Source organism: Globicephala melas, chromosome 4 (genome assembly GCF_963455315.2).
Source record: "Globicephala melas chromosome 4, mGloMel1.2, whole genome shotgun sequence".
Taxonomy (NCBI): Eukaryota; Metazoa; Chordata; class Mammalia; order Artiodactyla; family Delphinidae; genus Globicephala; species Globicephala melas.
Window position 1 is genome coordinate 109524332 of NC_083317.1, and position 72089 is coordinate 109596420.

Below are 72089 nucleotides of genomic sequence, written 5' to 3' on the forward strand. Positions count from 1 at the left end.
CCTAACCCTAAACCTTCCCCGAAGCCTGACCCTCACCCGTCCCCTAATCCTAACCCGTACGCTGACACTAACCCGCGCCCTCACACGTACGCTCCCCCTAAAGCGTTGTCGTACCCTCACCTGGACCCTAAACCGTCCCCGTCCCCGTCCCCTAACCCTAACCCTAGCCCGAACCCTAACCCTAACCCTTCCCCGAAGCCTGACCCTCACCCGTCCCCTAATCCTAACCCGTACGCTGACACTAACCCGCGCCCTCACACGTACGCTCCCCCTAAAGCGTTGTTGTACCCTCACCTGGACCCTAAACCGTCCCCGTCCCCGTCCCCTAACCCTAGCCCGAACCCTAACCCTAACCCTTCCCCGAAGCCTGACCCTCACCCGTCCCCTAATCCTAACCCGTACGCTGACACTAACCCGCGCCCTCACACGTACGCTCCCCCTAAAGCGTTGTCGTACCCTCACCTGGACCCTAAACCGTCCCCGTCCCCTAACCCTAACCCTAGCCCGAACCCTAACCCTAACCCTTCCCCGAAGGCTGACCCTCACCCGTCCCCTAATCCTAACCCGTACGCTGACACTAACCCGCGCCCTCACACGTACGCTCCCCCTAAAGCGTTGTCGTACCCTCACCTGGACCCTAAACCGTCCCCGTCCCCTAACCCTAACCCTAGCCGGAACCCTAAACCTAACCCTTCCCCGAAGCCTGACCCTCACCCGTCCCCTAATCCTAACTCGTACGCTGACACTAACCCGCGCCCTCACACGTACGCTCCCCCTAAAGCGTTGTCGTACCCTCACCTGGACCCTAAACCGTCCCCGTCCCCTAACCCTAACCCTAGCCCGAACCCTAACCCTAACACTTCCCCGAAGCCTGACCCTCACCCGTCCACTAATCCTAACCCGTACGCTGACACTAACCCGCGCCCTCACACGTACGCTCCCCCTAAAGCGTTGTCGTACCCTCACCTGGACCCTAAACCGTCCCCGTCCCCTAACCCTAACCCTAGACCGAACCCTAACCCTAACCCTTCCCCGAAGCCTGACCCTCACCCGTCCCCTAATCCTAACCCGTACGCTGACACTAACCCGCGACCTCACACGTACGCTCCCCCTAAAGCGTTGTCGTACCCTCACCTGGACCCTAAACCGTCCCCGTCCCCGTCCCCTAACCCTAGCCCGAACCCTAACCCTAACCCTTCCCCGAAGCCTGACCCTCACCCGTCCCCTAATCCTAACCCGTACGCTGACACTAACCCGCGCCCTCACACGTACGCTCCCCCTAAAGCGTTGTCGTACCCTCACCTGGACCCTAAACCGTCCCCGTCCCCTAACCCTAACCCTAGCCCGAACCCTAACCCTAACCCTTCCCCGAAGCCTGACCCTCACCCGTCCCCTAATCCTAACCCGTACGCTGACACTAACCCGCGCCCTCACACGTATGCTCCCCCTAAAGCGTTGTCGTACCCTCACCTGGACCCTAAACCGTCCCCGTCCCCTAACCCTAACCCTAGCCCGAACCCTAACCCTAACCCTTCCCCGAAGCCTGACCCTCACCCGTCCCCTAATCCTAACCCGTACGCTGACACTAACCCACGCCCTCACACGTACGCTCCCCCTAAAGCGTTGTCGTACCCTCACCTGGATCCTAAACTGTCCCCGTCCCCTAACCCTAACCCTAGCCCGAACCCTAACCGTAACCCTTCCCCGAAGCCTGACCCTCACCCGTCCCCTAATCCTAACTCGTACGCTGACACTAACCCGCGCCCTCACACGTACGCTCCCCCTAAAGCGTTGTCGTACCCTCACCTGGACCCTAAACCGTCCCCGTCCCCTAACCCTAACCCTAGCCCGAACCCTAACCCTAACACTTCCCCGAAGCCTGACCCTCACCCGTCCCCTAATCCTAACCCGTACGCTGACACTAACCCGCGCCCTCACACGTACGCTCCCCCTAAAGCATTGTCGTACCCTCACCTGGACCCTAAACCGTCCCCGTCCCCGTCCCCTAACCCTAGCCCGAACCCTAACCCTAAACCTCTCCCGAAGCCTGACCATCACCCGTCCCCTAATCCTAACCCGTACGCTGACACTAACCCGCGCCCTCACACGTACGCTCTCCCTAAAGCGTTGTCGTACCCTCACCTGGACCCTAAACCGTCCCCGTCCCCGTCCCCTAACCCTAGCCCGAACCCTAACCCTAACCCTCTCCCGAAGCCTGACCCTCACCCGTCCCCTAATCCTAACCCGTACGCTGACACTAACCCGCGCCCTCACACGTACGCTCTCCCTAAAGCGTTGTCGTACCCTCACCTGGACCCTAAACCGTCCCCGTCCCCTAACCCTAACCCTAGCCCGAACCCTAACCCTAACCCTTCCCCGAAGCCTGACCCTCACCCGTCCCATAATCCTAACCCGTACGCTGACACTAACCCGCGCCCTCACACGTACGCTCCCCCTAAAGCGTTGTCGTACCCTCACCTGGACCCTAAACCGTCCCCATCCCCTAACCCTAACCATAGCCCGAACCCTAAACCTAACCCTTCCCCGAAGCCTGACCCTCACCCGTCCCCTAATCCTAACCCGTACGCTGACACTAACCCGCGCCCTCACACGTACGCTCCCCCTAAAGCGTTGTCGTACCCTCACCTGGACCCTAAACCGTCCCCGTCCCCTAACCCTAACCGTAGCCCCAACCCTAACCCTAACCCTTCCCCGAAGCCTGACCCTCACCCGTCCCCTAATCCTAACCCGTACGCTGACACTAACCCGCGCCCTCACACGTATGCTCCCCCTAAAGCGTTGTCGTACCCTCACCTGGACCCTAAACCGTCCCCGTCCCCTAACCCTAACCCTAGCCCGAACCCTAACCCTAACCCTTCCCCGAAGCCTGACCCTCACCCGTCCCCTAATCCTAACCCGTACGCTGACACTAACCCGCGCCCTCACACGTACGCTCCCCCTAAAGTGTTGTCGTACCCTCACCTGGACCCTAAACCGTCCCCGTCCCCTAACCCTAACCCTAGCCCGAACCCTAACCCTAACCCTTCCCCGAAGCCTGACCCTCACCCGTCCCCTAATCCTAACTCGTACGCTGACACTAACCCGCGCCCTCACACGTACGCTCCCCCTAAAGCGTTGTCGTACCCTCACCTGGACCCTAAACCGTCCCCGTCCCCTAACCCTAACCCTAGCCCGAACCCTAACCCTAAACCTTCCCCGAAGCCTGACCCTCACCCGTCCCCTAATCCTAACCCGTACGCTGACACTAACCCGCGCCCTCACACGTACGCTCCCCCTAAAGCGTTGTCGTACCCTCACCTGGACCCTAAACCGTCCCCGTCCCCGTCCCCTAACCCTAGCCCGAACCCTAACCCTAACGCTTCCCCGAAGCCTGACCCTCACCCGTCCCCTAATCCTAACCCGTACGATGACACTAACCCGCGCCCTCACACGTACGCTCCCCCTAAAGCGTTGTCGTACCCTCACCTGGACCCTAAACCGTCCCCGTCCCCTAACCCTAACCCTAGCCCGAACCCTAACCCTAAAATTCTCCCGAAGCCTGACCCTCACCCGTCCCCTAATCCTAACCCGTACGCTGACACTAACCCGCGCCCTCACACGTACGCTCCCCCTAAAGCGTTGTCGTACCCTCACCTGGACCCTAAACCGTCCCCGTCCCCTAACCCTAACCCTAGCCCGAACCCTAAACCTAACCCTTCCCCGAAGCCTGACCCTCACCAGTCCCCTAATCCTAACCCGTACGCTGACACTAACCCGCGCCCTCACACGTACGCTCCCCCTAAAGCGTTGTCGTACCCTCACCTGGACCCTAAACCGTCCCCGTCCCCGTCCCCTAACCCTAGCCCGAACCCTAACCCTAACACTTCCCCGAAGCCTGACCCTCACCCGTCCCCTAATCCTAACCCGTACGCTGACACTAACCCGCGCCCTCACACGTACGCTCCCCCTAAAGCGTTGTCGTACCCTCACCTGGACCCTAAACCGTCCCCGTCCCCTAACCCTAACCCTAGCCCGAACCCTAACCCTAACCCTTCCCCGAAGCCTGACCCTCACCCGTCCCCTAATCCTAACCCGTACGCTGACACTAACCCGCGCCCTCACATGTACGCTCCCCCTAAAGCGTTGTCGTACCCTCACCTGGACCCTAAACCGTCCCCGTCCCCGTCCCCTAACCCTAGCCCGAACCCTAACCCTAACCCTTCCCCGAAGCCTGACCCTCACCCGTCCCCTAATCCTAACCCGTACGCTGACACTAACCCGCGCCCTCACACGTACGCTCCCCCTAAAGCGTTGTCGTACCCTCACCTGGACCCTAAACCGTCCCCGTCCCCTAACCCTAACCCTAGCCCGAACCCTAACCCTAACCCTTCCCCGAAGCCTGACCCTCACCCGTCCCCTAATCCTAACCCGTACGCTGACACTAACCTGCGCCCTCACACGTACGCTCCCCCTAAAGCGTTGTCGTACCCTCACCTGGACACTAAACCGTCCCCATCCCCTAACCCTAACCCTAGCCCGAACCCTAACCCTAACCCTTCCCCGAAGCCTGACCCTCACCCGTACCATAATCCTAACCCGTACGCTGACACTAACCCGCGCCCTCACACGTACGCTCCCCCTAAAGCGTTGTCGTACCCTCACCTGGACCCTAAACCGTCCCCGTCCCCTAACCCTAACCCTAGCCCGAACCCTAACCCTAACCCTTCCCCGAAGCCTGACCCTCACCCGTCCCCTAATCCTAAATCGTACGCTGACACTAACCCGCGCCCTCACATGTACGCTCCCCCTAAAGCGTTGTCGTACCCTCACCTGGACCCTAAACCGTCCCCGTCCCCTAACCCTAACCCTAGACCGAACCCTAACCCTAACCCTTCCCCGAAGCCTGACCCTCCCCCGTCCCCTAATCCTAACTCGTACGCTGACACTAACCCGCGCCCTCACACGTACGCTCCCCCTAAAGCGTTGTCGTACCCTCACCTGGAACCTAAACCGTCCCCGTCCCCTAACCCTAACCCTAGCCCGAACCCTAACCCTAACACTTCCCCGAAGCCTGACCCTCACCCGTCCCCTAATTCTAACCCGTACGCTGACACTAACCCGCGCCCTCACACGTACGCTCCCCCTAAAGCGTTGTCGTACCCTCACCTGGACCCTAAACCGTCCCCGTCCCCGTCCCCTAACCCTAGCCCGAACGCTAACCCTAACCCTTCCCCGAAGCCTGACCCTCACCCGTCCCCTAATCCTAACCCGTACGCTGACACTAACCCGCGCCCTCACACGTACGCTCCCCCTAAAGCGTTGTCGTACCCTCACCTGGACCCTAAACCGTCCCCGTCCCCTAACCCTAACCCTAGCCCGAACCCTAAACCTAACCCTTCCCCGAAGCCTGACCCTCACCCGTCCCCAAATCTTAACCCGTACGCTGACACTAACCCGCGCCCTCACACGTACGCTCCCCCTAAAGCGTTGTCGTACCCTCACCTGGACCCTAAACCGTCCCCGTCCCCGTCCCTTAACCCTAGCCCGAACCCTAACCCTAACCCTCTCCCGAAGCCTGACCCTCACCCGTCCCCTAATCCTAACCCGTACGCTGACACTAACCCGCGCCCTCACACGTACGCTCTCCCTAAAGCGTTGTCGTACCCTCACCTGGACCCTAAACCGTCCCCGTCCCCGTCCCCTAACCCTAGCCCGAACCCTAACCCTAACCCTTCCCCGAAGCCTGACCCTCACCCGTCCCCTAATCCTAACCCGTACGCTGACACTAACCCGCGCCCTCACACGTACGCTCCCCCTAAAGCGTTGTCGTACCCTCACCTGGACCCTAAACCGTCCCCGTCCCCTAACCCTAACCCTAGCCCGAACCCTAACCCTAACCCTTCCCCGAAGCCTGACCCTCACCCGTCCCCTAATCCTAACCCGTACGCTGACACTAACCCGCGCCCTCACATGTACGCTCCCCCTAAAGCGTTGTCGTACCCTCACCTGGACCCTAAACCGTCCCCGTCCCCGTCCCCTAACCCTAGCCCGAACCCTAACCCTAACCCTTCCCCGAAGCCTGACCCTCACCCGTCCCCTAATCCTAACCCGTACGCTGACACTAACCCGCGCCCTCACACGTACGCTCCCCCTAAAGCGTTGTCGTACCCTCACCTGGACCCTAAACCGTCCCCGTCCCCTAACCCTAACCCTAGCCCGAACCCTAACCCTAACCCTTCCCCGAAGCCTGACCCTCACCCGTCCCCTAATCCTAACCCGTACGCTGACACTAACCCGCGCCCTCACACGTACGCTCCCCCTAAAGCGTTGTCGTACCCTCACCTGGACCCTGAACCGTCCCCATCCCCTAACCCTAACCCTAGCCCGAACCCTAACCCTAACCCTTCCCCGAAGCCTGACCCTCACCCGTCCCCTAATCCTAAATCGTACGCTGACACTAACCCGCGCCCTCACACGTACGCTCCCCCTAAAGCGTTGTCGTACCCTCACCTGGACCCTAAACCGTCCCCGTCCCCGTCCCCTAACCCTAGCCCGAACGCTAACCCTAACCCTTCCCCGAAGCCTGACCCTCACCCGTCCCCTAATCCTAACCCGTACGCTGACACTAACCCGCGCCCTCACACGTACGCTCCCCCTAAAGCGTTGTCGTACCCTCACCTGGACCCTAAACCGTCCCCATCCCCTAACCCTAACCCTAGCCCGAACCCTAACCCTAACCCTTCCCCGAAGCCTGGCCCTCACCCGTCCCCTAATCCTAACCCGTACGCTGACACTAACCCGCGCCCTCACACGTACGCTCCCCCTAAAGCGTTGTCGTACACTCACCTGGACCCTAAACCGTCCCCGTCCCCGTCCCCTAACCCTAGACCGAACCCTAACCCTAACCCTTCCCCGAAGCCTGACCCTCACCCGTCCCCTAATCCTAACCCGTACGCTGACACTAACCCGCGCCCTCACACGTACGCTCCCCCTAAAGCGTTGTCGTACCCTCACCTGGACCCTAAACCGTCCCCATCCCCTAACCCTAACCCTAGCCCGAACCCTAACCCTAACCCTTCCCCGAAGCCTGACCCTCACCCGTACCATAATCCTAACCCGTACGCTGACACTAACCCGCGCCCTCACACGTACGCTCCCCCTAAAGCGTTGTCGTACCCTCACCTGGACGCTAAACCGTCCCCGTCCCCTAACCCTAACCCTAGCCCGAACCCTAACCCTAACCCTTCCCCGAAGCCTGACCCTCACCCGTCCCATAATCCTAAATCGTACGCTGACACTAACCCGCGCCCTCACACGTACGCTCCCCCTAAAGCGTTGTCGTACCCTCACCTGGACCCTAAACCGTCCCCGTCCCCTAACCCTAACCCTAGACCGAACCCTAACCCTAACACTTCCCCGAAGCCTGACCCTCCCCCGTCCCCTAATCCTAACTCGTACGCTGACACTAACCCGCGCCCTCACACGTACGCTCCCCCTAAAGCGTTGTCGTACCCTCACCTGGACTCTAAACCGTCCCCGTCCCCTAACCCTAACCCTAGCCCGAACCCTAACCCTAACACTTCCCCGAAGCCTGACCCTCACCCGTCCCCTAATTCTAACCCGTACGCTGACACTAACCCGCGCCCTCACACGTACGCTCCCCCTAAAGCGTTGTTGTACCCTCACCTGGACCCTAAACCGTCCCCGTCCCCGTCCCCTAACCCTAGCCCGAACCCTAACCCTAACCCTTCCCCGAAGCCTGACTCTCACCCGTCCCCTAATCCTAACCCGTACGCTGACACTAACCCGCGCCCTCACACGTACGCTCCCCCTAAAGCGTTGTCGTACCCTCACCTGGACCCTAAACCGTCCCCGTCCCCTAACCCTAACCCTAGCCCGAACCCTAACCCTAACCCTTCCCCGAAGCCTGACCCTCACCCGTCCCCTAATCCTAACCCGTACGCTGACACTAACCCGCGCCCTCACACGTACGCTCCCCCTAAAGCGTTGTCGTACCCTCACCTGGACCCTAAACCGTCCCCGTCCCCGTCCCCTAACCCTAGACCGAACCCTAACCCTAACCCTTCCCCGAAGCCTGACCCTCACCCGTCCCCTTATCCTAACCCGTACGCTGACACTAACCCGCGCCCTCACACGTACGCTCCCCCTAAAGCGTTGTCGTACCCTCACCTGGACCCTAAACCGTCCCCGTCCCCTAACCCTAACCCTAGCCCGAACCCTAACCCTAACCCTTCCCCGAAGCCTGACCCTCACCCGTCCCCTAATTCTAACCCGTACGCTGACACTAACCCGCGCCCTCACACGTACGCTCCCCCTAAAGCGTTGTCGTACCCTCACCTGGACCCTAAACCGTCCCCGTCCCCGTCCCCTAACCCTAGCCCGAACGCTAACCCTAACCCTTCCCCGAAGCCTGACCCTCACCCGTCCCCTAATCCTAACCCGTACGCTGACACTAACCCGCGCCCTCACACGTACGCTCCCCCTAAAGCGTTGTCGTACCCTCACCTGGACCCTAAACCGTCCCCGTCCCCTAACCCTAACCCTAGCCCGAACCCTAAACCTAACCCTTCCCCGAAGCCTGACCCTCACCCGTCCCCAAATCTTAACCCGTACGCTGACACTAACCCGCGCCCTCACACGTACGCTCCCCCTAAAGCGTTGTCGTACCCTCACCTGGACCCTAAACCGTCCCCGTCCCCGTCCCCTAACCCTAGCCCGAACCCTAACCCTAACCCTCTCCCGAAGCCTGACCCTCACCCGTCCCCTAATCCTAACCCGTACGCTGACACTAACCCGCGCCCTCACACGTACGCTCTCCCTAAAGCGTTGTCGTACCCTCACCTGGACCCTAAACCGTCCCCGTCCCCGTCCCCTAACCCTAGCCCGAACCCTAACCCTAACCCTTCCCCGAAGCCTGACCCTCACCCGTCCCCTAATCCTAACCCGTACGCTGACACTAACCCGCGCCCTCACACGTACGCTCCCCCTAAAGCGTTGTCGTACCCTCACCTGGACCCTAAACCGTCCCCGTCCCCTAACCCTAACCCTAGCCCGAACCCTAACCCTAACCCTTCCCCGAAGCCTGACCCTCACCCGTCCCCTAATCCTAACCCGTACGCTGACACTAACCCGCGCCCTCACATGTACGCTCCCCCTAAAGCGTTGTCGTACCCTCACCTGGACCCTAAACCGTCCCCGTCCCGGTCCCCTAACCCTAGCCCGAACCCTAACCCTAACCCTTCCCCGAAGCCTGACCCTCACCCGTCCCCTAATCCTAACCCGTACGCTGACACTAACCCGCGCCCTCACACGTACGCTCCCCCTAAAGCGTTGTCGTACCCTCACCTGGACCCTAAACCGTCCCCGTCCCCTAACCCTAACCCTAGCCCGAACCCTAACCCTAACCCTTCCCCGAAGCCTGACCCTCACCCGTCCCCTAATCCTAACCCGTACGCTGACACTAACCCGCGCCCTCACACGTACGCTCCCCCTAAAGCGTTGTCGTACCCTCACCTGGACCCTGAACCGTCCCCATCCCCTAACCCTAACCCTAGCCCGAACCCTAACCCTAACCCTTCCCCGAAGCCTGACCCTCACCCGTCCCCTAATCCTAAATCGTACGCTGACACTAACCCGCGCCCTCACACGTACGCTCCCCCTAAAGCGTTGTCGTACCCTCACCTGGACCCTAAACCGTCCCCGTCCCCGTCCCCTAACCCTAGCCCGAACGCTAACCCTAACCCTTCCCCGAAGCCTGACCCTCACCCGTCCCCTAATCCTAACCCGTACGCTGACACTAACCCGCGCCCTCACACGTACGCTCCCCCTAAAGCGTTGTCGTACCCTCACCTGGACCCTAAACCGTCCCCATCCCCTAACCCTAACCCTAGCCCGAACCCTAACCCTAACCCTTCCCCGAAGCCTGGCCCTCACCCGTCCCCTAATCCTAACCCGTACGCTGACACTAACCCGCGCCCTCACACGTACGCTCCCCCTAAAGCGTTGTCGTACCCTCACCTGGACCCTAAACCGTCCCCGTCCCCGTCCCCTAACCCTAGACCGAACCCTAACCCTAACCCTTCCCCGAAGCCTGACCCTCACCCGTCCCCTAATCCTAACCCGTACGCTGACACTAACCCGCGCCCTCACACGTACGCTCCCCCTAAAGCGTTGTCGTACCCTCACCTGGACCCTAAACCGTCCCCATCCCCTAACCCTAACCCTAGCCCGAACCCTAACCCTAACCCTTCCCCGAAGCCTGACCCTCACCCGTACCATAATCCTAACCCGTACGCTGACACTAACCCACGCCCTCACACGTACGCTCCCCCTAAAGCGTTGTCGTACCCTCACCTGGACGCTAAACCGTCCCCGTCCCCTAACCCTAACCCTAGCCCGAACGCTAACCCTAACCCTTCCCCGAAGCCTGACCCTCACCCGTCCCCTAATCCTAACCCGTACGCTGACACTAACCCGCGCCCTCACACGTACGCTCCCCCTAAAGCGTTGTCGTACCCTCACCTGGACCCTAAACCGTCCCCGTCCCCTAACCCTAACCCTAGCCCGAACCCTAAACCTAACCCTTCCCCGAAGCCTGACCCTCACCCGTCCCCAAATCTTAACCCGTACGCTGACACTAACCCGCGCCCTCACACGTACGCTCCCCCTAAAGCGTTGTCGTACCCTCACCTGGACCCTAAACCGTCCCCGTCCCCGTCCCCTAACCCTAGCCCGAACCCTAACCCTAACCCTCTCCCGAAGCCTGACCCTCACCCGTCCCCTAATCCTAACCCGTACGCTGACACTAACCCGCGCCCTCACACGTACGCTCTCCCTAAAGCGTTGTCGTACCCTCACCTGGACCCTAAACCGTCCCCGTCCCCGTCCCCTAACCCTAGCCCGAACCCTAACCCTAACCCTTCCCCGAAGCCTGACCCTCACCCGTCCCCTAATCCTAACCCGTACGCTGACACTAACCCGCGCCCTCACACGTACGCTCCCCCTAAAGCGTTGTCGTACCCTCACCTGGACCCTAAACCGTCCCCGTCCCCTAACCCTAACCCTAGCCCGAACCCTAACCCTAACCCTTCCCCGAAGCCTGACCCTCACCCGTCCCCTAATCCTAACCCGTACGCTGACACTAACCCGCGCCCTCACATGTACGCTCCCCCTAAAGCGTTGTCGTACCCTCACCTGGACCCTAAACCGTCCCCGTCCCCGTCCCCTAACCCTAGCCCGAACCCTAACCCTAACCCTTCCCCGAAGCCTGACCCTCACCCGTCCCCTAATCCTAACCCGTACGCTGACACTAACCCGCGCCCTCACACGTACGCTCCCCCTAAAGCGTTGTCGTACCCTCACCTGGACCCTAAACCGTCCCCGTCCCCTAACCCTAACCCTAGCCCGAACCCTAACCCTAACCCTTCCCCGAAGCCTGACCCTCACCCGTCCCCTAATCCTAACCCGTACGCTGACACTAACCCGCGCCCTCACACGTACGCTCCCCCTAAAGCGTTGTCGTACCCTCACCTGGACCCTGAACCGTCCCCATCCCCTAACCCTAACCCTAGCCCGAACCCTAACCCTAACCCTTCCCCGAAGCCTGACCCTCACCCGTCCCCTAATCCTAAATCGTACGCTGACACTAACCCGCGCCCTCACACGTACGCTCCCCCTAAAGCGTTGTCGTACCCTCACCTGGACCCTAAACCGTCCCCGTCCCCGTCCCCTAACCCTAGCCCGAACGCTAACCCTAACCCTTCCCCGAAGCCTGACCCTCACCCGTCCCCTAATCCTAACCCGTACGCTGACACTAACCCGCGCCCTCACACGTACGCTCCCCCTAAAGCGTTGTCGTACCCTCACCTGGACCCTAAACCGTCCCCATCCCCTAACCCTAACCCTAGCCCGAACCCTAACCCTAACCCTTCCCCGAAGCCTGGCCCTCACCCGTCCCCTAATCCTAACCCGTACGCTGACACTAACCCGCGCCCTCACACGTACGCTCCCCCTAAAGCGTTGTCGTACACTCACCTGGACCCTAAACCGTCCCCGTCCCCGTCCCCTAACCCTAGACCGAACCCTAACCCTAACCCTTCCCCGAAGCCTGACCCTCACCCGTCCCCTAATCCTAACCCGTACGCTGACACTAACCCGCGCCCTCACACGTACGCTCCCCCTAAAGCGTTGTCGTACCCTCACCTGGACCCTAAACCGTCCCCATCCCCTAACCCTAACCCTAGCCCGAACCCTAACCCTAACCCTTCCCCGAAGCCTGACCCTCACCCGTACCATAATCCTAACCCGTACGCTGACACTAACCCGCGCCCTCACACGTACGCTCCCCCTAAAGCGTTGTCGTACCCTCACCTGGACGCTAAACCGTCCCCGTCCCCTAACCCTAACCCTAGCCCGAACCCTAACCCTAACCCTTCCCTGAAGCCTGACCCTCACCCGTCCCATAATCCTAAATCGTACGCTGACACTAACCCGCGCCCTCACACGTACGCTCCCCCTAAAGCGTTGTCGTACCCTCACCTGGACCCTAAACCGTCCCCGTCCCCTAACCCTAACCCTAGACCGAACCCTAACCCTAACACTTCCCCGAAGCCTGACCCTCCCCCGTCCCCTAATCCTAACTCGTACGCTGACACTAACCCGCGCCCTCACACGTACGCTCCCCCTAAAGCGTTGTCGTACCCTCACCTGGACTCTAAACCGTCCCCGTCCCCTAACCCTAACCCTAGCCCGAACCCTAACCCTAACACTTCCCCGAAGCCTGACCCTCACCCGTCCCCTAATTCTAACCCGTACGCTGACACTAACCCGCGCCCTCACACGTACGCTCCCCCTAAAGCGTTGTTGTACCCTCACCTGGACCCTAAACCGTCCCCGTCCCCGTCCCCTAACCCTAGCCCGAACCCTAACCCTAACCCTTCCCCGAAGCCTGACTCTCACCCGTCCCCTAATCCTAACCCGTACGCTGACACTAACCCGCGCCCTCACACGTACGCTCCCCCTAAAGCGTTGTCGTACCCTCACCTGGACCCTAAACCGTCCCCGTCCCCTAACCCTAACCCTAGCCCGAACCCTAACCCTAACCCTTCCCCGAAGCCTGACCCTCACCCGTCCCCTAATCCTAACCCGTACGCTGACACTAACCCGCGCCCTCACACGTACGCTCCCCCTAAAGCGTTGTCGTACCCTCACCTGGACCCTAAACCGTCCCCGTCCCCGTCCCCTAACCCTAGACCGAACCCTAACCCTAACCCTTCCCCGAAGCCTGACCCTCACCCGTCCCCTTATCCTAACCCGTACGCTGACACTAACCCGCGCCCTCACACGTACGCTCCCCCTAAAGCGTTGTCGTACCCTCACCTGGACCCTAAACCGTCCCCGTCCCCTAACCCTAACCCTAGCCCGAACCCTAACCCTAACCCTTCCCCGAAGCCTGACCCTCACCCGTCCCCTAATTCTAACCCGTACGCTGACACTAACCCGCGCCCTCACACGTACGCTCCCCCTAAAGCGTTGTCGTACCCTCACCTGGACCCTAAACCGTCCCCGTCCCCGTCCCCTAACCCTAGCCCGAACGCTAACCCTAACCCTTCCCCGAAGCCTGACCCTCACCCGTCCCCTAATCCTAACCCGTACGCTGACACTAACCCGCGCCCTCACACGTACGCTCCCCCTAAAGCGTTGTCGTACCCTCACCTGGACCCTAAACCGTCCCCGTCCCCTAACCCTAACCCTAGCCCGAACCCTAAACCTAACCCTTCCCCGAAGCCTGACCCTCACCCGTCCCCAAATCTTAACCCGTACGCTGACACTAACCCGCGCCCTCACACGTACGCTCCCCCTAAAGCGTTGTCGTACCCTCACCTGGACCCTAAACCGTCCCCGTCCCCGTCCCCTAACCCTAGCCCGAACCCTAACCCTAACCCTCTCCCGAAGCCTGACCCTCACCCGTCCCCTAATCCTAACCCGTACGCTGACACTAACCCGCGCCCTCACACGTACGCTCTCCCTAAAGCGTTGTCGTACCCTCACCTGGACCCTAAACCGTCCCCGTCCCCGTCCCCTAACCCTAGCCCGAACCCTAACCCTAACCCTTCCCCGAAGCCTGACCCTCACCCGTCCCCTAATCCTAACCCGTACGCTGACACTAACCCGCGCCCTCACACGTACGCTCCCCCTAAAGCGTTGTCGTACCCTCACCTGGACCCTAAACCGTCCCCGTCCCCTAACCCTAACCCTAGCCCGAACCCTAACCCTAACCCTTCCCCGAAGCCTGACCCTCACCCGTCCCCTAATCCTAACCCGTACGCTGACACTAACCCGCGCCCTCACATGTACGCTCCCCCTAAAGCGTTGTCGTACCCTCACCTGGACCCTAAACCGTCCCCGTCCCGGTCCCCTAACCCTAGCCCGAACCCTAACCCTAACCCTTCCCCGAAGCCTGACCCTCACCCGTCCCCTAATCCTAACCCGTACGCTGACACTAACCCGCGCCCTCACACGTACGCTCCCCCTAAAGCGTTGTCGTACCCTCACCTGGACCCTAAACCGTCCCCGTCCCCTAACCCTAACCCTAGCCCGAACCCTAACCCTAACCCTTCCCCGAAGCCTGACCCTCACCCGTCCCCTAATCCTAACCCGTACGCTGACACTAACCCGCGCCCTCACACGTACGCTCCCCCTAAAGCGTTGTCGTACCCTCACCTGGACCCTGAACCGTCCCCATCCCCTAACCCTAACCCTAGCCCGAACCCTAACCCTAACCCTTCCCCGAAGCCTGACCCTCACCCGTCCCCTAATCCTAAATCGTACGCTGACACTAACCCGCGCCCTCACACGTACGCTCCCCCTAAAGCGTTGTCGTACCCTCACCTGGACCCTAAACCGTCCCCGTCCCCGTCCCCTAACCCTAGCCCGAACGCTAACCCTAACCCTTCCCCGAAGCCTGACCCTCACCCGTCCCCTAATCCTAACCCGTACGCTGACACTAACCCGCGCCCTCACACGTACGCTCCCCCTAAAGCGTTGTCGTACCCTCACCTGGACCCTAAACCGTCCCCATCCCCTAACCCTAACCCTAGCCCGAACCCTAACCCTAACCCTTCCCCGAAGCCTGGCCCTCACCCGTCCCCTAATCCTAACCCGTACGCTGACACTAACCCGCGCCCTCACACGTACGCTCCCCCTAAAGCGTTGTCGTACCCTCACCTGGACCCTAAACCGTCCCCGTCCCCGTCCCCTAACCCTAGACCGAACCCTAACCCTAACCCTTCCCCGAAGCCTGACCCTCACCCGTCCCCTAATCCTAACCCGTACGCTGACACTAACCCGCGCCCTCACACGTACGCTCCCCCTAAAGCGTTGTCGTACCCTCACCTGGACCCTAAACCGTCCCCATCCCCTAACCCTAACCCTAGCCCGAACCCTAACCCTAACCCTTCCCCGAAGCCTGACCCTCACCCGTACCATAATCCTAACCCGTACGCTGACACTAACCCACGCCCTCACACGTACGCTCCCCCTAAAGCGTTGTCGTACCCTCACCTGGACGCTAAACCGTCCCCGTCCCCTAACCCTAACCCTAGCCCGAACCCTAACCCTAACCCTTCCCCGAAGCCTGACCCTCACCCGTCCCATAATCCTAAATCGTACGCTGACACTAACCCGCGCCCTCACACGTACGCTCCCCCTAAAGCGTTGTCGTACCCTCACCTGGACCCTAAACCGTCCCCGTCCCCTAACCCTAACCCTAGACCGAACCCTAACCCTAACACTTCCCCGAAGCCTGACCCTCCCCCGTCCCCTAATCCTAACTCGTACGCTGACACTAACCCGCGCCCTCACACGTACGCTCCCCCTAAAGCGTTGTCGTACCCTCACCTGGACTCTAAACCGTCCCCGTCCCCTAACCCTAACCCTAGCCCGAACCCTAACCCTAACACTTCCCCGAAGCCTGACCCTCACCCGTCCCCTAATTCTAACCCGTACGCTGACACTAACCCGCGCCCTCACACGTACGCTCCCCCTAAAGCGTTGTCGTACCCTCACCTGGACCCTAAACCGTCCCCGTCCCCGTCCCCTAACCCTAGCCCGAACCCTAACCCTAACCCTTCCCCGAAGCCTGACTCTCACCCGTCCCCTAATCCTAACCCGTACGCTGACACTAACCCGCGCCCTCACACGTACGCTCCCCCTAAAGCGTTGTCGTACCCTCACCTGGACCCTAAACCGTCCCCGTCCCCTAACCCTAACCCTAGCCCAAACCCTAACCCTAACCCTTCCCCGAAGCCTGACCCTCACCCGTCCCCTAATCCTAACCCGTACGCTGACACTAACCCGCGCCCTCACACGTACGCTCCCCCTAAAGCGTTGTCGTACCCTCACCTGGACCCTAAACCGTCCCCGTCCCCGTCCCCTAACCCTAGACCGAACCCTAACCCTAACCCTTCCCCGAAGCCTGACCCTCACCCGTCCCCTTATCCTAACCCGTACGCTGACACTAACCCGCGCCCTCACACGTACGCTCCCCCTAAAGCGTTGTCGTACCCTCACCTGGACCCTAAACCGTCCCCGTCCCCTAACCCTAACCCTAGCCCGAACCCTAACCCTAACCCTTCCCCGAAGCCTGACCCTCACCCGTCCCCTAATCCTAACCCGTACGCTGACACTAACCCGCGCCCTCACACGTACGCTCCCCCTAAAGCGTTGTCGTACCCTCACCTGGACCCTAAACTGTCCCCATCCCCTAACCCTAACCCTAGCCCGAACCCTAACCCTAACCCTTCCCCGAAGCCTGATCCTCACCCGTACCCTAATCCTAACCCGTACGCTGACACTAACCCGCGCCCTCACACGTACGCTCCCCCTAAAGCGTTGTCGTACCCTCACCTGGACGCTAAACCGTCCCCGTCACCTAACCCTAACCCTAGCCCGAACCCTAACCCTAACCCTTCCCCGAAGCCTGACCCTCACCCGTCCCCTAATCCTAACCCGTACGCTGACACTAACCCGCGCCCTCACACGTACGCTCCCCCTAAAGCGTTGTCGTACCCTCACCTGGACCCTAAACCTTCCCCGTCCCCTAACCCTAACCCTAGCCCGAACCCTAACCCTAACCCTTCCCCGAAGCCTGACCCTCACCCGTCCCCTAATCCTAACCCGTACGCTGACACTAACCCGCGCCCTCACACGTACGCTCCCCCTAAAGCGTTGTCGTACCCTCACCTGGACCCTAAACCGTCCCCGTCCCCGTCCCCTAACCCTAGCCCGAACGCTAACCCTAACCCTTCCCCGAAGCCTGACCCTCACCCGTCCCCTAATCCTAACCCGTACGCTGACACTAACCCGCGCCCTCACACGTACGCTCCCCCTAAAGCGTTGTCGTACCCTCACCTGGACCCTAAACCGTCCCCATCCCCTAACCCTAACCCTAGCCCGAACCCTAACCCTAACCCTTCCCCGAAGCCTGGCCCTCACCCGTCCCCTAATCCTAACCCGTACGCTGACACTAACCCGCGCCCTCACACGTACGCTCCCCCTAAAGCGTTGTCGTACCCTCACCTGGACCCTAAACCGTCCCCGTCCCCGTCCCCTAACCCTAGACCGAACCCTAACCCTAACCCTTCCCCGAAGCCTGACCCTCACCCGTCCCCTAATCCTAACCCGTACGCTGACACTAACCCGCGCCCTCACACGTACGCTCCCCCTAAAGCGTTGTCGTACCCTCACCTGGACCCTAAACCGTCCCCATCCCCTAACCCTAACCCTAGCCCGAACCCTAACCCTAACCCTTCCCCGAAGCCTGACCCTCACCCGTACCATAATCCTAACCCGTACGCTGACACTAACCCACGCCCTCACACGTACGCTCCCCCTAAAGCGTTGTCGTACCCTCACCTGGACGCTAAACCGTCCCCGTCCCCTAACCCTAACCCTAGCCCGAACCCTAACCCTAACCCTTCCCCGAAGCCTGACCCTCACCCGTCCCATAATCCTAAATCGTACGCTGACACTAACCCGCGCCCTCACACGTACGCTCCCCCTAAAGCGTTGTCGTACCCTCACCTGGACCCTAAACCGTCCCCGTCCCCTAACCCTAACCCTAGACCGAACCCTAACCCTAACACTTCCCCGAAGCCTGACCCTCCCCCGTCCCCTAATCCTAACTCGTACGCTGACACTAACCCGCGCCCTCACACGTACGCTCCCCCTAAAGCGTTGTCGTACCCTCACCTGGACTCTAAACCGTCCCCGTCCCCTAACCCTAACCCTAGCCCGAACCCTAACCCTAACACTTCCCCGAAGCCTGACCCTCACCCGTCCCCTAATTCTAACCCGTACGCTGACACTAACCCGCGCCCTCACACGTACGCTCCCCCTAAAGCGTTGTCGTACCCTCACCTGGACCCTAAACCGTCCCCGTCCCCGTCCCCTAACCCTAGCCCGAACCCTAACCCTAACCCTTCCCCGAAGCCTGACTCTCACCCGTCCCCTAATCCTAACCCGTACGCTGACACTAACCCGCGCCCTCACACGTACGCTCCCCCTAAAGCGTTGTCGTACCCTCACCTGGACCCTAAACCGTCCCCGTCCCCTAACCCTAACCCTAGCCCAAACCCTAACCCTAACCCTTCCCCGAAGCCTGACCCTCACCCGTCCCCTAATCCTAACCCGTACGCTGACACTAACCCGCGCCCTCACACGTACGCTCCCCCTAAAGCGTTGTCGTACCCTCACCTGGACCCTAAACCGTCCCCGTCCCCGTCCCCTAACCCTAGACCGAACCCTAACCCTAACCCTTCCCCGAAGCCTGACCCTCACCCGTCCCCTTATCCTAACCCGTACGCTGACACTAACCCGCGCCCTCACACGTACGCTCCCCCTAAAGCGTTGTCGTACCCTCACCTGGACCCTAAACCGTCCCCGTCCCCTAACCCTAACCCTAGCCCGAACCCTAACCCTAACCCTTCCCCGAAGCCTGACCCTCACCCGTCCCCTAATCCTAACCCGTACGCTGACACTAACCCGCGCCCTCACACGTACGCTCCCCCTAAAGCGTTGTCGTACCCTCACCTGGACCCTAAACTGTCCCCATCCCCTAACCCTAACCCTAGCCCGAACCCTAACCCTAACCCTTCCCCGAAGCCTGATCCTCACCCGTACCCTAATCCTAACCCGTACGCTGACACTAACCCGCGCCCTCACACGTACGCTCCCCCTAAAGCGTTGTCGTACCCTCACCTGGACGCTAAACCGTCCCCGTCACCTAACCCTAACCCTAGCCCGAACCCTAACCCTAACCCTTCCCCGAAGCCTGACCCTCACCCGTCCCCTAATCCTAACCCGTACGCTGACACTAACCCGCGCCCTCACACGTACGCTCCCCCTAAAGCGTTGTCGTACCCTCACCTGGACCCTAAACCTTCCCCGTCCCCTAACCCTAACCCTAGCCCGAACCCTAACCCTAACCCTTCCCCGAAGCCTGACCCTCACCCGTCCCCTAATCCTAACCCGTACGCTGACACTAACCCGCGCCCTCACACGTACGCTCCCCCTAAAGCGTTGTCGTACCCTCACCTGGACCCTAAACCGTCCCCGTCCCCTAACCCTAACCCTAGCCCGAACCCTAACCCTAACCCTTCCCCGAAGCCTGACCCTCACCCGTCCCCTAATCCTAACTCGTACGCTGACACTAACCCGCGCCCTCACACGTACGCTCCCCCTAAAGCGTTGTCGTACCCTCACCTGGACCCTAAACCGTCCCCGTCCCCTAACCCTAACCCTAGCCCGAACCCTAACCCTAACCCTTCCCCGAAGCCTGACCCTCACCCGTCCCCTAATCCTAACCCGTACGCTGACACTAACCCGCGCCCTCACACGTACGCTCCCCCTAAAGCGTTGTCGTACCCTCACCTGGACCCTAAACCGTCCCCGTCCCCTAACCCTAACCCTAGCCCGAACCCTAACCCTAACCCTTCCCCGAAGCCTGACCCTCACCCGTCCCCTAATCCTAACCCGTACGCTGACACTAACCCGCGCCCTCACACGTACGCTCCCCCTAAAGCGTTGTCGTACCCTCACCTGGACCCTGAACCGTCCCCATCCCCTAACCCTAACCCTAGCCCGAACCCTAACCCTAACCCTTCCCCGAAGCCTGACCCTCACCCGTCCCCTAATCCTAAATCGTACGCTGACACTAACCCGCGCCCTCACACGTACGCTCCCCCTAAAGCGTTGTCGTACCCTCACCTGGACCCTAAACCGTCCCCGTCCCCGTCCCCTAACCCTAGCCCGAACTCTAACCCTAACCCTTCCCCGAAGCCTGACCCTCACCCGTCCCCTAATCCTAACCCGTACGCTGACACTAACCCGCGCCCTCACACGTACGCTCCCCCTAAAGCGTTGTCGTACCCTCACCTGGACCCTAAACCGTCCCCATCCCCTAACCCTAACCCTAGCCCGAACCCTAACCCTAACCCTTCCCCGAAGCCTGGCCCTCACCCGTCCCCTAATCCTAACCCGTACGCTGACACTAACCCGCGCCCTCACACGTACGCTCCCCCTAAAGCGTTGTCGTACACTCACCTGGACCCTAAACCGTCCCCGTCCCCGTCCCCTAACCCTAGACCGAACCCTAACCCTAACCCTTCCCCGAAGCCTGACCCTCACCCGTCCCCTAATCCTAACCCGTACGCTGACACTAACCCGCGCCCTCACACGTACGCTCCCCCTAAAGCGTTGTCGTACCCTCACCTGGACCCTAAACCGTCCCCATCCCCTAACCCTAACCCTAGCCCGAACCCTAACCCTAACCCTTCCCCGAAGCCTGACCCTCACCCGTACCATAATCCTAACCCGTACGCTGACACTAACCCGCGCCCTCACACGTACGCTCCCCCTAAAGCGTTGTCGTACCCTCACCTGGACGCTAAACCGTCCCCGTCCCCTAACCCTAACCCTAGCCCGAACCCTAACCCTAACCCTTCCCCGAAGCCTGACCCTCACCCGTCCCATAATCCTAAATCGTACGCTGACACTAACCCGCGCCCTCACACGTACGCTCCCCCTAAAGCGTTGTCGTACCCTCACCTGGACCCTAAACCGTCCCCGTCCCCTAACCCTAACCCTAGACCGAACCCTAACCCTAACACTTCCCCGAAGCCTGACCCTCCCCCGTCCCCTAATCCTAACTCGTACGCTGACACTAACCCGCGCCCTCACACGTACGCTCCCCCTAAAGCGTTGTCGTACCCTCACCTGGACTCTAAACCGTCCCCGTCCCCTAACCCTAACCCTAGCCCGAACCCTAACCCTAACACTTCCCCGAAGCCTGACCCTCACCCGTCCCCTAATTCTAACCCGTACGCTGACACTAACCCGCGCCCTCACACGTACGCTCCCCCTAAAGCGTTGTCGTACCCTCACCTGGACCCTAAACCGTCCCCGTCCCCGTCCCCTAACCCTAGCCCGAACCCTAACCCTAACCCTTCCCCGAAGCCTGACTCTCACCCGTCCCCTAATCCTAACCCGTACGCTGACACTAACCCGCGCCCTCACACGTACGCTCCCCCTAAAGCGTTGTCGTACCCTCACCTGCACCCTAAACCGTCCCCGTCCCCTAACCCTAAACCTAGCCCGAACCCTAACCCTAACCCTTCCCCGAAGCCTGACCCTCACCCGTCCCCTAATCCTAACCCGTACGCTGACACTAACCCGCGCCCTCACACGTACGCTCCCCCTAAAGCGTTGTCGTACCCTCACCTGGACCCTAAACCGTCCCCGTCCCCGTCCCCTAACCCTAGACCGAACCCTAACCCTAACCCTTCCCCGAAGCCTGACCCTCACCCGTCCCCTTATCCTAACCCGTACGCTGACACTAACCCGCGCCCTCACACGTACGCTCCCCCTAAAGCGTTGTCGTACCCTCACCTGGACCCTAAACCGTCCCCGTCCCCTAACCCTAACCCTAGCCCGAACCCTAACCCTAACCCTTCCCCGAAGCCTGACCCTCACCCGTCCCCTAATTCTAACCCGTACGCTGACACTAACCCGCGCCCTCACACGTACGCTCCCCCTAAAGCGTTGTCGTACCCTCACCTGGACCCTAAACCGTCCCCGTCCCCGTCCCCTAACCCTAGCCCGAACGCTAACCCTAACCCTTCCCCGAAGCCTGACCCTCACCCGTCCCCTAATCCTAACCCGTACGCTGACACTAACCCGCGCCCTCACACGTACGCTCCCCCTAAAGCGTTGTCGTACCCTCACCTGGACCCTAAACCGTCCCCGTCCCCTAACCCTAACCCTAGCCCGAACCCTAAACCTAACCCTTCCCCGAAGCCTGACCCTCACCCGTCCCCAAATCTTAACCCGTACGCTGACACTAACCCGCGCCCTCACACGTACGCTCCCCCTAAAGCGTTGTCGTACCCTCACCTGGACCCTAAACCGTCCCCGTCCCCGTCCCCTAACCCTAGCCCGAACCCTAACCCTAACCCTCTCCCGAAGCCTGACCCTCACCCGTCCCCTAATCCTAACCCGTACGCTGACACTAACCCGCGCCCTCACACGTACGCTCTCCCTAAAGCGTTGTCGTACCCTCACCTGGACCCTAAACCGTCCCCGTCCCCGTCCCCTAACCCTAGCCCGAACCCTAACCCTAACCCTTCCCCGAAGCCTGACCCTCACCCGTCCCCTAATCCTAACCCGTACGCTGACACTAACCCGCGCCCTCACACGTACGCTCCCCCTAAAGCGTTGTCGTACCCTCACCTGGACCCTAAACCGTCCCCGTCCCCTAACCCTAACCCTAGCCCGAACCCTAACCCTAACCCTTCCCCGAAGCCTGACCCTCACCCGTCCCCTAATCCTAACCCGTACGCTGACACTAACCCGCGCCCTCACATGTACGCTCCCCCTAAAGCGTTGTCGTACCCTCACCTGGACCCTAAACCGTCCCCGTCCCGGTCCCCTAACCCTAGCCCGAACCCTAACCCTAACCCTTCCCCGAAGCCTGACCCTCACCCGTCCCCTAATCCTAACCCGTACGCTGACACTAACCCGCGCCCTCACACGTACGCTCCCCCTAAAGCGTTGTCGTACCCTCACCTGGACCCTAAACCGTCCCCGTCCCCTAACCCTAACCCTAGCCCGAACCCTAACCCTAACCCTTCCCCGAAGCCTGACCCTCACCCGTCCCCTAATCCTAAACCGTACGCTGACACTAACCCGCGCCCTCACACGTACGCTCCCCCTAAAGCGTTGTCGTACCCTCACCTGGACCCTGAACCGTCCCCATCCCCTAACCCTAACCCTAGCCCGAACCCTAACCCTAACCCTTCCCCGAAGCCTGACCCTCACCCGTCCCCTAATCCTAAATCGTACGCTGACACTAACCCGCGCCCTCACACGTACGCTCCCCCTAAAGCGTTGTCGTACCCTCACCTGGACCCTAAACCGTCCCCGTCCCCGTCCCCTAACCCTAGCCCGAACGCTAACCCTAACCCTTCCCCGAAGCCTGACCCTCACCCGTCCCCTAATCCTAACCCGTACGCTGACACTAACCCGCGCCCTCACACGTACGCTCCCCCTAAAGCGTTGTCGTACCCTCACCTGGACCCTAAACCGTCCCCATCCCCTAACCCTAACCCTAGCCCGAACCCTAACCCTAACCCTTCCCCGAAGCCTGGCCCTCACCCGTCCCCTAATCCTAACCCGTACGCTGACACTAACCCGCGCCCTCACACGTACGCTCCCCCTAAAGCGTTGTCGTACCCTCACCTGGACCCTAAACCGTCCCCGTCCCCGTCCCCTAACCCTAGACCGAACCCTAACCCTAACCCTTCCCCGAAGCCTGACCCTCACCCGTCCCCTAATCCTAACCCGTACGCTGACACTAACCCGCGCCCTCACACGTACGCTCCCCCTAAAGCGTTGTCGTACCCTCACCTGGACCCTAAACCGTCCCCATCCCCTAACCCTAACCCTAGCCCGAACCCTAACCCTAACCCTTCCCCGAAGCCTGACCCTCACCCGTACCATAATCCTAACCCGTACGCTGACACTAACCCACGCCCTCACACGTACGCTCCCCCTAAAGCGTTGTCGTACCCTCACCTGGACGCTAAACCGTCCCCGTCCCCTAACCCTAACCCTAGCCCGAACCCTAACCCTAACCCTTCCCCGAAGCCTGACCCTCACCCGTCCCATAATCCTAAATCGTACGCTGACACTAACCCGCGCCCTCACACGTACGCTCCCCCTAAAGCGTTGTCGTACCCTCACCTGGACCCTAAACCGTCCCCGTCCCCTAACCCTAACCCTAGACCGAACCCTAACCCTAACACTTCCCCGAAGCCTGACCCTCCCCCGTCCCCTAATCCTAACTCGTACGCTGACACTAACCCGCGCCCTCACACGTACGCTCCCCCTAAAGCGTTGTCGTACCCTCACCTGGACTCTAAACCGTCCCCGTCCCCTAACCCTAACCCTAGCCCGAACCCTAACCCTAACACTTCCCCGAAGCCTGACCCTCACCCGTCCCCTAATTCTAACCCGTACGCTGACACTAACCCGCGCCCTCACACGTACGCTCCCCCTAAAGCGTTGTCGTACCCTCACCTGGACCCTAAACCGTCCCCGTCCCCGTCCCCTAACCCTAGCCCGAACCCTAACCCTAACCCTTCCCCGAAGCCTGACTCTCACCCGTCCCCTAATCCTAACCCGTACGCTGACACTAACCCGCGCCCTCACACGTACGCTCCCCCTAAAGCGTTGTCGTACCCTCACCTGGACCCTAAACCGTCCCCGTCCCCTAACCCTAACCCTAGCCCAAACCCTAACCCTAACCCTTCCCCGAAGCCTGACCCTCACCCGTCCCCTAATCCTAACCCGTACGCTGACACTAACCCGCGCCCTCACACGTACGCTCCCCCTAAAGCGTTGTCGTACCCTCACCTGGACCCTAAACCGTCCCCGTCCCCGTCCCCTAACCCTAGACCGAACCCTAACCCTAACCCTTCCCCGAAGCCTGACCCTCACCCGTCCCCTTATCCTAACCCGTACGCTGACACTAACCCGCGCCCTCACACGTACGCTCCCCCTAAAGCGTTGTCGTACCCTCACCTGGACCCTAAACCGTCCCCGTCCCCTAACCCTAACCCTAGCCCGAACCCTAACCCTAACCCTTCCCCGAAGCCTGACCCTCACCCGTCCCCTAATCCTAACCCGTACGCTGACACTAACCCGCGCCCTCACACGTACGCTCCCCCTAAAGCGTTGTCGTACCCTCACCTGGACCCTAAACTGTCCCCATCCCCTAACCCTAACCCTAGCCCGAACCCTAACCCTAACCCTTCCCCGAAGCCTGATCCTCACCCGTACCCTAATCCTAACCCGTACGCTGACACTAACCCGCGCCCTCACACGTACGCTCCCCCTAAAGCGTTGTCGTACCCTCACCTGGACGCTAAACCGTCCCCGTCACCTAACCCTAACCCTAGCCCGAACCCTAACCCTAACCCTTCCCCGAAGCCTGACCCTCACCCGTCCCCTAATCCTAACCCGTACGCTGACACTAACCCGCGCCCTCACACGTACGCTCCCCCTAAAGCGTTGTCGTACCCTCACCTGGACCCTAAACCTTCCCCGTCCCCTAACCCTAACCCTAGCCCGAACCCTAACCCTAACCCTTCCCCGAAGCCTGACCCTCACCCGTCCCCTAATCCTAACCCGTACGCTGACACTAACCCGCGCCCTCACACGTACGCTCCCCCTAAAGCGTTGTCGTACCCTCACCTGGACCCTAAACCGTCCCCGTCCCCTAACCCTAACCCTAGCCCGAACCCTAACCCTAACCCTTCCCCGAAGCCTGACCCTCACCCGTCCCCTAATCCTAACTCGTACGCTGACACTAACCCGCGCCCTCACACGTACGCTCCCCCTAAAGCGTTGTCGTACCCTCACCTGGACCCTAAACCGTCCCCGTCCCCTAACCCTAACCCTAGCCCGAACCCTAACCCTAACCCTTCCCCGAAGCCTGACCCTCACCCGTCCCCTAATCCTAACCCGTACGCTGACACTAACCCGCGCCCTCACACGTACGCTCCCCCTAAAGCGTTGTCGTACCCTCACCTGGACCCTAAACCGTCCCCGTCCCCGTCCCCTAACCCTAGCCCCAACCCTAACCCTAACCCTTCCCCGAAGCCTGACCCTCACCCGTCCCCTAATCCTAACCCGTACGCTGACACTAACCCGCGCCCTCACACGTACGCTCCCCCTAAAGCGTTGTCGTACCCTCACCTGGACCCTAAACCGTCCCCGTCCCCTAACCCTAACCCTAGCCCGAACCCTAACCCTAAAACTCTCCCGAAGCCTGACCCTCACCCGTCCCCTAATCCTAACCCGTACGCTGACACTAACCCGCGCCCTCACACGTACGCTCCCCCTAAAGCGTTGTTGTACCCTCACCTGGACCCTAAACCGTCCCCGTCCCTTAACCCTAACCCTAGCCCGAACCCTAAACCTAACCCTTCCCCGAAGCCTGACCCTCACCCGTCCCCTAATCCTAACACGTACGCTGACACTAACCCGCGCCCTCACACGTACGCTCCCCCTAAAGCGTTGTCGTACCCTCACCTGGACCCTAAACCGTCCCCGTCCCCGTCCCCTAACCCTAGCCCGAACCCTAACCCTAACCCTCTCCCGAAGCCTGACCCTCACCCGTCCCCTAATCCTAACCCGTACGCTGACACTAACCCGCGCCCTCACACGTACGCTCTCCCTAAAGCGTTGTCGTACCCTCACCTGGACCCTAAACCGTCCCCGTCCCCGTCCCCTAACCCTAGCCCGAACCCTAACCCTAACCCTTCCCCGAAGCCTGACCCTCACCCGTCCCCTAATCCTAACCCGTACGCTGACACTAACCCGCGCCCTCACACGTACGCTCCCCCTAAAGCGTTGTCGTACCCTCACCTGGACCCTAAACCGTCCCCGTCCCCTAACCCTAACCCTAGCCCGAACCCTAACCCTAACACTTCCCCGAAGCCTGACCCTCACCCGTCCCCTAATCCTAACCCGTACGCTGACACTAACCCGCGCCCTCACACGTACGCTCCCCCTAAAGCGTTGTCGTACCCTCACCTGGACCCTAAACCGTCCCCGTCCCCTAACCCTAACCCTAGCCCGAACCCTAACCCTAACCCTTCCCCGAAGCCTGACCCTCACCCGTCCCCTAATCCTAACCCGTACGCTGACACTAACCCGCGCCCTCACACGTACACTCCCCCTAAAGCGTTGTCGTACCCTCACCTGGACCCTAAACCGTCCCCGTCCCCTAACCCTAACCCTAGCCCGAACCCTAACCCTAACCCTTCCCCGAAGCCTGACCCTCCCCCGTCCCCTAATCCTAACTCGTACGCTGACACTAACCCGCGCCCTCACACGTACGCTCCCCCTAAAGCGTTGTCGTACCCTCACCTGGACCCTAAACCGTCCCCGTCCCCTAACCCTAACCCTAGCCCGAACCCTAACCCTAACACTTCCCCGAAGCCTGACCCTCACCCGTCCCCTAATTCTAACCCGTACGCTGACACTAACCCGCGCCCTCACACGTACGCTCCCCCTAAAGCGTTGTCGTACCCTCACCTGGACCCTAAACCGTCCCCGTCCCCGTCCCCTAACCCTAGCCCGAACCCTAACCCTAACCCTTCCCCGAAGCCTGACCCTCACCCGTCCCCTAATCCTAACCCGTACGCTGACACTAACCCGCGCCCTCACACGTACGCTCCCCCTAAAGCGTTGTCGTACCCTCACCTGGACCCTAAACCGTCCCCGTCCCCTAACCCTAACCCTAGCCCGAACCCTAACCCTAACCCTTCCCCGAAGCCTGACCCTCACCCGTCCCCTAATCCTAACCCGTACGCTGACACTAACCCGCGCCCTCACACGTACGCTCCCCCTAAAGCGTTGTCGTACCCTCACCTGGACCCTAAACCGTCCCCGTCCCCGTCCCCTAACCCTAGCCCGAACCCTAACCCTAACCCTTCCCCGAAGCCTGACCCTCACCCGTCCCCTAATCCTAACCCGTACGCTGACACTAACCCGCGCCCTCACACGTACGCTCCCCCTAAAGCGTTGTCGTACCCTCACCTGGACCCTAAACCGTCCCCGTCCCCTAACCCTAACCCTAGCCCGAACCCTAACCCTAACCCTTCCCCGAAGCCTGACCCTCACCCGTCCCCTAATCCTAACCCGTACGCTGACACTAACCCGCGCCCTCACATGTACGCTCCCCCTAAAGCGTTGTCGTACCCTCACCTGGACCCTAAACCGTCCCCGTCCCCGTCCCCTAACCCTAGCCCGAACCCTAACCCTAACCCTTCCCCGAAGCCTGACCCTCACCCGTCCCGTAATCCTAACCCGTACGCTGACACTAACCCGCGCCCTCACACGTACGCTCCCCCTAAAGCGTTGTCGTACCCTCACCTGGACCCTAAACCGTCCCCGTCCCCTAACCCTAACCCTAGCCCGAACCCTAACCCTAACCCTTCCCCGAAGCCTGACCCTCACCCGTCCCCTAATCCTAACCCGTACGCTGACACTAACCCGCGCCCTCACACGTACGCTCCCCCTAAAGCGTTGTCGTACCCTCACCTGGACCCTGAACCGTCCCCATCCCCTAACCCTAACCCTAGCCCGAACCCTAACCCTAACCCTTCCCCGAAGCCTGACTCTCACCCGTACCATAATCCTAACCCGTACGCTGACACTAACCCGCGCCCTCACACGTACGCTCCCCCTAAAGCGTTGTCGTACCCTCACCTGGACCCTAAACCGTCCCCGTCCCCGTCCCCTAACCCTAGCCCGAACCCTAACCCTAACCCTTCCCCGAAGCCTGACCCTCACCCGTCCCCTAATCCTAACCCGTACGCTGACACTAACCCGCGCCCTCACCCGTACGCTCCCCCTAAAGCGTTGTCGTACCCTCACCTGGACCCTAAACCGTCCCCGTCCCCTAACCCTAACCCTAGCCCGAACCCTAACCCTAACCCTTCCCCGAAGCCTGACCCTCACCCGTCCCCTAATCCTAACCCGTACGCTGACACTAACCCGCGCCCTCACACGTACGCTCCCCCTAAAGCGTTGTCGTACCCTCACCTGGACCCTGAACCGTCCCCATCCCCTAACCCTAACCCTAGCCCGAACCCTAACCCTAACCCTTCCCCGAAGCCTGACCCTCACCCGTACCATAATCCTAACCCGTACGCTGACACTAACCCGCGCCCTCACACGTACGCTCCCCCTAAAGCGTTGTCGTACCCTCACCTGGACCCTAAACCGTCCCCGTCCCCTAACCCTAACCCTAGCCCGAACCCTAACCCTAACCCTTCCCCGAAGCCTGACCCTCACCCGTCCCCTAATCCTAAATCGTACGCTGACACTAACCCACGCCCTCACACGTACGCTCCCCCTAAAGCGTTGTCGTACCCTCACCTGGACCCTAAACCGTCCCCGTCCCCGTCCCCTAACCCTAGCCCGAACGCTAACCCTAACCCTTCCCCGAAGCCTGACCCTCACCCGTCCCCTAATCCTAACCCGTACGCTGACACTAACCCGCGCCCTCACACGTACGCTCCCCCTAAAGCGTTGTCGTACCCTCACCTGGACCCTAAACCGTCCCCGTCCCCGTCCCCTAACCCTAGCCCGAACCCTAACCCTAACCCTTCCCCGAAGCCTGGCCCTCACCCGTCCCCTAATCCTAACCCGTACGCTGACACTAACCCGCGCCCTCACACGTACGCTCCCCCTAAAGCGTTGTCGTACCCTCACCTGGACCCTAAACCGTCCCCGTCCCCTAACCCTAACCCTAGACCGAACCCTAACCCTAACCCTTCCCCGAAGCCTGACCCTCACCCGTCCCCTAATCCTAACCCGTACGCTGACACTAACCCGCGCCCTCACACGTACGCTCCCCCTAAAGCGTTGTCGTACCCTCACCTGGACCCTAAACCGTCCCCATCCCCTAACCCTAACCCTAGCCCGAACCCTAACCCTAACCCTTCCCCGAAGCCTGACCCTCACCCGTACCATAATCCTAACCCGTACGCTGACACTAACCCGCGCCCTCACACGTACGCTCCCCCTAAAGCGTTGTCGTACCCTCACCTGGACGCTAAACCGTCCCCGTCCCCTAACCCTAACCCTAGCCCGAACCCTAACCCTAACCCTTCCCCGAAGCCTGACCCTCCCCCGTCCCCTAATCCTAACTCGTACGCTGACACTAACCCGCGCCCTCACACGTACGCTCCCCCTAAAGCGTTGTCGTACCCTCACCTGGACTCTAAACCGTCCCCGTCCCCTAACCCTAACCCTAGCCCGAACCCTAACCCTAACACTTCCCCGAAGCCTGACCCTCACCCGTCCCCTAATCCTAACCCGTACGCTGACACTAACCCGCGCCCTCACACGTACGCTCCCCCTAAAGCGTTGTCGTACCCTCACCTGGACCCTAAACCGTCCCCGTCCCCGTCCCCTAACCCTAGCCCGAACCCTAACCCTAACCCTTCCCCGAAGCCTGACCCTCACCCGTCCCCTAATCCTAACCCGTACGCTGACACTAACCCGCGCCCTCACACGTACGCTCCCCCTAAAGCGTTGTCGTACCCTCACCTGGACCCTAAACCGTCCCCGTCCCCTAACCCTAACCCTAGCCCGAACCCTAACCCTAACCCTTCCCCGAAGCCTGACCCTCACCCGTCCCCTAATCCTAACCCGTACGCTGACACTAACCCGCGCCCTCACACGTACGCTCCCCCTAAAGCGTTGTCGTACCCTCACCTGGACCCTAAACCGTCCCCGTCCCCTAACCCTAACCCTAGCCCGAACCCTAACCCTAACCCTTCCCCGAAGCCTGACCCTCACCCGTCCCCTAATCCTAACCCGTACGCTGACACTAACCCGCGCCCTCACACGTACGCTCCCCCTAAAGCGTTGTCGTACCCTCACCTGGACCCTGAACCGTCCCCATCCCCTAACCCTAACCCTAGCCCGAACCCTAACCCTAACCCTTCCCCGATTCCTGACCCTCACCCGTACCATAATCCTAACCCGTACGCTGACACTAACCCGCGCCCTCACACGTACGCTCCCCCTAAAGCGTTGTCGTACCCTCACCTGGACCCTAAACCGTCCCCGTCCCCTAACCCTAACCCTAGCCCGAACCCTAACCCTAACCCTTCCCCGAAGCCTGACCCTCACCCGTCCCCTAATCCTAAATCGTACGCTGACACTAACCCGCGCCCTCACACGTACGCTCCCCCTAAAGCGTTGTCGTACCCTCACCTGGACCCTAAACCGTCCCCGTCCCCGTCCCCTAACCCTAGCCCGAACGCTAACCCTAACCCTTCCCCGAAGCCTGACCCTCACCCGTCCCCTAATCCTAACCCGTACGCTGACACTAACCCGCGCCCTCACACGTACGCTCCCCCTAAAGCGTTGTCGTACCCTCACCTGGACCCTAAACCGTCCCCGTCCCCGTCCCCTAACCCTAGCCCGAACCCTAACCCTAACCCTTCCCCGAAGCCTGGCCCTCACCCGTCCCCTAATCCTAACCCGTACGCTGACACTAACCCGCGCCCTCACACGTACGCTCCCCCTAAAGCGTTGTCGTACCCTCACCTGGACCCTAAACCGTCCCCGTCCCCGTCCCCTAACCCTAGACCGAACCCTAACCCTAACCCTTCCCCGAAGCCTGACCCTCACCCGTCCCCTAATCCTAACCCGTACGCTGACACTAACCCGCGCCCTCACACGTACGCTCCCCCTAAAGCGTTGTCGTACCCTCACCTGGACCCTAAACCGTCCCCATCCTCTAACCCTAACCCTAGCCCGAACCCTAACCCTAACCCTTCCCCGAAGCCTGACCCTCACCCGTACCATAATCCTAACCCGTACGCTGACACTAACCCGCGCCCTCACACGTACGCTCCCCCTAAAGCGTTGTCGTACCCTCACCTGGACGCTAAACCGTCCCCGTCCCCTAACCCTAACCCTAGCCCGAACCCTAACCCTAACCCTTCCCCGAAGCCTGACCCTCACCCGTCCCATAATCCTAAATCGTACGCTGACACTAACCCGCGCCCTCACACGTACGCTCCCCCTAAAGCGTTGTCGTACCCTCACCTGGACCCTAAACCGTCCCCGTCCCCTAACCCTAACCCTAGACCGAACCCTAACCCTAACACTTCCCCGAAGCCTGACCCTCCCCCGTCCCCTAATCCTAACTCGTACGCTGACACTAACCCGCGCCCTCACACGTACGCTCCCCCTAAAGCGTTGTCGTACCCTCACCTGGACTCTAAACCGTCCCCGTCCCCTAACCCTAACCCTAGCCCGAACCCTAACCCTAATACTTCCCCGAAGCCTGACCCTCACCCGTCCCCTAATCCTAACCCGTACGCTGACACTAACCCGCGCCCTCACACGTACGCTCCCCCTAAAGCGTTGTCGTACCCTCACCTGGACCCTAAACCGTCCCCGTCCCCGTCCCCTAACCCTAGCCCGAACCCTAACCCTAACCCTTCCCCGAAGCCTGACCCTCACCCGTCCCCTAATCCTAACCCGTACGCTGACACTAACCCGCGCCCTCACACGTACGCTCCCCCTAAAGCGTTGTCGTACCCTCACCTGGACCCTAAACCGTCCCCGTCCCCTAACCCTAACCCTAGCCCGAACCCTAACCCTAACCCTTCCCCGAAGCCTGACCCTCACCCGTCCCCTAATCCTAACCCGTACGCTGACACTAACCCGCGCCCTCACACGTACGCTCCCCCTAAAGCGTTGTCGTACCCTCACCTGGACCCTAAACCGTCCCCGTCCCCTAACCCTAACCCTAGCCCGAACCCTAACCCTAACCCTTCCCCGAAGCCTGACCCTCACCCGTCCCCTAATCCTAACCCGTACGCTGACACTAACCCGCGCCCTCACACGTACGCTCCCCCTAAAGCGTTGTCGTACCCTCACCTGGACCCTAAACCGTCCCCGTCCCCTAACCCTAACCCTAGCCCGAACCCTAACCCTAACCCTTCCCCGAAGCCTGACCCTCACCCGTCCCCTAATCCTAACCCGTACGCTGACACTAACCCGCGCCCTCACACGTACGCTCCCCCTAAAGCGTTGTCGTACCCTCACCTGGACCCTAAACCGTCCCCGTCCCCTAACCCTAACCCTAGCCCGAACCCTAACCCTAACCCTTCCCCGAAGCCTGACCCTCACCCGTCCCCTAATCCTAACTCGTACGCTGAAACTAATCCGCGCCCTCACACGTACGCTCCCCCTAAAGCGTTGTCGTACCCTCACCTGGACCCTAAACCGTCCCCGTCCCCTAACCCTAACCCTAGCCCGAACCCTAACCCTAACCCTTCCCCGAAGCCTGACCCTCACCCGTCCCCTAATCCTAACCCGTACGCTGACACTAACCCGCGCCCTCACACGTACGCTCCCCCTAAAGCGTTGTCGTACCCTCACCTGGACCCTAAACCGTCCCCGTCCCCGTCCCCTAACCCTAGCCCCAACCCTAACCCTAACCCTTCCCCGAAGCCTGACCCTCACCCGTCCCCTAATCCTAACCCGTACGCTGACACTAACCCGCGCCCTCACACGTACGCTCCCCCTAAAGCGTTGTCGTACCCTCACCTGGACCCTAAACCGTCCCCGTCCCCTAACCCTAACCCTAGCCCGAACCCTAACCCTAAAACTCTCCCGAAGCCTGACCCTCACCCGTCCCCTAATCCTAACCCGTACGCTGACACTAACCCGCGCCCTCACACGTACGCTCCCCCTAAAGCGTTGTTGTACCCTCACCTGGACCCTAAACCGTCCCCGTCCCCTAACCCTAACCCTAGCCCGAACCCTAAACCTAACCCTTCCCCGAAGCCTGACCCTCACCCGTCCCCTAATCCTAACACGTACGCTGACACTAACCCGCGCCCTCACACGTACGCTCCCCCTAAAGCGTTGTCGTACCCTCACCTGGACCCTAAACCGTCCCCGTCCCCGTCCCCTAACCCTAGCCCGAACCCTAACCCTAACCCTCTCCCGAAGCCTGACCCTCACCCGTCCCCTAATCCTAACCCGTACGCTGACACTAACCCGCGCCCTCACACGTACGCTCTCCCTAAAGCGTTGTCGTACCCTCACCTGGACCCTAAACCGTCCCCGTCCCCGTCCCCTAACCCTAGCCCGAACCCTAACCCTAACCCTTCCCCGAAGCCTGACCCTCACCCGTCCCCTAATCCTAACCCGTACGCTGACACTAACCCGCGCCCTCTCACGTACGCTCCCCCTAAAGCGTTGTCGTACCCTCACCTGGACCCTAAACCGTCCCCGTCCCCTAACCCTAACCCTAGCCCGAACCCTAACCCTAACACTTCCCCGAAGCCTGACCCTCACCCGTCCCCTAATCCTAACCCGTACGCTGACACTAACCCGCGCCCTCACACGTACGCTCCCCCTAAAGCGTTGTCGTACCCTCACCTGGACCCTAAACCGTCCCCGTCCCCTAACCCTAACCCTAGCCCGAACCCTAACCCTAACCCTTCCCCGAAGCCTGACCCTCACCCGTCCCCTAATCCTAACCCGTACGCTGACACTAACCCGCGCCCTCACACGTACACTCCCCCTAAAGCGTTGTCGTACCCTCACCTGGACCCTAAACCGTCCCCGTCCCCTAACCCTAACCCTAGCCCGAACCCTAACCCTAACCCTTCCCCGAAGCCTGACCCTCCCCCGTCCCCTAATCCTAACTCGTACGCTGACACTAACCCGCGCCCTCACACGTACGCTCCCCCTAAAGCGTTGTCGTACCCTCACCTGGACCCTAAACCGTCCCCGTCCCCTAACCCTAACCCTAGCCCGAACCCTAACCCTAACACTTCCCCGAAGCCTGACCCTCACCCGTCCCCTAATTCTAACCCGTACGCTGACACTAACCCGCGCCCTCACACGTACGCTCCCCCTAAAGCGTTGTCGTACCCTCACCTGGACCCTAAACCGTCCCCGTCCCCGTCCCCTAACCCTAGCCCGAACCCTAACCCTAACCCTTCCCCGAAGCCTGACCCTCACCCGTCCCCTAATCCTAACCCGTACGCTGACACTAACCCGCGCCCTCACACGTACGCTCCCCCTAAAGCGTTGTCGTACCCTCACCTGGACCCTAAACCGTCCCCGTCCCCTAACCCTAACCCTAGCCCGAACCCTAACCCTAACCCTTCCCCGAAGCCTGACCCTCACCCGTCCCCTAATCCTAACCCGTACGCTGACACTAACCCGCGCCCTCACACGTACGCTCCCCCTAAAGCGTTGTCGTACCCTCACCTGGACCCTAAACCGTCCCCGTCCCCGTCCCCTAACCCTAGCCCGAACCCTAACCCTAACCCTTCCCCGAAGCCTGACCCTCACCCGTCCCCTAATCCTAACCCGTACGCTGACACTAACCCGCGCCCTCACACGTACGCTCCCCCTAAAGCGTTGTCGTACCCTCACCTGGACCCTAAACCGTCCCCGTCCCCTAACCCTAACCCTAGCTCGAACCCTAACCCTAACCCTTCCCCGAAGCCTGACCCTCACCCGTCCCCTAATCCTAACCCGTACGCTGACACTAACCCGTGCCCTCACACGTACGCTCCCCCTAAAGCGTTGTCGTACCCTCACCTGGACCCTAAACCGTCCCCGTCCCCTAACCCTAACCCTAGCCCGAACCCTAACCCTAACCCTTCCCCGAAGCCTGACCCTCACCCGTCCCCTAATCCTAACCCGTACGCTGACACTAACCCGCGCCCTCACACGTACGCTCCCCCTAAAGCGTTGTCGTACCCTCACCTGGACCCTAAACCGTCCCCGTCCCCTAACCCGAACCCTAGCCCGAACCCTAACCCTAACCCTTCCCCGAAGCCTGACCCTCACCCGTCCCCTAATCCTAACCCGTACGCTGACACTAACCCGCGCCCTCACACGTACGCTCCCCCTAAAGCGTTGTCGTACCCTCACCTGGACCCTAAACCGTCCCCGTCCCCGTTCCCTAACCCTAGCCCGAACCCTAACCCTAACCCTTCCCCGAAGCCTGACCCTCACCCGTCCCCTAATCCTAACCAGTACGCTGAAACTAACCCGCGCCCTCACACGTACGCTCCCCCAAAAGCGTTGTCGTACCCTCACCTGGACCCTAAACCGTCCCCGTCCCCTAACCCTAACCCTAGCCCGAACCCTAACCCTAAAACTCTCCCGAAGCCTGACCCTCACCCATCCCCTAATCCTAACCCGTACGCTGACACTAACCCGCGACCTCACACGTACGCTCCCCCTAAAGCGTTGTCGTACCCTCACCTGGACCCTAAACCGTCCCCGTCCCCGTCCCCTAACCCTAGCCCGAACCCTAACCCTAACCCTTCCCCGAAGCCTGACCCTCACCCGTCCCCTAATCCTAACCCGTACGCTGACACTAACCCGCACCCTCACACGTACGCTCCCCCTAAAGCGTTGTCGTACCCTCACCTGGACCCTAAACCGTCCCCGTCCCCTAACCCTAACCCTAGCCCGAACCCTAACCCTAACCCTTCCCCGAAGCCTGACCCTCACCCGTCCCCTAATCCTAACCCGTACGCTGACACTAACCCGCGCCCTCACACGTACGCTCCCCCTAAAGCGTTGTCGTACCCTCACCTGGACCCTAAACCGTCCCCGTCCCCTAACCCTAACCCTAGCCCGAACCCTAACCCTAACCCTTCCCCGAAGCCTGACCCTCACCCGTCCCCTTATCCTAACCCGTACGCTGACACTAACCCGCGCCCTCACACGTACGCTCCCCCTAAAGCGTTGTCGTACCCTCACCTGGACCCTAAACCGTCCCCGTCCCCTAACCCTAACCCTAGCCCGAACCCTAACCCTAACCCTTCCCCGAAGCCTGACCCTCACCCGTCCCCTAATCCTAAACCGTACGCTGACACTAACCCGCGCCCTCACACGTACGCTCCCCCTAAAGCGTTGTCGTACCCTCACCTGGACCCTAAACCGTCCCCATCCCCTAACCCTAACCCTAGCCCGAACCCTAACCCTAACCCTTCCCCGAAGCCTGACCCTCACCCGTCCCCTAATCCTAAACCGTACGCTGACACTAACCCGCGCCCTCACACGTACGCTCCCCCTAAAGCGTTGTCGTACCCTCACCTGGACCCTAAACCGTCCCCGTCCCCGTCACCTAACCCTAGCCCGAACCCTAACCCTAACCCTTCCCCGAAGCCTGACCCTCACCCGTCCCCTAATCCTAACCCGTACGCTGACACTAACCCGCGCCCTCACACGTACGCTCCCCCTAAAGCGTTGTCGTACCCTCACCTGGACCCTAAACGGTCCCCGTCCCCTAACCCTAGCCCGAACCCTAACACGAACCCTTCCCCGAAGCCTGACCCTCACCCGTCCCCTAATCCTAACCCGTACGCTGACACTAACCCGCGCCCTCACACGTACGCTCCCCCTAAAGCGTTGTCGTACCCTCACCTGGACCCTAAACCGTCCCCGTCCCCGTCCCCTAACCCTAGCCCGAACCCTAACCCTAAACCTCTCCCGAAGCCTGACCCTCACCCGTCCCCTAATCCTAACCCGTACGCTGACACTAACCCGCGCCCTCACACGTACGCTCCCCCTAAAGCGTTGTCGTACCCTCACCTGGACCCTAAACCGTCCCCGTCCCCGTCCCCTAACCCTAGCCCGAACCCTAACCCTAACCCTCTCCCGAAGCCTGACCCTCACCCATCCCCGAATCCTAACCCGTACGCTGACACTAACCCGCGCCCTCACACGTACGCTCCCCCTAAAGCGTTGTCGTACCCTCACCTGGACCCTAAACCTTCCCCGTCCCCTAACCCTAACCCTAGCCCGAACCCTAACCCTAACCCTTCCCCGAAGCCTGACCCTCACCCGTCCCCTAATCCTAACCCGTACGCTGACACTAACCCGCACCCTCACACGTACGCTCCCCCTAAAGCGTTGTCGTACCCTCACCTGGACCCTAAACCGTCCCTGTCCCCTAACCCTAACCCTAGCCCGAACCCTAACCCTAACCCTTCTCCGAAGCCTGACCCTCACCCGTCCCCTAATCCTAACCCGTACGGTAACACTAACCCGAGCCCTCACACGTACGCTCACCCTAAAAAGTTGTCGTACCCTCACCTGGACACAAAACCGTCCCCGTCCCCTAACCCTAACCCTAGCCCGAACCCTAACCCTAACACTTCCCCGAAGCCTGACCCTCACCCGTCCCCTAATCCTAACCCGTACGCTGACACTAACCCGCGCCCTCACACGTACGCTCCCCCTAAAGCGTTGTCGTACCCTCACCTGGACCCTAAACCGTCCCCGTCCCCTAACCCTAACCCTAGCCCGAACCCTAACCCTAACCCTTCACCGAAGCCTGACCCTCACCCGTCCCCTAATCCTAACCCGTACGCTGACACTAACCCACGCCCTCACACGTACGCACCCCCTAAAGCGTTGTCGTACCCTCACCTGGACCCTAAACCGTCCCCGTCCCCTAACCCTAACCCTAGCCCGAACCCTAATCCTAACGCTTCCCCGAAGCCTGACCCTCACCCGTCCCCTAATCCTAAACCGTACGCTGACACTAACCCGCGCCCTCACACGTACGCTCCCCCTAAAGCGTTGTCGTACCCTCACCTGGACCCTAAACCGTCCCCGTCCCCTAACCCTAACCCCAGCCCGAACCCTAACCCTAACCCTTCCCTGAAGCCTGACCCTCACCCGTCCCCTAATCCTAACCCGTACGCTGACACTAACCCGCGCCCTCACACGTACGCTCCCCCTAAAGCGTTGTCGTACCCTCACCTGGACCCTAAACCGTCCCCGTCCCCTAACCCTAAGCCTAGCCCGAACCCTAACCCTAACACTTCCCCGAAGCCTGACCCTCACCTGTCCCCTAATCCTAACTCGTACGCTGACACTAACCCGCGCCCTCACACGTACGCTCCCTCTAAAGCGTTGTCGTACCCTCACCTGGACCCTAAACCGTCCCCGTCCCCGTCCCCTAACCCTAGCCCGAACCCTAACCCTAACCCTTCCCCGAAGCCTGACCCTCACCCGTCCCCTAATCCTAACCCGTACGCTGACACTAACCCGCGCCCTCACACGTACGCTCCCCCTAAAGCGTTGTCGTACCCTCACCTGGACCCTAAACCGTCCCCGTCCCCGTCCCCTAACCCTAGCCCGAACCCTAACCCTAACCCTTCCCTGAAGCCTGACCCTCACCCGTCCCCTAATCCTAACCCGTACGCTGACACTAACCGGCGCCCTCACACGTACGCTCCCCCTAAAGCGTTGTCGTACCCTCACCTGGACCCTAAACCGTCCCCGTCCCCTAACCCTAACCCTAGCCCGAACCCTAAACCTAAACCTCTCCCGAATCCTGACCCTCACCCGTCCCCTAATCCTAACCCGTACGCTGACACTAACCCACGCCCTCACACGTACGCTCCCCCTAAAGCGTTGTCGTACCCTCACCTGGACCCTAAACCGTCCCCGTCCCCGTCCCCTAACCCTAGCCCGAACCTTAACCCTAACCCTTCCCCGAAGCCTGACCCTCACCCGTCCCCTAATCCTAACCCGTACGCTGACACTAACCCGCGCCCTCACACGTACGCTCCCCCTAAAGCGTTGTCGTACCCTCACCTGGACCCTAAACCGTCCCCGTCCCCTAACCCTAACCCTAGCCCGAACCCTAACCCTAACCCTTCCCCGAAGCCTGACCCTCACCCGTCCCCTAATCCTAACTCGTACGCTGACACTAACCCACGCCCTCACACGTACGCACCCCCTAAAGCGTTGTCGTACCCTCACCTGGACCCTAAACCGTCCCCGTCCCCTAACCCTAACCCTAGCCCGAACCCTAACCCTAAAGCTTCCCCGAAGCCTGACCCTCACCCGTCCCCTAATCCTAAACCGTACGCTGACACTAACCCGCGCCCTCACACGTACGCTCCCCCTAAAGCGTTGTCGTACCCTCACCTGGACCCTAAACCGTCCCCGTCCCCTAACCCTAACCCTAGCCCGAACCCTAACCCTAACCCTTCCCCGAAGCCTGACCCTCACCCGTCCCCTAATCCTAAACCGTACGCTGACACTAACCCGCGCCCTCACACGTACGCTCCCCCTAAAGCATTGTCGTACCCTCACCTGGACCCTAAACCGTCCCCGTCACCGTCCCCTAACCCTAGCCCGAACCCTAAACCTAACCCTTCCCCGAAGCCTGACCCTCACCCGTCCCCTAATCCTAACCCGTACGCTGACACTAACCCGCGCCCTCACACGTACGCTCCCCCTAAAGCATTGTCGTACCCTCACCTGGACCCTAAACCGTCCCCGTCCCCGTCCCCTAACCCTAGCCCGAACCTTAACCCTAACCCTTACCCGAAGCCTGACCCTCACCCGTCCCCTAATCCTAACCCGTACGCTGACACTAACCCGCGCCCTCACACGTACGCTCCCCCTAAAGCGTTGTCGTACCCTCACCTGGACCCTAAACCGTCCCCGTCCCCTAACCCTAACCCTAGCCCGAACCCTAACCCTAACCCTTCACCGAAGCCTGACCCTCACCCGTCCCCTAATCCTAACCCGTACGCTGACACTAACCCACGCCCTCACACGTACGCACCCCCTAAAGCGTTGTCGTACCCTCACCTGGACCCTAAACCGTCCCCGTCCCCTAACCCTAACCCTAGCCCGAACCCTAACCCTAACGCTTCCCCGAAGCCTGACCCTCACCCGTCCCCTAATCCTAAACCGTACGCTGACACTAACCCGCGCCCTCACACGTACGCTCCCCCTAAAGCGTTGTCGTACCCTCACCTGGACCCTAAACCGTCCCCGTCCCCTAACCCTAACCCCAGCCCGAACCCTAACCCTAACCCTTCCCCGAAGCCTGACCCTCACCCGTCCCCTAATCCTAACCCGTACGCTGACACTAACCCGCGCCCTCACACGTACGCTCCCCCTAAAGCGTTGTCGTACCCTCACCTGGACCCTAAACCGTCCCCGTCCCCTAACCCTAACCCTAGCCCGAACCCTAACCCTAACACTTCCCCGAAGCCTGACCCTCACCCGTCCCCTAATCCTAACCCGTACGCTGACACTAACCCGCACCCTCACACGTACGCTCCCCCTAAAGCGTTGTCGTACCCTCACCTAGACCCTAAACCGTCCCCGTCCCCTAACCCTAACCCTAGCCCGAACCCTAACCCTAAAACTCTCCCGAAGCCTGACCCTCACCCGTGCCGTAATCCTAACCCGTACGCTGACACTAACCCGCGCCCTCACATGTACGCTCCCCCTAAAGCGTTGTCGTACCCTCACCTGGACCCTAAACCGTCCCCGTCCCCTAAACCTAACCCTAGCCCGAACCCTAACCCTAACCCTTCCCCGAAGCCTGACCCTCACCCGTCCCCTAATCCTAATCCGTACGCTGACACTAACCCGCACCCTCACACGTACGCTCCCCCTAAAGCGTTGTCGTACCCTCACCTGGACCCTAAACCGTCCCCGTCCCCTAACCCTAACCCTAGCCCGAACCCTAACCCTAACCCTTCCCCGAAGCCTGACCCTCACCCGTCCCCTACTCCTAACCCGTACGCTGACACTAACCCGCGCCCTCACACGTACGCTCCCCCTAAAGCGTTGTCGTACCCTCACCTGGACCCTAAACCGTCCCCGTCCCCTAACCCTAACCCTAGCCCGAACCCTAACCCTAACCCTTCCCCGAAGCCTGACCCTCACCCTTCCCCTAATCCTAACCCGTACGCTGACACTAACCCGCGCCCTCACACGTACGCTCCCCCTAAAGCGTTGTCGTACCCTCACCTGGACCCTAAACCGTCCCCGTCCCCTAACCCTAACCCTAGCTCGAACCCTAACCCTAACCCTTCCCCGAAGCCTGACCCTCACCCGTCCCCTAATCCTAACCCGTACGCTGACACTAACCCGTGCCCTCACACGTACGCTCCCCCTAAAGCGTTGTCGTACCCTCACCTGGACCCTAAACCGTCCCCGTCCCCTAACCCTAACCCTAGCCCGAACCCTAACCCTAACCCTTCCCCGAAGCCTGACCCTCACCCGTCCCCTAATCCTAACCCGTACGCTGACACTAACCCGCGCCCTCACACGTACGCTCCCCCTAAAGCGTTGTCGTACCCTCACCTGGACCCTAAACCGTCCCCGTCCCCTAACCCGAACCCTAGCCCGAACCCTAACCCTAACCCTTCCCCGAAGCCTGACCCTCACCCGTCCCCTAATCCTAACCCGTACGCTGACACTAACCCGCGCCCTCACACGTACGCTCCCCCTAAAGCGTTGTCGTACCCTCACCTGGACCCTAAACCGTCCCCGTCCCCGTTCCCTAACCCTAGCCCGAACCCTAACCCTAACCCTTCCCCGAAGCCTGACCCTCACCCGTCCCCTAATCCTAACCAGTACGCTGAAACTAACCCGCGCCCTCACACGTACGCTCCCCCAAAAGCGTTGTCGTACCCTCACCTGGACCCTAAACCGTCCCCGTCCCCTAACCCTAACCCTAGCCCGAACCCTAACCCTAAAACTCTCCCGAAGCCTGACCCTCACCCATCCCCTAATCCTAACCCGTACGCTGACACTAACCCGCGACCTCACACGTACGCTCCCCCTAAAGCGTTGTCGTACCCTCACCTGGACCCTAAACCGTCCCCGTCCCCGTCCCCTAACCCTAGCCCGAACCCTAACCCTAACCCTTCCCCGAAGCCTGACCCTCACCCGTCCCCTAATCCTAACCCGTACGCTGACACTAACCCGCACCCTCACACGTACGCTCCCCCTAAAGCGTTGTCGTACCCTCACCTGGACCCTAAACCGTCCCCGTCCCCTAACCCTAACCCTAGCCCGAACCCTAACCCTAACCCTTCCCCGAAGCCTGACCCTCACCCGTCCCCTAATCCTAACCCGTACGCTGACACTAACCCGCGCCCTCACACGTACGCTCCCCCTAAAGCGTTGTCGTACCCTCACCTGGACCCTAAACCGTCCCCGTCCCCTAACCCTAACCCTAGCCCGAACCCTAACCCTAACCCTTCCCCGAAGCCTGACCCTCACCCGTCCCCTTATCCTAACCCGTACGCTGACACTAACCCGCGCCCTCACACGTACGCTCCCCCTAAAGCGTTGTCGTACCCTCACCTGGACCCTAAACCGTCCCCGTCCCCTAACCCTAACCCTAGCCCGAACCCTAACCCTAACCCTTCCCCGAAGCCTGACCCTCACCCGTCCCCTAATCCTAAACCGTACGCTGACACTAACCCGCGCCCTCACACGTACGCTCCCCCTAAAGCGTTGTCGTACCCTCACCTGGACCCTAAACCGTCCCCATCCCCTAACCCTAACCCTAGCCCGAACCCTAACCCTAACCCTTCCCCGAAGCCTGACCCTCACCCGTCCCCTAATCCTAAACCGTACGCTGACACTAACCCGCGCCCTCACACGTACGCTCCCCCTAAAGCGTTGTCGTACCCTCACCTGGACCCTAAACCGTCCCCGTCCCCGTCACCTAACCCTAGCCCGAACCCTAACCCTAACCCTTCCCCGAAGCCTGACCCTCACCCGTCCCCTAATCCTAACCCGTACGCTGACACTAACCCGCGCCCTCACACGTACGCTCCCCCTAAAGCGTTGTCGTACCCTCACCTGGACCCTAAACGGTCCCCGTCCCCTAACCCTAGCCCGAACCCTAACACGAACCCTTCCCCGAAGCCTGACCCTCACCCGTCCCCTAATCCTAACCCGTACGCTGACACTAACCCGCGCCCTCACACGTACGCTCCCCCTAAAGCGTTGTCGTACCCTCACCTGGACCCTAAACCGTCCCCGTCCCCGTCCCCTAACCCTAGCCCGAACCCTAACCCTAAACCTCTCCCGAAGCCTGACCCTCACCCGTCCCCTAATCCTAACCCGTACGCTGACACTAACCCGCGCCCTCACACGTACGCTCCCCCTAAAGCGTTGTCGTACCCTCACCTGGACCCTAAACCGTCCCCGTCCCCGTCCCCTAACCCTAGCCCGAACCCTAACCCTAACCCTCTCCCGAAGCCTGACCCTCACCCATCCCCGAATCCTAACCCGTACGCTGACACTAACCCGCGCCCTCACACGTACGCTCCCCCTAAAGCGTTGTCGTACCCTCACCTGGACCCTAAACCTTCCCCGTCCCCTAACCCTAACCCTAGCCCGAACCCTAACCCTAACCCTTCCCCGAAGCCTGACCCTCACCCGTCCCCTAATCCTAACCCGTACGCTGACACTAACCCGCACCCTCACACGTACGCTCCCCCTAAAGCGTTGTCGTACCCTCACCTGGACCCTAAACCGTCCCTGTCCCCTAACCCTAACCCTAGCCCGAACCCTAACCCTAACCCTTCTCCGAAGCCTGACCCTCACCCGTCCCCTAATCCTAACCCGTACGGTAACACTAACCCGAGCCCTCACACGTACGCTCACCCTAAAAAGTTGTCGTACCCTCACCTGGACACAAAACCGTCCCCGTCCCCTAACCCTAACCCTAGCCCGAACCCTAACCCTAACACTTCCCCGAAGCCTGACCCTCACCCGTCCCCTAATCCTAACCCGTACGCTGACACTAACCCGCGCCCTCACACGTACGCTCCCCCTAAAGCGTTGTCGTACCCTCACCTGGACCCTAAACCGTCCCCGTCCCCTAACCCTAACCCTAGCCCGAACCCTAACCCTAACCCTTCACCGAAGCCTGACCCTCACCCGTCCCCTAATCCTAACCCGTACGCTGACACTAACCCACGCCCTCACACGTACGCACCCCCTAAAGCGTTGTCGTACCCTCACCTGGACCCTAAACCGTCCCCGTCCCCTAACCCTAACCCTAGCCCGAACCCTAATCCTAACGCTTCCCCGAAGCCTGACCCTCACCCGTCCCCTAATCCTAAACCGTACGCTGACACTAACCCGCGCCCTCACACGTACGCTCCCCCTAAAGCGTTGTCGTACCCTCACCTGGACCCTAAACCGTCCCCGTCCCCTAACCCTAACCCCAGCCCGAACCCTAACCCTAACCCTTCCCTGAAGCCTGACCCTCACCCGTCCCCTAATCCTAACCCGTACGCTGACACTAACCCGCGCCCTCACACGTACGCTCCCCCTAAAGCGTTGTCGTACCCTCACCTGGACCCTAAACCGTCCCCGTCCCCTAACCCTAAGCCTAGCCCGAACCCTAACCCTAACACTTCCCCGAAGCCTGACCCTCACCTGTCCCCTAATCCTAACTCGTACGCTGACACTAACCCGCGCCCTCACACGTACGCTCCCTCTAAAGCGTTGTCGTACCCTCACCTGGACCCTAAACCGTCCCCGTCCCCGTCCCCTAACCCTAGCCCGAACCCTAACCCTAACCCTTCCCCGAAGCCTGACCCTCACCCGTCCCCTAATCCTAACCCGTACGCTGACACTAACCCGCGCCCTCACACGTACGCTCCCCCTAAAGCGTTGTCGTACCCTCACCTGGACCCTAAACCGTCCCCGTCCCCGTCCCCTAACCCTAGCCCGAACCCTAACCCTAACCCTTCCCTGAAGCCTGACCCTCACCCGTCCCCTAATCCTAACCCGTACGCTGACACTAACCGGCGCCCTCACACGTACGCTCCCCCTAAAGCGTTGTCGTACCCTCACCTGGACCCTAAACCGTCCCCGTCCCCTAACCCTAACCCTAGCCCGAACCCTAAACCTAAACCTCTCCCGAATCCTGACCCTCACCCGTCCCCTAATCCTAACCCGTACGCTGACACTAACCCACGCCCTCACACGTACGCTCCCCCTAAAGCGTTGTCGTACCCTCACCTGGACCCTAAACCGTCCCCGTCCCCGTCCCCTAACCCTAGCCCGAACCTTAACCCTAACCCTTCCCCGAAGCCTGACCCTCACCCGTCCCCTAATCCTAACCCGTACGCTGACACTAACCCGCGCCCTCACACGTACGCTCCCCCTAAAGCGTTGTCGTACCCTCACCTGGACCCTAAACCGTCCCCGTCCCCTAACCCTAACCCTAGCCCGAACCCTAACCCTAACCCTTCCCCGAAGCCTGACCCTCACCCGTCCCCTAATCCTAACTCGTACGCTGACACTAACCCACGCCCTCACACGTACGCACCCCCTAAAGCGTTGTCGTACCCTCACCTGGACCCTAAACCGTCCCCGTCCCCTAACCCTAACCCTAGCCCGAACCCTAACCCTAAAGCTTCCCCGAAGCCTGACCCTCACCCGTCCCCTAATCCTAAACCGTACGCTGACACTAACCCGCGCCCTCACACGTACGCTCCCCCTAAAGCGTTGTCGTACCCTCACCTGGACCCTAAACCGTCCCCGTCCCCTAACCCTAACCCTAGCCCGAACCCTAACCCTAACCCTTCCCCGAAGCCTGACCCTCACCCGTCCCCTAATCCTAAACCGTACGCTGACACTAACCCGCGCCCTCACACGTACGCTCCCCCTAAAGCATTGTCGTACCCTCACCTGGACCCTAAACCGTCCCCGTCACCGTCCCCTAACCCTAGCCCGAACCCTAAACCTAACCCTTCCCCGAAGCCTGACCCTCACCCGTCCCCTAATCCTAACCCGTACGCTGACACTAACCCGCGCCCTCACACGTACGCTCCCCCTAAAGCATTGTCGTACCCTCACCTGGACCCTAAACCGTCCCCGTCCCCGTCCCCTAACCCTAGCCCGAACCTTAACCCTAACCCTTACCCGAAGCCTGACCCTCACCCGTCCCCTAATCCTAACCCGTACGCTGACACTAACCCGCGCCCTCACACGTACGCTCCCCCTAAAGCGTTGTCGTACCCTCACCTGGACCCTAAACCGTCCCCGTCCCCTAACCCTAACCCTAGCCCGAACCCTAACCCTAACCCTTCACCGAAGCCTGACCCTCACCCGTCCCCTAATCCTAACCCGTACGCTGACACTAACCCACGCCCTCACACGTACGCACCCCCTAAAGCGTTGTCGTACCCTCACCTGGACCCTAAACCGTCCCCGTCCCCTAACCCTAACCCTAGCCCGAACCCTAACCCTAACGCTTCCCCGAAGCCTGACCCTCACCCGTCCCCTAATCCTAAACCGTACGCTGACACTAACCCGCGCCCTCACACGTACGCTCCCCCTAAAGCGTTGTCGTACCCTCACCTGGACCCTAAACCGTCCCCGTCCCCTAACCCTAACCCCAGCCCGAACCCTAACCCTAACCCTTCCCCGAAGCCTGACCCTCACCCGTCCCCTAATCCTAACCCGTACGCTGACACTAACCCGCGCCCTCACACGTACGCTCCCCCTAAAGCGTTGTCGTACCCTCACCTGGACCCTAAACCGTCCCCGTCCCCTAACCCTAACCCTAGCCCGAACCCTAACCCTAACACTTCCCCGAAGCCTGACCCTCACCCGTCCCCTAATCCTAACCCGTACGCTGACACTAACCCGCACCCTCACACGTACGCTCCCCCTAAAGCGTTGTCGTACCCTCACCTAGACCCTAAACCGTCCCCGTCCCCTAACCCTAACCCTAGCCCGAACCCTAACCCTAAAACTCTCCCGAAGCCTGACCCTCACCCGTGCCGTAATCCTAACCCGTACGCTGACACTAACCCGCGCCCTCACATGTACGCTCCCCCTAAAGCGTTGTCGTACCCTCACCTGGACCCTAAACCGTCCCCGTCCCCTAAACCTAACCCTAGCCCGAACCCTAACCCTAACCCTTCCCCGAAGCCTGACCCTCACCCGTCCCCTAATCCTAATCCGTACGCTGACACTAACCCGCACCCTCACACGTACGCTCCCCCTAAAGCGTTGTCGTACCCTCACCTGGACCCTAAACCGTCCCCGTCCCCTAACCCTAACCCTAGCCCGAACCCTAACCCTAACCCTTCCCCGAAGCCTGACCCTCACCCGTCCCCTACTCCTAACCCGTACGCTGACACTAACCCGCGCCCTCACACGTACGCTCCCCCTAAAGCGTTGTCGTACCCTCACCTGGACCCTAAACCGTCCCCGTCCCCTAACCCTAACCCTAGCCCGAACCCTAACCCTAACCCTTCCCCGAAGCCTGACCCTCACCCTTCCCCTAATCCTAACCCGTACGCTGACACTAACCCGCGCCCTCACACGTACGCTCCCCCTAAAGCGTTGTCGTACCCTCACCTGGACCCTAAACCGTCCCCGTCCCCTAACCCTAAGCCTAGCCCGAACCCTAACCCTAACACTTCCCCGAAGCCTGACCCTCACCTGTCCCCTAATCCTAACTCGTACGCTGACACTAACCCGCGCCCTCACACGTACGCTCCCTCTAAAGCGTTGTCGTACCCTCACCTGGACCCTAAACCGTCCCCGTCCCCGTCCCCTAACCCTAGCCCGAACCCTAACCCTAACCCTTCCCCGAAGCCTGACCCTCACCCGTCCCCTAATCCTAACCCGTACGCTGACACTAACCCGCGCCCTCACACGTACGCTCCCCCTAAAGCGTTGTCGTACCCTCACCTGGACCCTAAACCGTCCCCGTCCCCGTCCCCTAACCCTAGCCCGAACCCTAACCCTAACCCTTCCCTGAAGCCTGACCCTCACCCGTCCCCTAATCCTAACCCGTACGCTGACACTAACCGGCGCCCTCACACGTACGCTCCCCCTAAAGCGTTGTCGTACCCTCACCTGGACCCTAAACCGTCCCCGTCCCCTAACCCTAACCCTAGCCCGAACCCTAAACCTAAACCTCTCCCGAATCCTGACCCTCACCCGTCCCCTAATCCTAACCCGTACGCTGACACTAACCCACGCCCTCACACGTACGCTCCCCCTAAAGCGTTGTCGTACCCTCACCTGGACCCTAAACCGTCCCCGTCCCCGTCCCCTAACCCTAGCCCGAACCTTAACCCTAACCCTTCCCCGAAGCCTGACCCTCACCCGTCCCCTAATCCTAACCCGTACGCTGACACTAACCCGCGCCCTCACACGTACGCTCCCCCTAAAGCGTTGTCGTACCCTCACCTGGACCCTAAACCGTCCCCGTCCCCTAACCCTAACCCTAGCCCGAACCCTAACCCTAACCCTTCCCCGAAGCCTGACCCTCACCCGTCCCCTAATCCTAACTCGTACGCTGACACTAACCCACGCCCTCACACGTACGCACCCCCTAAAGCGTTGTCGTACCCTCACCTGGACCCTAAACCGTCCCCGTCCCCTAACCCTAACCCTAGCCCGAACCCTAACCCTAAAGCTTCCCCGAAGCCTGACCCTCACCCGTCCCCTAATCCTAAACCGTACGCTGACACTAACCCGCGCCCTCACACGTACGCTCCCCCTAAAGCGTTGTCGTACCCTCACCTGGACCCTAAACCGTCCCCGTCCCCTAACCCTAACCCTAGCCCGAACCCTAACCCTAACCCTTCCCCGAAGCCTGACCCTCACCCGTCCCCTAATCCTAAACCGTACGCTGACACTAACCCGCGCCCTCACACGTACGCTCCCCCTAAAGCATTGTCGTACCCTCACCTGGACCCTAAACCGTCCCCGTCACCGTCCCCTAACCCTAGCCCGAACCCTAAACCTAACCCTTCCCCGAAGCCTGACCCTCACCCGTCCCCTAATCCTAACCCGTACGCTGACACTAACCCGCGCCCTCACACGTACGCTCCCCCTAAAGCATTGTCGTACCCTCACCTGGACCCTAAACCGTCCCCGTCCCCGTCCCCTAACCCTAGCCCGAACCCTAACCCTAACCCTTACCCGAAGCCTGACCCTCACCCGTCCCCTAATCCTAACCCGTACGCTGACACTAACCCGCGCCCTCACACGTACGCTCCCCCTAAAGCGTTGTCGTACCCTCACCTGGACCCTAAACCGTCCCCGTCCCCTAACCCTAACCCTAGCCCGAACCCTAACCCTAACCCTTCACCGAAGCCTGACCCTCACCCGTCCCCTAATCCTAACCCGTACGCTGACACTAACCCACGCCCTCACACGTACGCACCCCCTAAAGCGTTGTCGTACCCTCACCTGGACCCTAAACCGTCCCCGTCCCCTAACCCTAACCCTAGCCCGAACCCTAACCCTAACGCTTCCCCGAAGCCTGACCCTCACCCGTCCCCTAATCCTAAACCGTACGCTGACACTAACCCGCGCCCTCACACGTACGCTCCCCCTAAAGCGTTGTCGTACCCTCACCTGGACCCTAAACCGTCCCCGTCCCCTAACCCTAACCCCAGCCCGAACCCTAACCCTAACCCTTCCCTGAAGCCTGACCCTCACCCGTCCCCTAATCCTAACCCGTACGCTGACACTAACCCGCGCCCTCACACGTACGCTCCCCCTAAAGCGTTGTCGTACCCTCACCTGGACCCTAAACCGTCCCCGTCCCCTAACCCTAACCCTAGCCCGAACCCTAACCCTAACACTTCCCCGAAGCCTGACCCTCACCCGTCCCCTAATCCTAACCCGTACGCTGACACTAACCCGCACCCTCACACGTACGCTCCCCCTAAAGCGTTGTCGTACCCTCACCTAGACCCTAAACCGTCCCCGTCCCCTAACCCTAACCCTAGCCCGAACCCTAACCCTAAAACTCTCCCGAAGCCTGACCCTCACCCGTGCCGTAATCCTAACCCGTACGCTGACACTAACCCGCGCCCTCACATGTACGCTCCCCCTAAAGCGTTGTCGTACCCTCACCTGGACCCTAAACCGTCCCCGTCCCCTAAACCTAACCCTAGCCCGAACCCTAACCCTAACCCTTCCCCGAAGCCTGACCCTCACCCGTCCCCTAATCCTAATCCGTACGCTGACACTAACCCGCACCCTCACACGTACGCTCCCCCTAAAGCGTTGTCGTACCCTCACCTGGACCCTAAACCGTCCCCGTCCCCTAACCCTAACCCTAGCCCGAACCCTAACCCTAACCCTTCCCCGAAGCCTGACCCTCACCCGTCCCCTACTCCTAACCCGTACGCTGACACTAACCCGCGCCCTCACACGTACGCTCCCCCTAAAGCGTTGTCGTACCCTCACCTGGACCCTAAACCGTCCCCGTCCCCTAACCCTAACCCTAGCCCGAACCCTAACCCTAACCCTTCCCCGAAGCCTGACCCTCACCCTTCCCCTAATCCTAACCCGTACGCTGACACTAACCCGCGCCCTCACACGTACGCTCCCCCTAAAGCGTTGTCGTACCCTCACCTGGACCCTAAACCGTCCCCGTTCCCGTCCCCTAACCCTAGCCCGAACCCTAACCCTAACCCTCTCCCGAAGCCTGACCCTCACCCGTCCCCGAATCCTAACCCGTACGCTGACACTAACCCGCGCCCTCACACGTACGCTCCCCCTAAAGCGTTGTCGTACCCTCACCTGGACCCTAAACCGTCCCCGTCCCCTAACCCTAACCCTAGCCCGAACCCTAACCCTAACCCTTCCCCGAAGCCTGACCCTCACCCGTCCCCTAATCCTAACCCGTACGCTGACACTAACCCGCGCCCTCACACGTACGCTCCCCCTAAAGCGTTGTCGTATCCTCACCTGGACCCTAAACCGTCCCCGTCCCCTAACCCTAACCCTAGCCCGAACCCTAACCCTAACCCTTCCCCGAAGCCTGACCCTCACCCGTCCCCTAATCCTAACCCGTACGCTGACACTAACCCGCGCCCTCACACGTACGCTCCCCCTAAAGCGTTGTCGTACCCTCACCTGGACCCTAAACCGTCCCCGTCCCCTAACCCTAACCCCAGCCCGAACCCTAACCCTAACCCTTCCCTGAAGCCTGACCCTCACCCGTCCCCTAATCCTAACCCGTACGCTGACACTAACCCGTGCCCTCACACGTACGCTCCCCCTAAAGCGTTGTCGTACCCTCACCTGGACCCTAAACCGTCCCCGTCCCCTAACCCTAACCCTAGCCCGAACCCTAACCCTAACACTTCCCCGAAGCCTGACCCTCACCCGTCCCCTAATCCTAACTCGTACGCTGACACTAACACGTGCCCTCACACGTACGCTCCCTTTAAAGCGTTGTCGTACCCTCACCTGGACCCTAAACCGTCCCCGTCCCCGTCCCCTAACCCTAGCCCGAACCCTAACCCTAACCCTTCCCCGAAGCCTGACCCTCACCCGTCCCCTAATCCTAACCCGTACGCTGACACTAACCCGCGCCCTCACACGTACGCTCCCCCTAAAGAGTTGTCGTACCCTCACCTGGACCCTAAACCGTCCCCGTCCCCTAACTCTAACCCTAGCCCAAACCCTAAACCTAAACCTCTCCCGAATCCTGACCCTCACCCGTCCCCTAATCCTAACCCGTACGCTGACACTAACCCACGCCCTCACACGTACGCTCCCCCTAAAGCGTTGTCGTACCCTCACCTGGAGCCTAAACCGTCCCCGTCCCCGTCCCCTAACCCTAGCCCGAACCTTAACCCTAACCCTTCCCCGAAGCCTGACCCTCACCCGTCCCCTAATCCTAACCCGTACGCTGACACTAACCCGCACCCTCACACGTACGCTCACCCTAAAACGTTGTCGTACCCTCACCTGGACACAAAACCGTCCCCGTCCCCTAACCCTAACCCTAGCCCGAACCCTAACCTTAACACTTCCCCGAAGCCTTACCCTCACCCGTCCCCTAATCCTAACCCGTACGCTGACACTAACCCGCACCCTCACACGTACGCTCCCCCTAAAGCGTTGTCGTACCCTCACCTGGACCCTAAACCGTCCCCGTCCCCTAACCCTAACCCTAGCCTGAACCCTAACCCTAAAACTCTCCCGAAGCCTGACCCTCACCCGTCCCGTAATCCTAACCCGTACGCTGACACTAACCCGCGCCCTCACATGTACGCTCCCCCTAAAGCGTTGTCGTACCCTCACCTGGACCCTAAACCGTCCCCGTCCCCTAACCCTAACCCTAGCCCGAACCCTAACCCTAACCCTTCCCCGAAGCCTGACCCTCACCCGTCCCCTAATCCTAATCCGTACGCTGACACTAACAAGCACCCTCACACGTACGCTCCCCCTAAAGCGTTGTCGTACCCTCACCTGGACCCTAAACCGTCCCCGTCCCCTAACCCTAACCCTAGCCCGAACCCTAACCCTAACCCTTCCCCGAAGCCTGACCCTCACCCGTCCCCTAATCCTAACCCGTACGCTGACACTAACCCGCGCCCTCACACGTACGCTCCCCCTAAAGCGTTGTCGTACCCTCACCTGGACCCTAAACCGTCCCCGTCCCCGTTCCCTAACCCTAGCCCGAACCCTAACCCTAACCCTTCCCCGAAGCCTGACCCTCACCCGTCCCCTAATCCTAACCAGTACGCTGAAACTAACCCGCGCCCTCACACGTACGCTCCCCCAAAAGCGTTGTCGTACCCTCACCTGGACCCTAAACCGTCCCCGTCCCCTAACCCTAACCCTAGCCCGAACCCTAACCCTAAAACTCTCCCGAAGCCTGACCCTCACCCATCCCCTAATCCTAACCCGTACGCTGACACTAACCCGCGACCTCACACGTACGCTCCCCCTAAAGCGTTGTCGTACCCTCACCTGGACCCTAAACCGTCCCCGTCCCCGTCCCCTAACCCTAGCCCGAACCCTAACCCTAACCCTTCCCCGAAGCCTGACCCTCACCCGTCCCCTAATCCTAACCCGTACGCTGACACTAACCCGCACCCTCACACGTACGCTCCCCCTAAAGCGTTGTCGTACCCTCACCTGGACCCTAAACCGTCCCCGTCCCCTAACCCTAACCCTAGCCCGAACCCTAACCCTAACCCTTCCCCGAAGCCTGACCCTCACCCGTCCCCTAATCCTAACCCGTACGCTGACACTAACCCGCGCCCTCACACGTACGCTCCCCCTAAAGCGTTGTCGTACCCTCACCTGGACCCTAAACCGTCCCCGTCCCCTAACCCTAACCCTAGCCCGAACCCTAACCCTAACCCTTCCCCGAAGCCTGACCCTCACCCGTCCCCTTATCCTAACCCGTACGCTGACACTAACCCGCGCCCTCACACGTACGCTCCCCCTAAAGCGTTGTCGTACCCTCACCTGGACCCTAAACCGTCCCCGTCCCCTAACCCTAACCCTAGCCCGAACCCTAACCCTAACCCTTCCCCGAAGCCTGACCCTCACCCGTCCCCTAATCCTAAACCGTACGCTGACACTAACCCGCGCCCTCACACGTACGCTCCCCCTAAAGCGTTGTCGTACCCTCACCTGGACCCTAAACCGTCCCCATCCCCTAACCCTAACCCTAGCCCGAACCCTAACCCTAACCCTTCCCCGAAGCCTGACCCTCACCCGTCCCCTAATCCTAAACCGTACGCTGACACTAACCCGCGCCCTCACACGTACGCTCCCCCTAAAGCGTTGTCGTACCCTCACCTGGACCCTAAACCGTCCCCGTCCCCGTCACCTAACCCTAGCCCGAACCCTAACCCTAACCCTTCCCCGAAGCCTGACCCTCACCCGTCCCCTAATCCTAACCCGTACGCTGACACTAACCCGCGCCCTCACACGTACGCTCCCCCTAAAGCGTTGTCGTACCCTCACCTGGACCCTAAACGGTCCCCGTCCCCTAACCCTAGCCCGAACCCTAACACGAACCCTTCCGCGAAGCCTGACCCTCACCCGTCCCCTAATCCTAACCCGTACGCTGACACTAACCCGCGCCCTCACACGTACGCTCCCCCTAAAGCGTTGTCGTACCCTCACCTGGACCCTAAACCGTCCCCGTCCCCGTCCCCTAACCCTAGCCCGAACCCTAACCCTAAACCTCTCCCGAAGCCTGACCCTCACCCGTCCCCTAATCCTAACCCGTACGCTGACACTAACCCGCGCCCTCACACGTACGCTCCCCCTAAAGCGTTGTCGTACCCTCACCTGGACCCTAAACCGTCCCCGTCCCCGTCCCCTAACCCTAGCCCGAACCCTAACCCTAACCCTCTCCCGAAGCCTGACCCTCACCCATCCCCGAATCCTAACCCGTACGCTGACACTAACCCGCGCCCTCACACGTACGCTCCCCCTAAAGCGTTGTCGTACCCTCACCTGGACCCTAAACCTTCCCCGTCCCCTAACCCTAACCCTAGCCCGAACCCTAACCCTAACCCTTCCCCGAAGCCTGACCCTCACCCGTCCCCTAATCCTAACCCGTACGCTGACACTAACCCGCACCCTCACACGTACGCTCCCCCTAAAGCGTTGTCGTACCCTCACCTGGACCCTAAACCGTCCCTGTCCCCTAACCCTAACCCTAGCCCGAACCCTAACCCTAACCCTTCTCCGAAGCCTGACCCTCACCCGTCCCCTAATCCTAACCCGTACGGTAACACTAACCCGAGCCCTCACACGTACGCTCACCCTAAAAAGTTGTCGTACCCTCACCTGGACACAAAACCGTCCCCGTCCCCTAACCCTAACCCTAGCCCGAACCCTAACCCTAACACTTCCCCGAAGCCTGACCCTCACCCGTCCCCTAATCCTAACCCGTACGCTGACACTAACCCGCGCCCTCACACGTACGCTCCCCCTAAAGCGTTGTCGTACCCTCACCTGGACCCTAAACCGTCCCCGTCCCCTAACCCTAACCCTAGCCCGAACCCTAACCCTAACCCTTCACCGAAGCCTGACCCTCACCCGTCCCCTAATCCTAACCCGTACGCTGACACTAACCCACGCCCTCACACGTACGCACCCCCTAAAGCGTTGTCGTACCCTCACCTGGACCCTAAACCGTCCCCGTCCCCTAACCCTAACCCTAGCCCGAACCCTAATCCTAACGCTTCCCCGAAGCCTGACCCTCACCCGTCCCCTAATCCTAAACCGTACGCTGACACTAACCCGCGCCCTCACACGTACGCTCCCCCTAAAGCGTTGTCGTACCCTCACCTGGACCCTAAACCGTCCCCGTCCCCTAACCCTAACCCCAGCCCGAACCCTAACCCTAACCCTTCCCTGAAGCCTGACCCTCACCCGTCCCCTAATCCTAACCCGTACGCTGACACTAACCCGCGCCCTCACACGTACGCTCCCCCTAAAGCGTTGTCGTACCCTCACCTGGACCCTAAACCGTCCCCGTCCCCTAACCCTAAGCCTAGCCCGAACCCTAACCCTAACACTTCCCCGAAGCCTGACCCTCACCTGTCCCCTAATCCTAACTCGTACGCTGACACTAACCCGCGCCCTCACACGTACGCTCCCTCTAAAGCGTTGTCGTACCCTCACCTGGACCCTAAACCGTCCCCGTCCCCGTCCCCTAACCCTAGCCCGAACCCTAACCCTAACCCTTCCCCGAAGCCTGACCCTCACCCGTCCCCTAATCCTAACCCGTACGCTGACACTAACCCGCGCCCTCACACGTACGCTCCCCCTAAAGCGTTGTCGTACCCTCACCTGGACCCTAAACCGTCCCCGTCCCCGTCCCCTAACCCTAGCCCGAACCCTAACCCTAACCCTTCCCTGAAGCCTGACCCTCACCCGTCCCCTAATCCTAACCCGTACGCTGACACTAACCGGCGCCCTCACACGTACGCTCCCCCTAAAGCGTTGTCGTACCCTCACCTGGACCCTAAACCGTCCCCGTCCCCTAACCCTAACCCTAGCCCGAACCCTAAACCTAAACCTCTCCCGAATCCTGACCCTCACCCGTCCCCTAATCCTAACCCGTACGCTGACACTAACCCACGCCCTCACACGTACGCTCCCCCTAAAGCGTTGTCGTACCCTCACCTGGACCCTAAACCGTCCCCGTCCCCGTCCCCTAACCCTAGCCCGAACCTTAACCCTAACCCTTCCCCGAAGCCTGACCCTCACCCGTCCCCTAATCCTAACCCGTACGCTGACACTAACCCGCGCCCTCACACGTACGCTCCCCCTAAAGCGTTGTCGTACCCTCACCTGGACCCTAAACCGTCCCCGTCCCCTAACCCTAACCCTAGCCCGAACCCTAACCCTAACCCTTCCCCGAAGCCTGACCCTCACCCGTCCCCTAATCCTAACTCGTACGCTGACACTAACCCACGCCCTCACACGTACGCACCCCCTAAAGCGTTGTCGTACCCTCACCTGGACCCTAAACCGTCCCCGTCCCCTAACCCTAACCCTAGCCCGAACCCTAACCCTAAAGCTTCCCCGAAGCCTGACCCTCACCCGTCCCCTAATCCTAAACCGTACGCTGACACTAACCCGCGCCCTCACACGTACGCTCCCCCTAAAGCGTTGTCGTACCCTCACCTGGACCCTAAACCGTCCCCGTCCCCTAACCCTAACCCTAGCCCGAACCCTAACCCTAACCCTTCCCCGAAGCCTGACCCTCACCCGTCCCCTAATCCTAAACCGTACGCTGACACTAACCCGCGCCCTCACACGTACGCTCCCCCTAAAGCATTGTCGTACCCTCACCTGGACCCTAAACCGTCCCCGTCACCGTCCCCTAACCCTAGCCCGAACCCTAAACCTAACCCTTCCCCGAAGCCTGACCCTCACCCGTCCCCTAATCCTAACCCGTACGCTGACACTAACCCGCGCCCTCACACGTACGCTCCCCCTAAAGCATTGTCGTACCCTCACCTGGACCCTAAACCGTCCCCGTCCCCGTCCCCTAACCCTAGCCCGAACCCTAACCCTAACCCTTACCCGAAGCCTGACCCTCACCCGTCCCCTAATCCTAACCCGTACGCTGACACTAACCCGCGCCCTCACACGTACGCTCCCCCTAAAGCGTTGTCGTACCCTCACCTGGACCCTAAACCGTCCCCGTCCCCTAACCCTAACCCTAGCCCGAACCCTAACCCTAACCCTTCACCGAAGCCTGACCCTCACCCGTCCCCTAATCCTAACCCGTACGCTGACACTAACCCACGCCCTCACACGTACGCACCCCCTAAAGCGTTGTCGTACCCTCACCTGGACCCTAAACCGTCCCCGTCCCCTAACCCTAACCCTAGCCCGAACCCTAACCCTAACGCTTCCCCGAAGCCTGACCCTCACCCGTCCCCTAATCCTAAACCGTACGCTGACACTAACCCGCGCCCTCACACGTACGCTCCCCCTAAAGCGTTGTCGTACCCTCACCTGGACCCTAAACCGTCCCCGTCCCCTAACCCTAACCCCAGCCCGAACCCTAACCCTAACCCTTCCCCGAAGCCTGACCCTCACCCGTCCCCTAATCCTAACCCGTACGCTGACACTAACCCGCGCCCTCACACGTACGCTCCCCCTAAAGCGTTGTCGTACCCTCACCTGGACCCTAAACCGTCCCCGTCCCCTAACCCTAACCCTAGCCCGAACCCTAACCCTAACACTTCCCCGAAGCCTGACCCTCACCCGTCCCCTAATCCTAACCCGTACGCTGACACTAACCCGCACCCTCACACGTACGCTCCCCCTAAAGCGTTGTCGTACCCTCACCTAGACCCTAAACCGTCCCCGTCCCCTAACCCTAACCCTAGCCCGAACCCTAACCCTAAAACTCTCCCGAAGCCTGACCCTCACCCGTGCCGTAATCCTAACCCGTACGCTGACACTAACCCGCGCCCTCACATGTACGCTCCCCCTAAAGCGTTGTCGTACCCTCACCTGGACCCTAAACCGTCCCCGTCCCCTAAACCTAACCCTAGCCCGAACCCTAACCCTAACCCTTCCCCGAAGCCTGACCCTCACCCGTCCCCTAATCCTAATCCGTACGCTGACACTAACCCGCACCCTCACACGTACGCTCCCCCTAAAGCGTTGTCGTACCCTCACCTGGACCCTAAACCGTCCCCGTCCCCTAACCCTAACCCTAGCCCGAACCCTAACCCTAACCCTTCCCCGAAGCCTGACCCTCACCCGTCCCCTACTCCTAACCCGTACGCTGACACTAACCCGCGCCCTCACACGTACGCTCCCCCTAAAGCGTTGTCGTACCCTCACCTGGACCCTAAACCGTCCCCGTCCCCTAACCCTAACCCTAGCCCGAACCCTAACCCTAACCCTTCCCCGAAGCCTGACCCTCACCCTTCCCCTAATCCTAACCCGTACGCTGACACTAACCCGCGCCCTCACATGTACGCTCCCCCTAAAGCGTTGTCGTACCCTCACCTGGACCCTAAACCGTCCCCGTTCCCGTCCCCTAACCCTAGCCCGAACCCTAACCCTAACCCTCTCCCGAAGCCTGACCCTCACCCGTCCCCGAATCCTAACCCGTACGCTGACACTAACCCGCGCCCTCACACGTACGCTCCCCCTAAAGCGTTGTCGTACCCTCACCTGGACCCTAAACCGTCCCCGTCCCCTAACCCTAACCCTAGCCCGAACCCTAACCCTAACCCTTCCCCGAAGCCTGACCCTCACCCGTCCCCTAATCCTAACCCGTACGCTGACACTAACCCGCGCCCTCACACGTACGCTCCCCCTAAAGCGTTGTCGTATCCTCACCTGGACCCTAAACCGTCCCCGTCCCCTAACCCTAACCCTAGCCCGAACCCTAACCCTAACCCTTCCCCGAAGCCTGACCCTCACCCGTCCCCTAATCCTAACCCGTACGCTGACACTAACCCGCGCCCTCACACGTACGCTACCCCTAAAGCGTTGTCGTACCCTCACCTGGACCCTAAACCGTCCCCGTCCCCTAACCCTAACCCCAGCCCGAACCCTAACCCTAACCCTTCCCTGAAGCCTGACCCTCACCCGTCCCCTAATCCTAACCCGTACGCTGACACTAACCCGCGCCCTCACACGTACGCTCCCCCTAAAGCGTTGTCGTACCCTCACCTGGACCCTAAACCGTCCCCGTCCCCTAACCCTAACCCTAGCCCGAACCCTAACCCTAACACTTCCCCGAAGCCTGACCCTCACCCGTCCCCTAATCCTAACTCGTACGCTGACACTAACACGTGCCCTCACACGTACGCTCCCTTTAAAGCGTTGTCGTACCCTCACCTGGACCCTAAACCGTCCCCGTCCCCGTCCCCTAACCCTAGCCCGAACCCTAACCCTAACCCTTCCCCGAAGCCTGACCCTCACCCGTCCCCTAATCCTAACCCGTACACTGACACTAACCCGCGCCCTCATACGTACGCTCCCCCTAAAGCGTTGTCGTACCCTCACCTGGACCCTAAACCGTCCCCATCCCCTAACCCTAACCCCAGCCCGAACCCTAACCCTAACCCTTCCCCGAAGCCTGACCCTCACCCGTCCCCTAATCCTAACCCGTACGCTGACACTAACCCGCGCCCTCACACGTACGCTCCCCCTAAAGCGTTGTCGTACCCTCACCTGGACCCTAAACCGTCCCCGTCCCCTAACCCTAACCCTAGCCCGAACCCTAACCCTAACACTTCCCCGAAGCCTGACCCTCACCCGTCCCCTAATCCTAACTCGTACGCTGACACTAACCCGCGCCCTCACACGTACGCTCCCTCTAAAGCGTTGTCGTACCCTCACCTGGACCCTAAACCGTCCCCGTCCCCGTCCCCTAACCCTAGCCCGAACCCTAACCCTAAGCCTTCCCCGAAGCCTGACCCTCACCCGTCCCCTAATCCTAACCCGTACGCTGACACTAACCCGCGTCCTCACACGTACGCTCCCCCTAAAGCGTTGTCGTACCCTCACCTGGACCCTAAACCGTCCCCGTCCCCGTCCCCTAACCCTAGCCCGAACCCTAACCCTAACCCTTCCCCGAAGCCTGACCCTCACCCGTCCCCTAATCCTAACCCGTACGCTGACACTAACCCGCGCCCTCACACGTACGCTCCCCCTAAAGCGTTGTCGTACCCTCACCTGGACCCTAAACCGTCCCCGTCCCCTAACCCTAACCCTAGCCCGAACCCTAAACCTAAACCTCTCCCGAATCCTGACCCTCACCCGTCCCCTAATCCTAACCCGTACGCTGACACTAACCCACGCCCTCACACGTACGCTCCCCCTAAAGCGTTGTCGTACCCTCACCTGGACCCTAAACCGTCCCCGTCCCCGTCCCCTAACCCTAGCCCGAACCTTAACCCTAACCCTTCCCCGAAGCCTGACCCTCACCCGTCCCCTAATCCTAACCCGTACGCTGACACTAACCCGCACCCTCACACGTACGCTCCCCCTAAAGCGTTGTCGTACCCTCACCTGGACCCTAAATCGTCCCCGTCCCCTAAACCTAACCCTAGCCCGAACCCTAACACTAACCCTTCCCCGAAGCCTGACCCTCACCCGTCCCCTAATCCTAACCCGTACGCTGACACTAACCCGCGCCCTCACACGTACGCTCCCCCTAAAGCGTTGTCGTACCCTCACCTGGACCCTAAACCGTCCCCGTCCCCTAACCCTAACCCTAGCCCGAACCCTAACCCTAACCCTTCCCCGAAGCCTGACCCTCACCCGTCCCCTAATCCTAACCCGTACGCTGACACTAACCCGCGCCCTCACACGTACGCTCCCCCTAAAGCGTTGTCGTACCCTCACCTGGACCCTAAACCGTCCCCGTCCCCTAACCGTAACCCTAGCCCGAACCCTAACCCTAACACTTCCCCGAAGCCTGACCCTCACCCGTCCCCTAATCCTAACCCGTACGCTGACACTAACCCGCGCCCTCACACGTACGCTCCCCCTAAAGCATTGTCGTACCCTCACCTGGACCCTAAACCGTCCCCGTCCCCGTCCCCTAACCCTAGCCCGAACCCTAACCCTAACCCTTACCCGAAGCCTGACCCTCACCCGTCCCCTAATCCTAACCCGTACGCTGACACTAACCCGCGCCCTCACACGTACGCTCCCCCTAAAGCGTTGTCGTACCCTCACCTGGACCCTAAACCGTCCCCGTCCCCGTCCCCTAACCCTAGCCCGAACCCTAACCCTAAACCTCTCCCGAAGCCTGACCCTCACCCGTCCCCTAATCCTAACCCGTACGCTGACACTAACCCGCGCCCTCACACGTACGCTCCCCCTAAAGCGTTGTCGTACCCTCACCTGGACCCTAAACCGTCCCCGTCCCCGTCCCCTAACCCTAGCCCGAACCCTAACCCTAACCCTTCCCCGAAGCCTGACCCTCACCCGTCCCCTAATCCTAACCCGTACGCTGACACTAACCCGCGCCCTCACACGTACGCTCCCCCTAAAGCGTTGTCGTACCCTCACCTGGACCCTAAACCGTCCCCGTCCCCGTCCCCTAACCCTAGCCCGAACCCTAACCCTAACCCTTCCCTGAAGCCTGACCCTCACCCGTCCCCTAATCCTAACCCGTACGCTGACACTAACCGGCGCCCTCACACGTACGCTCCCCCTAAAGCGTTGTCGTACCCTCACCTGGACCCTAAACCGTCCCCGTCCCCTAACCCTAACCCTAGTCCGAACCCTAAACCTAAACCTCTCCCGAATCCTGACCCTCACCCGTCCCCTAATCCTAACCCGTACGCTGACACTAACCCACGCCCTCACACGTACGCTCCCCCTAAAGCGTTGTCGTACCCTCACCTGGACCCTAAACCGTCCCCGTCCCCGTCCCCTAACCCTAGCCCGAACCTTAACCCTAACCCTTCCCCGAAGCCTGACCCTCACCCGTCCCCTAATCCTAACCCGTACGCTGACACTAACCCGCGCCCTCACACGTACGCTCCCCCTAAAGCGTTGTCGTACCCTCACCTGGACCCTAAACCGTCCCCGTCCCCTAACCCTAACCCTAGCCCGAACCCTAACCCTAACCCTTCCCCGAAGCCTGACCCTCACCCGTCCCCTAATCCTAACTCGTACGCTGACACTAACCCACGCCCTCACACGTACGCACCCCCTAAAGCGTTGTCGTACCCTCACCTGGACCCTAAACCGTCCTCGTCCCCTAACCCTAACCCTAGCCCGAACCCTAACCCTAAAGCTTCCCCGAAGCCTGACCCTCACCCGTCCCCTAATCCTAAACCGTACGCTGACACTAACCCGCGCCCTCACACGTACGCTCCCCCTAAAGCGTTGTCGTACCCTCACCTGGACCCTAAACCGTCCCCGTCCCCTAACCCTAACCCTAGCCCGAACCCTAACCCTAACCCTTCCCCGAAGCCTGACCCTCACCCGTCCCCTAATCCTAAACCGTACGCTGACACTAACCCGCGCCCTCACACGTACGCTCCCCCTAAAGCATTGTCGTACCCTCACCTGGACCCTAAACCGTCCCCGTCACCGTCCCCTAACCCTAGCCCGAACCCTAAACCTAACCCTTCCCCGAAGCCTGACCCTCACCCGTCCCCTAATCCTAACCCGTACGCTGACACTAACCCGCGCCCTCACACGTACGCTCCCCCTAAAGCATTGTCGTACCCTCACCTGGACCCTAAACCGTCCCCGTCCCCGTCCCCTAACCCTAGCCCGAACCCTAACCCTAACCCTTACCCGAAGCCTGACCCTCACCCGTCCCCTAATCCTAACCCGTACGCTGACACTAACCCGCGCCCTCACACGTACGCTCCCCCTAAAGCGTTGTCGTACCCTCACCTGGACCCTAAACCGTCCCCGTCCCCGTCCCCTAACCCTAGCCCGAACCCTAACCCTAAACCTCTCCCGAAGCCTGACCCTCACCCGTCCCCTAATCCTAACCCGTACGCTGACACTAACCCGCGCCCTCACACGTACGCTCCCCCTAAAGCGTTGTCGTACCCTCACCTGGACCCTAAACCGTCCCCGTTCCCGTCCCCTAACCCTAGCCCGAACCCTAACCCTAACCCTCTCCCGAAGCCTGACCCTCACCCGTCCCCGAATCCTAACCCGTACGCTGACACTAACCCGCGCCCTCACACGTACGCTCCCCCTAAAGCGTTGTCGTACCCTCACCTGGACCCTAAACCGTCCCCGTCCCCTAACCCTAACCCTAGCCCGAACCCTAACCCTAACCCTTCCCCGAAGCCTGACCCTCACCCGTCCCCTAATCCTAACCCGTACGCTGACACTAACCCGCGCCCTCACACGTACGCTCCCCCTAAAGCGTTGTCGTACCCTCCCCTGGACCCTAAACCGTCCCCGTCCCCTAACCCTAACCCTAGCCCGAACCCTAACCCTAACCCTTCCCCGAAGCCTGACCCTCACCCGTCCCCTAATCCTAACCCGTACGCTGACACTAACCCGCGCCCTCATACGTACGCTCCCCCTAAAGCGTTGTCGTACCCTCACCTGGACCCTAAACCGTCCCCATCCCCTAACCCTAACCCCAGCCCGAACCCTAACCCTAACCCTTCCCCGAAGCCTGACCCTCACCCGTCCCCTAATCCTAACCCGTACGCTGACACTAACCCGCGCCCTCACACGTACGCTCCCCCTAAAGCGTTGTCGTACCCTCACCTGGACCCTAAACCGTCCCCGTCCCCTAACCCTAACCCTAGCCCGAACCCTAACCCTAACACTTCCCCGAAGCCTGACCCTCACCCGTCCCCTAATCCTAACTCGTACGCTGACACTAACCCGCGCCCTCACACGTACGCTCCCTCTAAAGCGTTGTCGTACCCTCACCTGGACCCTAAACCGTCCCCGTCCCCGTCCCCTAACCCTAGCCCGAACCCTAACCCTAAGCCTTCCCCGAAGCCTGACCCTCACCCGTCCCCTAATCCTAACCCGTACGCTGACACTAACCCGCGTCCTCACACGTACGCTCCCCCTAAAGCGTTGTCGTACCCTCACCTGGACCCTAAACCGTCCCCGTCCCCGTCCCCTAACCCTAGCCCGAACCCTAACCCTAACCCTTCCCCGAAGCCTGACCCTCACCCGTCCCCTAATCCTAACCCGTACGCTGACACTAACCCGCGCCCTCACACGTACGCTCCCCCTAAAGCGTTGTCGTACCCTCACCTGGACCCTAAACCGTCCCCGTCCCCTAACCCTAACCCTAGCCCGAACCCTAAACCTAAACCTCTCCCGAATCCTGACCCTCACCCGTCCCCTAATCCTAACCCGTACGCTGACACTAACCCACGCCCTCACACGTACGCTCCCCCTAAAGCGTTGTCGTACCCTCACCTGGACCCTAAACCGTCCCCGTCCCCGTCCCCTAACCCTAGCCCGAACCTTAACCCTAACCCTTCCCCGAAGCCTGACCCTCACCCGTCCCCTAATCCTAACCCGTACGCTGACACTAACCCGCACCCTCACACGTACGCTCCCCCTAAAGCGTTGTCGTACCCTCACCTGGACCCTAAATCGTCCCCGTCCCCTAAACCTAACCCTAGCCCGAACCCTAACCCTAACCCTTCCCCGAAGCCTGACCCTCACCCGTCCCCTAATCCTAACCCGTACGCTGACACTAACCCGCGCCCTCACACGTACGCTCCCCCTAAAGCGTTGTCGTACCCTCACCTGGACCCTAAACCGTCCCCGTCCCCTAACCCTAACCCTAGCCCGAACCCTAACCCTAACCCTTCCCCGAAGCCTGACCCTCACCCGTCCCCTAATCCTAACCCGTACGCTGACACTAACCCGCGCCCTCACACGTACGCTCCCCCTAAAGCGTTGTCGTACCCTCACCTGGACCCTAAACCGTCCCCGTTCCCGTCCCCTAACCCTAGCCCGAACCCTAACCCTAACCCTCTCCCGAAGCCTGACCCTCACCCGTCCCCGAAACCTAACCCGTACGCTGACACTAACCCGCGCCCTCACACGTACGCTCCCCCTAAAGCGTTGTCGTACCCTCACCTGGACCCTAAACCGTCCCCGTCCCCGTCCCCTAACCCTAGCCCGAACCCTAACCCTAACCCTTCCCCGAAGCCTGACCCTCACCCGTCCCCTAATCCTAACCCGTACGCTGACACTAACCCGCGCCCTCACACGTACGCTCCCCCTAAAGCGTTGTCGTACCCTCACCTGGACCCTAAACCGTCCCCGTCCCCTAACCCTAACCCTAGCCCGAACCCTAAACCTAAACCTCTCCCGAATCCTGACCCTCACCCGTCCCCTAATCCTAACCCGTACGCTGACACTAACCCACGCCCTCACACGTACGCTCCCCCTAAAGCGTTGTCGTACCCTCACCTGGACCCTAAACCGTCCCCGTCCCCGTCCCCTAACCCTAGCCCGAACCTTAACCCTAACCCTTCCCCGAAGCCTGACCCTCACCCGTCCCCTAATCCTAACCTGTACGCTGACACTAACCCGCACCCTCACACGTACGCTCCCCCTAAAGCGTTGTCGTACCCTCACCTGGACCCTAAATCGTCCCCGTCCCCTAAACCTAACCCTAGCCCGAACCCTAACCCTAACCCTTCCCCGAAGCCTGACCCTCACCCGTCCCCTAATCCTAACCCGTACGCTGACACTAACCCGCGCCCTCACACGTACGCTCCCCCTAAAGCGTTGTCGTACCCTCACCTGGACCCTAAACCGTCCCCGTCCCCTAACCCTAACCCTAGCCCGAACCCTAACCCTAACCCTTCCCCGAAGCCTGACCCTCACCCGTCCCCTAATCCTAACCCGTACGCTGACACTAACCCGCGCCCTCACACGTACGCTCCCCCTAAAGCGTTGTCGTACCCTCACCTGGACCCTAAACCGTCCCCGTTCCCGTCCCCTAACCCTAGCCCGAACCCTAACCCTAACCCTCTCCCGAAGCCTGACCCTCACCCGTCCCCGAAACCTAACCCGTACGCTGACACTAACCCGCGCCCTCACACGTACGCTCCCCCTAAAGCGTTGTCGTACCCTCACCTGGACCCTAAACCGTCCCCGTCCCCTAACCCTAACCCTAGCCCGAACCCTAACCCTAACCCTTCCCCGAAGCCTGACCCTCACCCGTCCCCTAATCCTAACCCGTACGCTGACACTAACCCGCGCCCTCACACGTACGCTCCCCCTAAAGCGTTGTCGTACCCTCCCCTGGACCCTAAACCGTCCCCGTCCCCTAACCCTAACCCTAGCCCGAACCCTAACCCTAACCCTTCCCCGAAGCCTGACCCTCACCCGTCCCCGAATCCTAACCCGTACGCTGACACTAACCCGCGCCCTCATACGTACGCTCCCCCTAAAGCGTTGTCGTACCCTCACCTGGACCCTAAACCGTCCCCATCCCCTAACCCTAACCCCAGCCCGAACCCTAACCCTAACCCTTCCCCGAAGCCTGACCCTCACCCGTCCCCTAATCCTAACCCGTACGCTGACACTAACCCGCGCCCTCACACGTACGCTCCCCCTAAAGCGTTGTCGTACCCTCACCTGGACCCTAAACCGTCCCCGTCCCCTAACCCTAACCCTAGCCCGAACCCTAACCCTAACACTTCCCCGAAGCCTGACCCTCACCCGTCCCCTAATCCTAACTCGTACGCTGACACTAACCCGCGCCCTCACACGTACGCTCCCTCTAAAGCGTTGTCGTACCCTCACCTGGACCCTAAACCGTCCCCGTCCCCGTCCCCTAACCCTAGCCCGAACCCTAACCCTAAGCCTTCCCCGAAGCCTGACCCTCACCCGTCCCCTAATCCTAACCCGTACGCTGACACTAACCCGCGTCCTCACACGTACGCTCCCCCTAAAGCGTTGTCGTACCCTCACCTGGACCCTAAACCGTCCCCGTCCCCGTCCCCTAACCCTAGCCCGAACCCTAACCCTAACCCTTCCCCGAAGCCTGACCCTCACCCGTCCCCTAATCCTAACCCGTACGCTGACACTAACCCGCGCCCTCACACGTACGCTCCCCCTAAAGCGTTGTCGTACCCTCACCTGGACCCTAAACCGTCCCCGTCCCCTAACCCTAACCCTAGCCCGAACCCTAAACCTAAACCTCTCCCGAATCCTGACCCTCACCCGTCCCCTAATCCTAACCCGTACGCTGACACTAACCCACGCCCTCACACGTACGCTCCCCCTAAAGCGTTGTCGTACCCTCACCTGGACCCTAAACCGTCCCCGTCCCCGTCCCCTAACCCTAGCCCGAACCTTAACCCTAACCCTTCCCCGAAGCCTGACCCTCACCCGTCCCCTAATCCTAACCCGTACGCTGACACTAACCCGCGCCCTCACACGTACGCTCCCCCTAAAGCGTTGTCGTACCCTCACCTGGACCCTATACCGTCCCCGTCCCCTAACCCTAACCCTAGCCCGAACCCTAAACCTAAACCTCTCCCGAATCCTGACCCTCACCCGTCCCCTAATCCTAACCCGTACGCTGACACTAACCCACGCCCTCACACGTACGCTCCCCCTAAAGCGTTGTCGTACCCTCACCTGGACCCTAAACCGTCCCCGTCCCCGTCCCCTAACCCTAGCCCGAACCTTAACCCTAACCCTTCCCCGAAGCCTGACCCTCACCCGTCCCCTAATCCTAACCCGTACGCTGACACTAACCCGCACCCTCACACGTACGCTCCCCCTAAAGCGTTGTCGTACCCTCACCTGGACCCTAAATCGTCCCCGTCCCCTAAACCTAACCCTAGCCCGAACCCTAACCCTAACCCTTCCCCGAAGCCTGACCCTCACCCGTCCCCTAATCCTAACCCGTACGCTGACACTAACCCGCGCCCTCACACGTACGCTCCCCCTAAAGCGTTGTCGTACCCTCACCTGGACCCTAAACCGTCCCCGTTCCCTAACCCTAACCCTAGCCCGAACCCTAACCCTAACCCTTCCCCGAAGCCTGACCCTCACCCGTCCCCTAATCCTAACCCGTACGCTGACACTAACCCGCGCCCTCACACGTACGCTCCCCCTAAAGCGTTGTCGTACCCTCACCTGGACCCTAAACCGTCCCCGTCCCCTAACCCTAACCCTAGCCCGAACCCTAACCCTAACACTTCCCCGAAGCCTGACCCTCACCCGTCCCCTAATCCTAACCCGTACGCTGACACTAACCCGCGCCCTCACACGTACGCTCCCCCTAAAGCGTTGTCGTACCCTCACCTGGACCCTAAACCGTCCCCGTCCCCTAAACCTAACCCTAGCCCGAACCCTAACCCTAACCCTTCCCCGAAGCCTGACCCTCACCCGTCCCCTAATCCTAACCCGTACGCTGACACTAACCAGCGCCCTCACATGTACGCTCCCCCTAAAGCGTTGTCGTACCCTCACCTGGACCCTAAACCGTCCCCATCCCCTAACCCTAACCGTAGCCCGAACCCTAACCCTAAACCTCTCCCGAAGCCTGACCCTCACCCGTCCCCTAATCCTAACCCGTACGCTGACACTAACCCGCGCCCTCACACGTACGCTCCCCCTAAAGCGTTGTCGTACCCTCACCTGGACCCTAAACCGTCCCCGTCCCCGTCCCCTAACACTAGCCCGAACCCTAACCCTAACCCTCTCCCGAAGCCTGACCCTCACCCGTCCCCTAATCCTAAGTCGTACGCTGACACTAACCCGCGCCCTCACACGTACGCTCCCCCTAAAGCGTTGTCGTACCCTCACCTGGACCCTAAACCGTCCCCGTCCCCTAACCCTAACCCTAGCCCGAACCCTAACCCTAACCCTTCCCCGAAGCCTGACCCTCACCCGTCCCGTAATCCTAACCCGTACGCTGACACTAACCCGCGCCCTCACATGTACGCTCCCCCTAAAGCGTTGTCGTACCCTCACCTGGACCCTAAACCGTCCCCGTCCCCTAAACCTAACCCTAGCCCGAACCCTAACCCTAACCCTTCCCCGAAGCCTGACCCTCACCCGTCCCCTAATCCTAATCCGTACGCTGACACTAACCCGCACCCTCACACGTACGCTCCCCCTAAAGCGTTGTCGTACCCTCAACTGGACCCTAAACCGTCCCCGTCCCCTAACCCTAACCCTAGCCCGAACCCTAACCCTAACCCTTCCCCGAAGCCTGACCCTCACCCGTCCCCTACTCCTAACCCGTACGCTGACACTAACCCGCGCCCTCACACGTACGCTCCCCCTAAAGCGTTGTCGTACCCTCACCTGGACCCTAAACCGTCCCCGTCCCCTAACCCTAACCCTAGCCCGAACCCTAACCCTAACCCTTCCCCGAAGCCTGACCCTCACCCTTCCCCTAATCCTAACCCGTACGCTGACACTAACCCGCGCCCTCACACGTACGCTCCCCCTAAAGCGTTGTCGTACCCTCACCTGGACCCTAAACCGTCCCCGTTCCCGTCCCCTAACCCTAGCCCGAACCCTAACCCTAACCCTCTCCCGAAGCCTGACCCTCACCCGTCCCCGAATCCTAACCCGTACGCTGACACTAACCCGCGCCCTCACACGTACGCTCCCCCTAAAGCGTTGTCGTACCCTCACCTGGACCCTAAACCGTCCCCGTCCCCTAACCCTAACCCTAGCCCGAACCCTAACCCTAACCCTTCCCCGAAGCCTGACCCTCACCCGTCCCCTAATCCTAACCCGTACGCTGACACTAACCCGCGCCCTCACACGTACGCTCCCCCTAAAGCGTTGTCGTATCCTCACCTGGACCCTAAACCGTCCCCGTCCCCTAACCCTAACCCTAGCCCGAACCCTAAACCTAACCCTTCCCCGAAGCCTGACCCTCACCCGTCCCCTAATCCTAACCCGTACGCTGACACTAACCCGCGCCCTCACACGTACGCTCCCCCTAAAGCGTTGTCGTACCCTCACCTGGACCCTAAACCGTCCCCGTCCCCTAACCCTAACCCCAGCCCGAACCCTAACCCTAACCCTTCCCTGAAGCCTGACCCTCACCCGTCCCCTAATCCTAACCCGTACGCTGACACTAACCCGCGCCCTCACACGTACGCTCCCCCTAAAGCGTTGTCGTACCCTCACCTGGACCCTAAACCGTCCCCGTCCCCTAACCCTAACCCTAGCCCGAACCCTAACCCTAACACTTCCCCGAAGCCTGACCCTCACCCGTCCCCTAATCCTAACTCGTACGCTGACACTAACACGTGCCCTCACACGTACGCTCCCTTTAAAGCGTTGTCGTACCCTCACCTGGACCCTAAACCGTCCCCGTCCCCGTCCCCTAACCCTAGCCCGAACCCTAACCCTAACCCTTCCCCGAAGCCTGACCCTCACCCGTCCCCTAATCCTAACCCGTACGCTGACACTAACCCGCGCCCTCACACGTACGCTCCCCCTAAAGAGTTGTCGTACCCTCACCTGGACCCTAAACCGTCCCCGTCCCCTAACTCTAACCCTAGCCCAAACCCTAAACCTAAACCTCTCCCGAATCCTGACCCTCAACCGTCCCCTAATCCTAACCCGTACGCTGACACTAACCCACGCCCTCACACGTACGCTCCCCCTAAAGCGTTGTCGTACCCTCACCTGGAGCCTAAACCGTCCCCGTCCCCGTCCCCTAACCCTAGCCCGAACCTTAACCCTAACCCTTCCCCGAAGCCTGACCCTCACCCGTCCCCTAATCCTAACCCGTACGCTGACACTAACCCGCACCCTCACACGTACGCTCACCCTAAAACGTTGTCGTACCCTCACCTGGACACAAAACCGTCCCCGTCCCCTAACCCTAACCCTAGCCCGAACCCTAACCTTAACACTTCCCCGAAGCCTGACCCTCACCCGTCCCCTAATCCTAACCCGTACGCTGACACTAACCCGCACCCTCACACGTACGCTCCCCCTAAAGCGTTGTCGTACCCTCACCTGGACCCTAAACCGTCCCCGTCCCCTAACCCTAACCCTAGCCCGAACCCTAACCCTAAAACTCTCCCGAAGCCTGACCCTCACCCGTCCCGTAATCCTAACCCGTACGCTGACACTAACCCGCGCCCTCACATGTACGCTCCCCCTAAAGCGTTGTCGTACCCTCACCTGGACCCTAAACCGTCCCCGTCCCCTAACCCTAACCCTAGCCCGAACCCTAACCCTAACCCTTCCCCGAAGCCTGACCCTCACCCGTCCCCTAATCCTAATCCGTACGCTGACACTAACAAGCACCCTCACACGTACGCTCCCCCTAAAGCGTTGTCGTACCCTCACCTGGACCCTAAACCGTCCCCGTCCCCTAACCCTAACCCTAGCCCGAACCCTAACCCTAACCCTTCCCCGAAGCCTGA